The 72,089-nt window shown below is 32.2% G+C and overlaps 6 protein-coding genes across 6 annotated transcripts in view; 3 read left to right on the forward strand and 3 right to left on the reverse strand.

The window, feature by feature from the left end:
- The first annotated feature begins 4,533 nt into the window (after positions 1-4,533).
- On the forward strand, positions 4,534-12,713 carry LOC119832056 (cuticle protein 3-like). Its single transcript, XM_038355653.1, has 4 exons — positions 4,534-4,574; positions 6,924-7,107; positions 8,738-8,965; positions 12,544-12,713. Exons 1-4 carry the CDS (start codon positions 4,566-4,568, stop codon positions 12,642-12,644), a joined length of 522 nt encoding a protein of 173 aa, XP_038211581.1. The 5' UTR covers positions 4,534-4,565; the 3' UTR covers positions 12,645-12,713.
- Positions 12,714-20,073: 7,360 nt separating this feature from the next.
- On the forward strand, positions 20,074-22,082 carry LOC119832055 (cuticle protein 3-like). The gene is made up of 4 exons (XM_038355651.1): positions 20,074-20,192; positions 20,390-20,630; positions 21,062-21,289; positions 21,918-22,082. The coding sequence occupies exons 1-4, from the start codon at positions 20,184-20,186 to the stop codon at positions 22,007-22,009; spliced, it is 570 nt and encodes a 189-aa protein (XP_038211579.1). The 5' UTR covers positions 20,074-20,183; the 3' UTR covers positions 22,010-22,082.
- A 15,232-nt stretch (positions 22,083-37,314) lies between these two features.
- Positions 37,315-44,587, forward strand: LOC119831770 (cuticle protein 3-like). Its single transcript, XM_038355270.1, has 4 exons — positions 37,315-37,371; positions 38,935-39,123; positions 42,117-42,315; positions 44,045-44,587. The coding sequence occupies exons 1-4, from the start codon at positions 37,363-37,365 to the stop codon at positions 44,140-44,142; spliced, it is 495 nt and encodes a 164-aa protein (XP_038211198.1). The 5' UTR covers positions 37,315-37,362; the 3' UTR covers positions 44,143-44,587.
- Positions 44,588-46,796: 2,209 nt separating this feature from the next.
- On the reverse strand, positions 46,797-48,912 carry LOC119831947 (pupal cuticle protein 27-like). The gene is made up of 4 exons (XM_038355517.1): positions 48,901-48,912; positions 48,303-48,504; positions 47,223-47,471; positions 46,797-46,897 (listed from the first exon to the last, which is right to left on the reverse strand). Exons 1-4 carry the CDS (start codon positions 48,910-48,912, stop codon positions 46,797-46,799), a joined length of 564 nt encoding a protein of 187 aa, XP_038211445.1.
- Positions 48,913-53,891: 4,979 nt separating this feature from the next.
- On the reverse strand, positions 53,892-55,403 carry LOC119831842 (pupal cuticle protein 36-like). The gene is made up of 3 exons (XM_038355388.1): positions 55,346-55,403; positions 54,473-54,920; positions 53,892-54,173 (listed from the first exon to the last, which is right to left on the reverse strand). Exons 1-3 carry the CDS (start codon positions 55,352-55,354, stop codon positions 53,941-53,943), a joined length of 690 nt encoding a protein of 229 aa, XP_038211316.1. The 5' UTR covers positions 55,355-55,403; the 3' UTR covers positions 53,892-53,940.
- Positions 55,404-68,205: 12,802 nt separating this feature from the next.
- LOC119831642 (pupal cuticle protein 36-like) overlaps positions 68,206-72,089 on the reverse strand; it is an 11,053-nt gene continuing 7,169 nt past the window's right edge. The window contains exon 3 of the mRNA XM_038355077.1: positions 68,206-69,208. Coding sequence (XP_038211005.1) covers positions 68,901-69,208 — 308 coding nt within the window. The 3' untranslated portion in view covers positions 68,206-68,900. The remainder of the gene's footprint in view (positions 69,209-72,089) is intronic.

Consider the following 72,089-nt stretch of genomic DNA (forward strand, 5'->3'; position numbering starts at 1 on the left):
TTTAGAAAACAATCTACTTACAAGCCTATGTTATATTATTAAAAAAGTATCCAATCGATTCAATGCCGTACTCGCGAATTTATTTTTATGTCCCTCGGCTGTTACATAGCCCATCCTAATGTTTTTTATTCAAATTAAATGTAGCCTATAAGTTACACGTAATATTGATAATAATCCAACATACAAAATAGTAAAGTAAAATCCCCCGTGATCCCGTGATTGAATCACAAACATATACTGACATACAATCCATCAGAAACATAATTCTAACCATTGTCTTGGGTCTATAACATATACATAGTGTGAAGACATCGCACATCAAACAATATTATTGATAAATAAAAATTAAAAAATATATTTAATAAACACAATATGTCTGGTACTGTTTTATTATATGTTCAGATAATGTTATCTTCATATTCATCAAATGATGTATTATACTTTACGGTACTGAGTGATTGATAGTTCACATGAATAAATAGACAAATAGCATGAACACATAAAAAGAAGACAAATAAAATAACAAATATGGAGTTCGATAAATTTGGATTTATGTTATGAATTTTGACAGCAACTGCATTATGCCGAAATGTCGAAGTTTTTAAAATACCATCTATTGTTACAAAATGGAAAAGCATGAGTTGCACTGGAGGGTTCCGTAATCCTACTAACATTATAAATGCGAAAGTATGTATGGATGTGTGTGTGTGTGTGTATGTTTGTTGCTCTTTCACGCAAAAACTACTGAACCGATTGCAATGAAATTTGGTGCGTAGACAGCTGAACAACTGTAAATGGTTGATCATTACTTCATAGAGAGTATTTTCATTTAAAAAATAGATCTGCCCTGTGGCAAGTCTTATTCATTTTCGTATGTGCATTTCAATGTATGTGCATTGAGAATATAGTTCTATTTAATGTAAGGTATGTAAAGTTTTTCATATTGTACATACTTTAATATTATAAATGCAAAAGTAAATGTATCTGTCTCTTCGGTATGCCTAAAGCATATACATATACATATACATATAGACAGATACATTTACTATACAGATAATTTACACAAAGGATCGATTTCAGTGGAAGTTGTTACAGATATAGTGCGAGACACGGGAAGGGACTTAGGATAATATTTATTCCTGAAATATTTAAGTTTAATATACTACCTACTATATAAAGTAGCTTTATTCGAAGTCTTTGTAATGGACTTGGAACGTTCACCCCCGTACATAGATTTCTATATAAAGACTCAAAGTATGAGTTTAAATAGCACTATGATTCGTCTATCGCTAAGCTTGGATTTTGCATCTCCCCAGAGATTTGCAATACAACTTATTCAGCCTACGAATTTCTCCTGTCATCTGTACAAGGGACTTACTACTAAATACTAATTATTAACGGAAAGGAAGGAGGTTATCAATTCAATTGTTTTTTTTTTTTGTAATTGTCCTATCCTATTCGATCCTATCCCACTATAATATTATAAATGCGAAATTATGTATGTGTACGGGACTCATGATTTTTTAAAACTATTTCTATGATGTTTTTTATTTGAATATTGGTGCTTCACAGTCCTCTTTAAATTAATCTAGTTCTCATAATTTGAAGGTTGTGTAGTTTTTTTTAAATAATAATATACCATTACACATATAATTTATAAATCGCGTTTAAAACTCGTTAAAAAGTCTTTAATTTCTAAATAGAACCAGAACCCTAAAATCTTATACCATTTATGTTAGAAGCTGCTTTTATATCGCGAGATGAATAGATCTATATGCAAAAAATTGTCAAGGTGAAATGCATTTTTTACGTATGACTCGGATCGAAATATGCATACTTTGAGAGATCTGAATATCTGTTAATACTATACATCTTACTAGCATACTCGGCCACACTTGCTGTGGCTGAGCTATATTTAAAAATACTAAGATTATTAATAATTGGGATAATTAATCGAAATAAAAACTATTCTATATGTTAAGTTGGACCAAATTACACATAAAATGCCAAATTTCGTCAAAATCGGTTGAGTTGGTGAAGAGTTCAATGGGAACATACATCATGACACTGGATTTTTAAATATTAAGATTTATACTTATAAAAAATGTTATGATAAATAAATAGTGAAAAAATTCTAATTCTGATTATAAATTTATATTAGTTTAAATTTTTATATAGTAAATGAAACAGAAAAGTTTAAATTTTTATATGAAAAGTTTAAATTTTTATATAGTAAATGAAACTCCAAAACAATTAATGCATTATGAGTTGTGATTTTTAAATGAAGTTTTCGTACTTTCATTGATCAATAATTAATCTTTTTACAAATTTACATCGGTGTAACAATCTACGTAATATTAAAAAAGAAACGCATAGCTGAGATAAAATGTTCAAATAATATTTTTATGGCCATTTGTTTAAAGTATATTTCACTTTAGCATTTATTATATTACTAAGGATTTTTTCATTTCATATAGGACTAATTCGTTGAGGTTACATGTGAGTTCTCGATTATATAAATATGGGACAACAATCTTATATTATATGTACTTGATATCTTACTAAGATGAACAATAATCGTTATTTGTCTATACTAATATTATAAAGAGGAAGAATTTGTATGTTTGTTTGTAAGGGATAAACTCAAAAACCACTGGACCAATTTTGAAAATTCATCATTAGAAAGTTGCAACTTCACTCAGTGACATAAGCTATATATGTACCTCGAGTAAAGCCGGGGCGAACGTCTAATACAATATATAATATGATGTTAATAAGTAAACACTAGCTCGCTTAAATTTGATTTTTTTACCCTATTGTTCTTGCAGAAATATGAATGTAAAAAGAAACCCAAATCACTCCTTATTACAGTATCTACCAGTGAAAGTCCTTTCACAAACGATCCACCTGGCCACCGATTAGGCGGAACAAACAGGCAGACAGAAAAAAAAAATTAAAGAATTTGGTATATATAACGTGTATACTTTATATCCATATATATTTAGTAAAAAACGGTATTTCAATTTTATAAACAGACTCTTTATTTATTTGCATATTTTGTTTTATACGAACAAAAAAACATCATTACACAAATATTTTTAGTGTAGGAATCGCACCTTGACATAAAACACTACCCACTGTTTTATATATATAATTAACCTTGATATGTATAATTAAAAATATCCCTTAATTATATAAAATGAAATCCTTTGTTCGATGCCTGCTTGGAAGACAAATAAGTCCTTTTTTAGAGGGCTGTTGACCATAAAAAAACTACCATACATACCTATAACGTCGATATAGAGTAGATGAAGTTTGTAAAATTCAAAAAATAGGTCTTTAGGCATACGAAGCCATGACCTATTTCTTTCCCTAGCGGAAATTAAACAGACCCTCGGTTATGGTTACTCATTAATTAATTATTCCGTTACGACGGATTTCGGTTACAAAAATGCATAAAAATAATATTTTTTGTACATATATTTTACAATACAAATAACGTACTGACTCTGTCTAGGCAATAAATTCTACTCACAGTTTTCTTCCTTACAACTTTGGTAAGATATTTAAGCATATATGTAGCTTCATTAAGTACGCTTTCATATTTAATAGTCTTTCCATATTTACTTCGCTTCCTAGATAACTATACAAAATTTACTTTTACATTTTTGGCGAACTTACCTCGAATGGCTTACCATAGAAGCGGATTCTCTTTTAGGTAATGTATTAAAAAAAACTTTTATTACTTTTCGCATTTAAATTCACATATTTTTAAACTTATATAGAATTAATTACCGTATCACTATATTTCTGATATTAACATCTTCCATGTATTAAGTAACAAATAACCTCAAATTGAAAAGTATCTAATAAGTAGCTTAATCTACCACTAATATGTAGTACCAATACCTATACTTACAGATATTCTGTGTTCCGCAATTGAGGCTTCGAAAAATGCACCTCAAGTGTCATTTAATTCGTAGCTAATTAGAATCTAGAAAATTAATACAAAACATCTCATGCGACTGTTCTATAATCTATTCTGTGATTGTGAAAAATACGATAATTATAAACATTACCAAATGTTACATTAATTGTCAATAAAATTGCGCCAAAATTCACTCATTCCATCGAGGCGCACACAATATTCGTAAACATTGCTCTATCACATTAACCTGCCCGTTAAAAACTTAACTTATCACCTTTAATCACATTAATTACATACGCCAAAATTCACCTAGTGCTCTAGCTACAAAAGGCGAGAACTGGGTGAACGAATTAAGTCATTTTTAAACTGCTTGCGTATTCGACAATTGTTACATCCTACACCATCCATGCATTGGAACCTAAAGCGTAGCATGGGATTCGCTGCTTTAACGCGATTGTGTTTCGCACTACATTTGGGTGAATGGTTTCCGTGGGAGTGTTCCATCTGGGTGTTGGGTGGTAATAATCTGGAGATCCTACATTTCGACCTTGACACTGAAGCTATCAGAACAACCTACTATATAAACTAGACAAGATGCTGGCATCATCATTCGTGAACAGTTACCAGAACAGTCAACATGCAATTGGTACGTTTAATTATAAGCTTTCATCACGAATTAATTCGCCAAACCTTTTATTAAAGCGAATGGCTTTGTAAGCGCATTCGTAAAAATCGATTGTTATTTATTGTTAACTTAAGTTTTATAACTCTGAGATTTTTTTTCGTTGTAAACATTGCGATTTCTCAATTATCTTAAACCATTTTTGTTTTACTGCTTTTCATTATTTATTCTCTTTTCAATATTTGTTTGCGTAATATTTTTTATTATTTTACATTGCTTTACAAAATCATATAATTTCTCAAACGCTTTTGTATGCGCTTATTTAATTATTTAACGCTTAAAAACTACGCTTTTATGATAACAAATATAAATTATATAACAATGCAATTTTTATACAACAAAAATCTGTTTATATGATATTTCATTAACATAGATATTTTTCACACAAAATTTAAACAGCGTCGCATTGAGTGGATCTCTATGTAAAAGTGATAATAAATCATTATTATAAGTGCGTAACATACAACTCCAAAATTATTATATTCAAATGAATGTATTATACTGGTTTTGCTTGTTTTTAATTCGGTGCAGTAGCAATATAATGTTAAATGCACTCAAATAGGTTAACAATAATGTTAACGTGATTATTAGTCACTAGCGGTCCGCCCCGGATTCGCTCATGGTACATTTATAGCCTGTAGCCTTCCTCAATAAATGGGCTATCTAACACTGAAATAATTTTTCAAATCGGACCAGTAGTTCCTGAGATTAGTGCGTTCAAACAAACAAACAAATTCTTTAGCTTTATAATATTAGTATAGATTTAACGTTTATTTGTTATTAAAAGTTAATGAAAAAAAGCTACTAAATTATAATAAAAAGGGCGGAAAAGACATTGATTACAAATGATTACTATGATATTATTATTAAGATTATTAACAGTAAATATATTCTAATGGTTCTTTTATAAAAAATCAATTGTGTTAAAGATACGTAAGAGATTCCTGTAATAATTATTTAACTTGAAAAAAATTAGTAATTCATAAGTATATTTGTAGTATTTTACATAAATACTAGTTGTACGCGGCGTCACTCGCGTAGTTCCCAGATAAAAGGCTATGTGCTAATCCAGACTATAATATATCTCTGTACAAAATTTTTACGGATATTTATAATAAGCTGTTTTCACGGGAATGAGTTACAAATATCCATACGTTCCTAGGACTTTCGCTTTGATAATTTATAGGAGGAGTAGGATTACATTGGAATTTCTAAAGCATATTGAAGTCAATTCTTTCAGAATACCTCAACTTATTCATACGATCCAAAATTCCTACTTAAAATATATTAATAATATTGCAACACGTTGCTTGTATAACATATAATTGTTATAAATGTTTGTTTGTGTTTTTTTTTTAGTTGTTGATATTTAGTATATTATATATTATATTTAGAATATTAGTTTTTCTGTTTTCAATTATTTACGTTCAATTAATTTTAATCAAATATTTGCGAGGAAACGCTTATCATCTATAGAAATATGTTGTCTATTATAGTAATAACTAAAAACAAGCTTGGATGTTATATCAGACAGGATTTTAGAACGGAAGGTTATAATTCGTCCTTAATCTATTGTATAATATAGATTATGGATGAATTATAACCCTTCTTATCTGTTCAAACGTCTATTAATCTGCTGGTTGACGTCAAAATGTCGAAGAGTCAATAATTGCATGTTATTATTAATTGTTATATTTTGTTGTGTCATATTTTAGGTGAATACATGTAGACTATATTATTGCAGCAAACCTAATTTTATATTATTATAAATTGAATACATTATTGCAATTAAATTAAAGATCGTTTCCATCGACATAACAAATATTGAATTTAATTTGTTAAAACGCTAAGGAAGCTGGGTATCAATTGACAATGTTTCACGTCAAAGTTTTAAAACTTAAGAATGACCCGCTTCAAGATTTTTAATCAATTATTTCTCCATTTCAAATTCATCTATAATCCAGAATTAATTTTAGAGTCCTATTAATAATTTCAAGCTGTTAATCTCTTTTATTTATTCAATTGTTCATCTTCTAGAAGAATTTTTTAAACAAAAACAACTTTTGAATCGACATAATATTTAATTTTCTAACACATTTTGGAAGACCACGCGCTGCTTTGAATACAATCAATGATTATAATATTATGTATATCCTAATCTTAAAACCGTGTACACAAATCTAACAAATGTTCTTAATTGTAACTTACGTCTATGGTTAAGTATCTTATGAAAGTGACTTTATGATGTTATGTTAGGGAATATGGTCTAAAATCCAAACATATAATTAATCTACATATTACAACAAATTCCAGCTTATCATCGCTTCCATCATCAGCCTGTGCGCTGCTGGGGCAATCCCAAACTACAACCTGCCCCAATATCGTCAATACTACGCTGAGAGGCCCAGGGCTTCGTTGGAGCGCAATGCAGCCATTCTGAGATCAGTTTCTGACGCCAATGAGAACGGATACCACTTCGCTTATGATACTGAGAATGGTGAGATTTATTTTAATATGTCGTTTATGTAACAATTTCGACATTTTCGTCAAATTTCTCAGACAAACACACATACGAAATAACATTATGTGGTTAATAAAATCATATTCGAATTCGCATGTAAAAGGTGTCTGTCGTCAATATAATATAATCTACGTGGGTATTATTATTCCGACAACAATGAAACAAATAAACAAAACCTTTATTATTTGTTATTATATTATTATTATTCACATTGACGCCAGGAAAATAATAAATTCTTAATACATAGAAAATATTTTTAAATGATAACTTTTATAGTATAGAAAAAATTAATCACGAGGCGGGATTCCAACCCGTGTCATTTCTCCGAACTGTGGCAATAACAAATAACAAATAACATAGCATTTATCTATCTGGTAGCACGAAATAATGTTCATGATGGTTTAATCATGAAATTTGACGTCACATATCTACTATTAGCGTAATATGTCAATAGAATACAATGGAATACAAATACTGTTATATTTATAGGAAACTAGCTGCACCCGGCAAACGCTGCCTTACTCTTATCATTTAGGGGTATGAAAAATAGATGTTGGCCGATTCTCATAGATACCGGATAAGCACAAAAAATTTCATCAAAATCGGTCAAGCCGTTTCGGAGGAGTATGGCAACGAAAACTGTGACACGAGAATTTTATATATTAAAGATAATTGCAAAACTTTATCTTATCCAATATAGACGCAATGAATTTTAGTCTCATTTGCTCCTTCGTCTCACTGTATTACAAGAAACTACAGGAAAGAATTACAACACTCTAGCAAACCGTTTTCTTATTCGTTTGCCAGGTTTATGAAATCAATAAGCTAAAAGCTCCTTTATTTCATTTTTTCTTGAAAGTATTCAGAGAGCCCCAATACAGATTTATGTCACGTGTAAAGAATTATGCAACGAATTATATTAATAAACTTATTGATTGACTTTTGAATTTATAGCTTATCATCTAATTATTATTTTGTGGTTATTCTAATCTTTAAGTTCCGGTAATAAATATGATGTTATGACATCAATAAAATATTAAAATGTGATTCTATGCTTGTTCATTCGTTGACTCATTGCTGACATATAGTTATCGAAACAATTTACTCACTATAATTATTAAAATACATTCTTAGATTTTTTATGGTATTAGATACGAGTCTGATATCTATCATCTTTCTGAGGCACGACATATTTTAAACCAACGATTCCAAAAACGAGAAGATTCTGAGCGAATTCCGTGCGTATCATAAAACATTATATACATCATAAAACACAAAATAAAACATTTGTGAAATGAAACCAACAAATTGATCGAATAGTTAATAGAAATTTTTCCTATCTACACTGTCCCCTGTATTTACACTCCTAATACATCTGTATAATTTACATAAAATATGCATGATATAGTTTAAAAAATAGAAAAAATTGGATGACGAGGTGTGATTCGAACCCGCGACAATATTTAGCCTCTCGGCCATCCCGCATCAGTAATCGAATTCTCAAAAAACCTATTCTTTAAAAATGTCTCTCTTATAAACCATTTGAATGCAAAAACTAAAAATTTTAATAAACGTCTTCTCTATCTGTATACCCAACTTATTCCAGGCATCCAAGCTGAAGAAACCGGCGTAGAATCGAATGGCATCCAAGCGCAAGGCGGCTACTCATACACCGGTGATGATGGCCAGGTCTACAGCATCAGATACACCGCTGATGTGAACGGATTCCAGCCACAGGGCGCTCACATACCCACCCCCCCGCCGGTGCCAGAAGCCATCGCTAAGGCACTGCAAGAGAACGCCAGAGACGAGGCTAATGGCATCTTTGATGATGGTAAGAGAAATTAAACATTTAGAAATTGAAGACTTAAACGAATTTTAAACGCGATTTATTCATTATATTATTAACCCGACGTTTCGAACACTTTACAGCGAGCGTGGTCACGGGGAAACTCTTTATTTAATTTCTAAATGTATAATACTCGCGTAAAATCAAACAAGAAAATACTAGAAATGAAACGGTTAAAATTGGTAATTCATAATCATTTAATCGTATCTGCCTAGAGGTGATCGCATAAAAACACTAACCAAAATTTGAATTATAGAAAACTAGCTCTTCGCCCCGGCTTCGCATTAGGTACACAGGTATAAAGTTCATGTCATTCAGTGAAGTTGCAGCTTTCTATTAGTGAAAGAACTTTTGAAATCGATCTTGTAGTTTTTGTGCGAAAACATTACAAACATACAAAATTACAAATGTTTCCTGTATAGATATGATACAAAAACATTAATGTTTGCTTATAAATACGTACTGCGAATATTAATAAAATTATCTTTCACTTTGACCGCGCGTAATATCGAAGTAAATTCCCATGAGGATGCGATGTTTCCTCACGAAAAAAAGCAGTATATTCCCTCTTGAGCCATGTACCATCTCCAAACACGAAAATTATATCATAAAATTGCCTAATTGCGACGTGAACTATCGCATTTATGTTATAACTTTACTATTTAAACTATGTCTACATAAAAAAAACATTAAGTAAAATCTAAGATTCGATTTATATTCGAAACAATATAAACAAATGCAATCTGTCAAAAACAATGCTTTATTACTTTTATGCGCTATTGTCATTTGCCTCGAAAAAACTATTCTTAAAACTAAGCATTAAAAGATTAATAAAGAATTATTAATAACTAGCTGCGCCCCGCGGTTTCACCCCCGTAAGTCCGTATCCCGTAGGAATATCGGGATAAAAAGTTGCCTATATATTATTCTAGTTGTTCAGCTATCTACGTACCAAATTTCATTGCAATCGATTTAGTAGATTTTGCGTGAAAGAGTAACAAACACATACATTCTTACAAACTTTAGCATTTATAATATAAGTAGGAAGTAGGATAAATAGACCACGACTTTGCATGCGTAAACGTATACATAAATATTTTAATAACTGGCTTACAATGTCATTTGATAAGATTGTTAATTCGTATCCTATCTAACTATCTTGTATTTGTTTAGCCCATTTGAAAGTCTTGTTTGTTAATATTGTTTCTAGATAAGTTTGAGTGAAAATTAAAGTATTCGTCACGATTAATGTTTATATGGACTTACCAAAAGAAAATTCAATGTAACAAGGCTAAATTTATTAATCAGTACTTTCCATTTTCCTTTATTTGTAAGCTCTATTTCCTTTGAATGTGTTGTATCTATAAAACATATCGAATCCGCTTCACAGGCCTACTAAAAAAATAAAATAAATGATGCCACAATTCTGATACATTATTAAAATATTTCTATAAATAAATTCTATCCGTTAATGATCAAAATATATCACCTCGCCCATGGACAGTTAGGCAGTTTATAATGATGCATTTCAAATAATTTATGACAAAATGTTTAAAACAAGGAAATTTAAAACTTTGGCCGGTTGTCTGGTTATATGTCAAATAAATTATGTTTTGTATTTGTTATACGCTAGTAACTCAAGGATTTAACCGGATTTCGAGATAGCAATGATGAAATTCAGACTCTAATAGGCTTTTTATGGTTTTAATGTCAACAAGGTGTAATCGACTTGAGCCTTATGACTGTAAATGAAATTGCATTCTAGATACATTTGTTCAAGAAATACATAGCATTAAACAAAACATTTTAATAGTCAAAAGAAAATACGCTCTCGGAGTTTTTCCCTATAAGTTCACCGCGGGGTTTCTGGGACTTAAATCATCCTATGCCCTTTCTCGGATTAAACTATCTCCGAACATAATTTTATAAAAATCGGATCAGTAGTTTAGGCGTGTAGACAGACAGACAGTAAGCGAGAGTTTTAAGGTACAATATTAGTAGAGCCTCATTTGGCTAACATGTGATTTGCCTGCGACATGTAAACGTTAAAAATACTTATGAAATTTGCTAGGAAGACAAGTCTTTGTATGGCAATTCAAAATGGATTTAAACTAATTCATAACCCCAGTTTCGCTTGCACGTTATTCTGTAATGATCCCAAATACCCATCCCTCATTTTTCAAACTCATAATTAATATAACATAAATAATACAAATATCATGAAAAATAATAAAATAGCTCCCGCTTCAAGGTTTATTGAAAACATACCATTAATTTGTTATAAGAGTAATATGATTAATAAATAACTATACCTCAGAAGCATATGTAGTTAAAATAAATTGATAATTTGGTTTTTAGGCTACCATTTTCTTGAAGATTCGTTTACACAATATTTAAAGTTACCTACCCGATAATATCACCAGCGTTACTAATATGGTTATAGATTTTTAGGGTTGCCATCGAAAAGTTTTTCATAATTTGTTTATATTAAATTTCTGGTTTGAACAAGAGTTAATTTTATGTATATTCATCAATCCTACTAATATTATAAATGCGAAAGGTTGTAAGGATGTGTGTGTGTTTGTTGCTCTTTCACGCAAACACTACTGAACCGATTGCAATGAAATTCGGTACGTAGATAACTGGATAACTGGAATAACATACAGGCAACTTTTTTACCAATATTCCTAAGTCTGTATGACTTACTCGACTGAAACCGTGGGCCGCAGCTAGTTGATATATAAAGAAAGATTTATGGTAATTTAACTATACTTATTATTTCATTGTAATGAAACAATATTAAGATACTGAAATGTGATATTTTTTGTTCTTCATCAAATATTATAATAAATTTGACACATTATTAGATTCATGTCGTAAATAACAATAATTAAAAACTACAGTATAAATGAAAAACAATATAAAGGCGACCATAGAATTTGTATATTTTGACAGCCCTATACACGCCTGAGGCACTGAATTAGTGAAGGTTGTAAAATTGATAGATGCTCATAATTAATGGCCTACACCTGATATTTAAATCTCATTAAAGTAGTTTGAACTATGTCGTAATTATATGTAACTTCGTTTGAACCCGACCGCCTTGGCTCTTGGCTAGCTTTTTTGTTATCGTTCGAACCTATCTGTGTCTAATACAAGCCTCTCGCCCCGGCTCCGCCCGGATTGACCCGGAATAAACAATATTAATAGCCCATTTAACGTGGATTTTTATTTGTAAAACATTTTTATTTCATTGTTCCAGTGCATTCAAAGATTTAACACGATACAAACATTTATATTCACAAACTTTACCTATTAGTATACTCGTGGGCTAGTTCTAAACAATTTAAAGTTAATATTTAATAAGATAAATTAACGATAGCAAAAATTTACAAGATACCATTTTAAACGACTTCAAAAAAGGAGGTTACCAATTCGATATACATTTAGATTCCGATTTACATTTAGATTTTGTCTAGATCTGATAGTTTGAGCTTAGATTTATGTTAGTACTAATGTTATACTTAAATTTAACTCATTTAATGTATTTCTCTTGATTACAGGCAGCTACCACGAAGGCAAATATGACTCTGGAGTGTTCGCGGCCCGAACCTACACCCCCCAGAGATACGTGACTCCAGTCTACCGACCATACAGATTCTAAACACCGTGCCATAGCAATAGTCATGTATTAATAAATGTATGTTATCAATAAAGTCATATTTTTCCAGTATTTAGTTATTTTGTTTATGTCTTATAAACTTTACTTCCTTTCTTAGCTTTAATAAAAACATCTACAAATTTAATTGTTCATTGATATAGGTGCCTGAGGAATATATCCATAATATAACCATTGTTATATAATATTCCCGTGGCCCCTCGACTAAAGCGGCTCGATGGAACACAGTGGGGTTGAAATGAAAATGAAATGAAATGAAATGAAATTCTTTATTGCTTATAAAAAACAAAAGAAAGAAAAGCTGAACAACATTATATATATATATAATAAGCAAAAGGCGGCCTTATCGCTAGGTAGCGATCTCTACCAGGCAAGTGGGGTTTTAGTTGGTAGGAATCCAAAATAACCCAGCCGCCTTCTCCGGGGGCCTTGGGTATCTGTGCAAGATTCCCCATATAAAATTCCATTGAAATGTTATATTGGGGTAATGTTTGTCAGATACAATTAAATTTGCTAGATAGCTAGGGAAGGGTAATCATCAGCCCGTATGTGTTCCCGCTGATGGGACACAGGCCTCCTATGAGGGTTCAGGCCATAATCCACCACGCTGGCCAAGTGCGGGTTGGCAGATGTCACATGTCGTCGAACTTTTGATTCTTGAACATGCCGGTTTCCTCACGATATTATCCTTCACCATTTCGAGCAGTGGTGATGTTATCCACATGCGCAGATAAATTGAAAAATTAGTTTATTTCCTGCACGCTCGCCTGGTCTCGAACCCCGACTTATCAATTTTGAAGGCGATATAAACATAGAATTCAATAAAATCAAATAAGAAATACGTACGTCATTTTGTTATTTGTATTTTTTTTTGTAACCAGCGTCTGTAAAACAAAAAGTACCAATGAGTATAACCATAGTACCACCAGAGGGAGACCGTGTATATTTTATGAAATGATTTGCTTTGAAAACATCATTGTACAGGCACCGTAAACTGTAAAGAATTTAAGAAGCTATGTGGTAATGTCCACAGGCAATAAACTAGAGTGAAGGACCATAATTAAGTTTGTACTAACGTACTGTTATCTATATTGCTATGCAAATATCTATAAGCTTATCTTTATCAGGTGAATCGTATACATAGAAGGATTAAACAAATATGGAATAAGGGAAGTATTTTGATATATCATAAATAGTTAAAAAATACAAGTATGGCGGTTATTTAAATGTCAAAACTGGATTTTATAAACAGCCATGCTATATTAACGTTTATGGATGAATATTATGCTAATACTCGGATCTTTGAACCGGGGAGAAAAGATTTGATGTTTAATGTAGGTAAACAACTATAGAAAGGAAAATATATCATTGTTTAATTATAAGATGGAGAATAGAAAAGCTTAATTGAAGAGGAAAATTGAACTAAATATATATTAGTTACAAGCAATATAAAATTTCGAACCAAGGCTTCTTTTTTGAAAGTTTATGACACTATCATACTAATGACATTAATATTATAAATGTGAAAGTTTGTTTGTTTGGATGTTTGACCGTCAATCACACTGAATCTACTGAACGGATTTTGATGAAATTTGGTATACAGACAGGGTACTTGGGATATACCAGGAATCTTGACACCCAGGCAGAGTCGGGATGAGCGTCTAGTTTTAAAATATAAACAACAAACTATAATGAAAAAACACAATTATTGGCTTTCACAATCATCTAACGTAAAAAATAACTATTTCCAGGTATTATTTGGTTAACGGACACTTAATTATTTTATAGGTACCGGTCCGCCCCGGCTTCGCCCGTGGTACATATATAGCCTATAGCCTTCCTCAATAAATGGGCTATCTAACACTGAAGGAATTTTTCAAATCGGACCATTAGAAAGAATTTTTCATGTCGCACCATTTGCTGAGATTAGTGCGTTCAAACAAACAAACTCTTCAGCTTTATAATATTAATATCCAAGATTTAATATTGTATTTCATTTAAACTATAATTAACATATTCCTTGGCTGATTAACAGTAGTTCTGTGAAGATTAATTTCCCTAACAATAACAATAAACCACAGATTAGTAAGATATTTTTCATCTCTAATTATTGTAAAGATTTAATCTCACATCCGCCTGAATTCGTGATTTCATTACCAGATAGAAGACATCTTTGACAAACCACCACGTTTCGTTTTTCTAATAAACAATGGCATAAGTAATGACATAATGGCTACATAGTTATTACATAAATCACATTAAATGATTATATCATATTTTAATGTGGTAAAATATAGTTGCATTATAAATATAGTTTACTGTGGGAGTCGAGCATACTTCGGCGCGCATTGGGCCAGAAGTAGCACACCCCCAGAAAACCGGCGCGAAATAATAGCTTGCTATTGTGTTTCGTATGGTGAGTGGGGGAGCCGGAGGCCTATTTCCTTCTCCTAGCCCTTCCCAGTCCATCTTTCTTGCCAGTCATCAATCCTTTCCTTATCCCTTAAAAGCGGGCAGCGCATTCTCTTTGAGCCACTACGAATGTTCATGGGCGGTGGTGATCGTTTACCATCAGGCGAACCACCAGCTCAGTTACCCGCTATAACATAAAAAAAAACATGAAATAGAAATACTTTCATTTGCCACCACTTAAAATATAATATACTTACATCTAAAACAAAATTTGAATTATATATGTTTCTAAGCTCCTATAATATAATATATAAGAATACGACTTTAATAATATAGATATAATAAGGCAAATACTGACTGAGATAACATACTGAGAAAATTTCGAATTCATCACAAATTACATAAACTCACATTGTCATAGAGGGCAACTAAGCTGTTAGGCGATGGTGATGATAAGTGATCACCATCAATTGCAGAGGGCTAACCTCTCAACATTTAGCCTTTGAAAGGTTAATGATAAGAAAATTATTATCAATGGGAAAAAGGAATGTACTGGGAAGGATGAGAAAGATACGACCGCCTATCCTACTAATATGATAAAAGCGAAAGTTTGTGTTGATAGATGTTTATGTATGTATGTTTGTTTCTCTTTCATGCAAAAACTACACAACCGAAATTTGGTACGTAGATAGCTGGACAACTGGAATAACACATAGGCAATTTGTTATCCCAATATTCCTACGGAATACAGACTTACGCGGGTGAAACCGCGGGGCGCAGCTAGTCACCTATAAAAATCTTCATTCCTTTCCCTAGTTTTATAAAAACTTCATGTAAACAAAAGCTCCAAATCTCATTAAATTTAATTTGTATGTACCATCGTGTTATTCTGTGCAATTAACGAAGCAAATTGTTGCATCTTGTTCGACTGTTCATTGTTTGGGTGTACAATGTGCACAGTGTAATGAGTGTGTAGAGACTTGCATTATTTATATATAAAAACCCTTTTTCTTTCGGGGTTACATTTTACACTATATGAATTCATTTTAATCAGTTTGGCGCAGTTGTGTCGTGTGTCTCGTATTTATAAATTTTATATATTATAATTAGTATAATTTAACTTTTGACTAATTTATACAATTGTGTTCAGACATTTTTGTATGATTAAATATAATAAGAAAATTGACTTTAATTTTTATTACTTAAACGTACTATATAATATTGTCTATCGAAATTAATTAAGACCTCAATATCATAATTAACCTTATGAAGGTACAGACCACAATTCATCACGCTGGCCAAGCGTGGGTTAGTAGATGTCATATTTCGACTAATTATTGATTCCTGGACATGTTTCCTGTCTATATTTTCCCGTTTCAAGCAGTTTTGATGTGGACAACGCTGAGATAAGTTGAAAAATCAACTTATTTTCTTGTTCTTGATTTAGGTGCAAAACTACTGCACCACAGCTGCTTATTCATCAAAATCCATTCACCATAATATTTGCATTGTTTAAATTGTAAAAAGTAATAGGTTTTGAGTTGAATTTTCATTAGAATTTACCATGTTCCCCATTTTGACAAAAATGGGGAACATGGTAAATTCAAGGGCAATGATTTTTTTGTTAATTTTATAAAGTCGCTTGCCTGGAAGAAATGGCTTAACAAGGCCGCCATTGATGACAAAATCCATTGTTACTTTATTATCATTTTCGTATTGTTTATGTATACAATAAAGAATAAATAAATTATAGTAAATAAAGATACGTCTCTAATTATTGCTAATCTATAATCCATTGTATCATAAATTATACGATCGAGGCATTGCGCTAACATTTGTAAGACAATAAAATTTCAAAATATCAATAACAGGTTGAAATCTTCGCAAATGAAATGTTTCCATAATATGTTACGGAATGTATGGCGGGAGATTAACTATATCCCGCGGTTTCACCCGTGATTATATTAATGATGATTAAGATATTCGCTTGAAAGACGGAGATAAGAAAGTTTTCATTAAAAAATTTTAAGTTTTGACCCATGCAATAATGACTTTCTCAAAAACATTTATCTCAATTTAGGTCAAAAGACGTAAGAATATTTTTTTAATTAAGAGCTCAAACCTCAAAGCTATTGTTATGTAAATAAAATGTAATAAAAATCTTGTCATAATCACAGCATCTTTGAAATTATCTAAGACAATTATAAGATTATTATCCACCGCAATTAAAGGAATTTTAATTTCTTGTGTTTTATTTTACGCGAGTAATATACCTAATACCTTTAAAGACTTTTTAACGGATTTTAAACGCGATCGATTCATCTTATTTAGCACGACGTTAATATAATGAATAAATCGCGTTTAAAATCCGTTAAAATGTCTTTAATTTTTGAATTTTATTTTGTTTACAAAGCTGCTATGAAAAGCTGTGTTGTACTAAATATTGCAAAAATTGCAATTAGGTTTAGCCATTCTCCATTTATAATGTGTGCTATCCTACTTCCTACTATCCTACTAATATTATAAATGCGAAAGTTTGTAAGGATGTGTGTATGTTTGTTGCTCTTTCACGCAAATACTACTGAACCGATTGCAATGAAATTTGGTACGTAGACAGCTGGACAACTGGAATAACATATAGGCAACTTTTTATCCCGATATTCTTACGGGATACGGACTTACACGGGTGAAACCGCGGGGCGCAGCTAGTATCTATATATTCCTGAGTTAAATTTTATTGTATAATGATGCTTTACATAAATTCTTTTACAATGTAGATATTTGTACAGCACACAGCATCCGCGTGACCCCAGCATCACGTGACTATTGGCGGATATGAAATTGCAGTTTTTTAATTATTACAATGTTAAAGAGCTTTCACACAAGCTTTTAATATTTGTCCATTTTAGTTGTAATCTTTGATTAAATCTCATCTTGTTCCAATGATAATTGTCAACAGTTATAGCAGTAAGTACTTAGTTTGATAGATAGATAGATGTTTTTAATTGCGTACTGATTCATACTATGTATGGTTTTCTATTTGATTGTTTGTCACCACGATTTGTGATTTCGTATTATGATATTTTTTCCTATACTTTCATTTTATTCATATATTTATGAGTATTTTAAAAACTGATTATCATTTCATCTTTAGTACTACTATTAAGTTTTTCTCTCTCTCATTCTCTCTTTATGAGGAAGAAAGAAATAATGTGATACTTTAAAGCTATAAGCTCTTGGTATCCATATAAAAATACTACATTGAATAACTTAAGTTAACTTAACAGAACGAAAAATGCAATCAAATTTAATACACTTAAAAAAGTAATTAAGTTACATATAACATAGAAGAAATATCAAACTGACCCAATACACTGTGACGAAACTCGGCGCTAACCACTGAGTCACTGTGTTAATTATTTCAAGTGTATGTACACTTTTACAAATTATACAAGCTCCGAACATTTGATCTCATTATGAAGTACGAATTTTGGCGTCTTTGAAAGTGTGAGTGAGATTTAAGAAGAGTTCATAAGATATAGAGAGGACGGATTAAAATATATATCTATAAGCATATTATTAAACTGAAGAGTTTGTTTGTTTGTTTGAACGCGCTAATCTCAGAAAGTACAGGACCGTTTTGAAAAATTTCTTTCAGATTTCGGACACAGATTTACGCGGATGAAACCGCGGGGCGCTGCCAGTCTATTATTTTATTACTACGGTTCAGTTGTTTTTGCGTGAAAGAGTAACAAACAGACGTACACATACACATACATCCATCCTTACAAACTTTCGCATGTATAATATGATATTTATATTAGAAGGATATTGACAAGACTTAATTAAGGGGATTATAAATACTCAGATCAAATCATTAAAGAAACCGAGAGAAAATTGTCGTGAAAGTGGGCATTAAAAAATAGACGTACAATATATCATTTAACTAACCCACAACCCACTTTTAGTTACAGTGGGAGGTCTATAATTCGTAAGTCTACAAGGCCGCTCCACTTGCTCAGTGGTCGGGCGCATCTCGTTATCTCATATTACCTAACCGATCTCGTGTCGGACTGTGTAAGATTTGAACTTCAGCTAATTTATGTATAATATTTAAAATGTCTAAAATATTTATACAGTGTATGCAATATACATGTATTGTTTATGTTTTTAATAGATTCAAGAGGAACAGAAACAACACACTTAAGCGTAATAGTTAATTTGTTATTACTAGCTGCGCCCCGCGGTTTCACTCGCGTAAGTCCGTATCCCGTAGGAATATCCGGATAAAAATTGCCTATATGTTATTCCAGTTGTCCAACTATCTACGTACCAAATTACATTGCAATGGATACAGTAGTTTTTGCGTGAAAGAGCGACAAACACACACACATCTTACAAACTTTCGCATTTATAATATTAGTAGGATTATTATTCTATTCTTCTCCTTCTTCTTCTCAGCCTTTGTCTGTCCATTGCTGGACGTAGGCCTCATTATATTCTATTATATCTATACTAGCTGTGACCCGCGGTTGAAACCGCGTAAGCGTGCTGCGTCACCGTATCCCGTAGGAATATCGGTATAAAAAGGTGCCTATGTGTTATTTCAGTTGTCCAGCTATCTACGAAGCAAAATAGTATTATTATTCACCAATAGATGTCAGGAAAAAAAACACGAATAAAACACGAATGATGACATTTTCTAAAAAAAATTCCTAGCTAGATCGATTTATCGCCCCCGAAACCGATTCCGAGATTCCAATTATATATATATACATACAAGAATTGCTCGTTTAAAGGTATAAGATAATAAGGAAACCAAAATAAATGGAATAAATGGCCTGTTATACCATAACACCTAAGCCATAGCACCAAGAAGGCGTTCCACCAGCAGGCTGCCATTTTAAGATACTACATGTTTCCTAAGTAAATTATTAAATCAAATTGAAAAATAAAATAAAAATTCGAAATGACACAAGTTCGCACTGACAGTGGTGTAACCAGTAGCAAAGCATTTGCGACTTCATCGCAGTGGTATATAAAAACACTTCAGTACAAAGACGGATAAGAAATTTTTTTCTCTTCAACTAATCAAGTACACCCGGACTTATCATGAAATTGGTTAGTTTTAAAATCATTTTAAATTCATTTTAATAACAGTTTGTATTCCATGACGAATATTAAGAATTTTAAATGTAGAACATTAATTAATAAAAAAATTAATACATACATACATAATATAATTTTAACTAAACATCTGTTATACTTGTAATTTTATTTTTCTCTTATTATTACCAAAATCTCGAAACATTTTTCAGTTTACATCAATAACCGCCATCATTGCGGCATCCGCTGCTGCAACAGCAACCCAAGTCTACCAACCAGAGCACTACAACACGGAAATCTACCAATCACAGGGCGTGGAACAGCACGCGGTTTATCCCGACCAATCACAGCACGGCTACCAGCGGCCATTGGCCGAAAAGACAGCCAAGATACTGAGCTACCACTCGGAGAATAATGGCCACAATTACCATTATGCGTACGAAACAGAAAATGGTGAGTATCATATTATCACATATTAATTTCGTTGTATGTATAAATTTTGATTGAGTTTAATTAATGTTTCCGTTAAATTTGAACGAAGTTATTTTTTTTTTGGTATCTAAAAGTGTCTGTAAAATAAATGTTGTTTTCTTTGCTTTTTATTAAAAGAATTATTGAGCACATTACTTAAATCTAAAATGTGTAAGTTAAATTCTACATGATATTTTAGTAATTTTGAATCAGTGAATTTGCTAGAATTCTTGCGTTATGGCCCGTTATTTATTACATATAAATCTTGACGATCTTATAATCAGTAAAAGTCGTCATCTACCTAACTTCCCAGTTTTGTCTGGACATTTATTGTCCAAAAAACATAATACTTTATATAACCAACTGAACTCATAATTTCAAAATAAATACTATAATATCCCAAAAATTCTCAGGTATCAAAGCCCAAGAAGTAGGCCAAGTCACCAAAGGCACGCAAGCCGAAGGGGCCTTCTCTTACACCGGCGACGACGGCCACACTTACACCGTCACCTACACAGCTGACGAGCACGGCTTCAGACCGCAGGGAGCTCACCTCCCCACGCCACCCCCCATCCCCGAAGCCATCCTGAAGAGCCTGGAGCAAAACGCTAGGGATGAAGCCAGCGGGATTGCTGATGATGGTTTGTGGATCTTGTACTAATAGTTTTAATTAATAAATGAATGAGGTGACATTGCTGGGGAAATATTTTATAACGTAGAAGGATTCCTGTGATATTCCGACACATTTACTTCGGTTTCCAGTGCTCACACTGAGTATCAGAACTAAGATATATCAAAAACTATAACGTCCTCGGTGGGGTTACCTTTATGCAAATCTGGCTATTGGTATAGGTGTAAAGAAGAGACGGACAGACATATACTGTTGCATAAAGTGAATATTATTTTTCGAAGTGACATTGATGATCAAATTCATGGAACCGTTACGAATTATGATTTCGTTTACTAAAACCTTGTTACGTGTAGTTAAATTTAATAATTTAATCACTTGTTTCCTCAAAACCTCCAAGTTCAATTATTTAAATTATTGTTTAGATATCCGTGTTAAATAATTCATTGTTGCTATCAATTTAATCTATTCGCGTTATAGTATTAACTGTCTTTACAAATGTTGGTAAGGTGTTACCTTATATTCTGGCATGATTTTTTTGGATATTATGACGATAATGATTTTAATTGGTTTGGAGATTATGAGAGTCTTCAATTTCTTAATATTTCATTCAAATTAATTTTGTTTATGATTTGTTACAGGCCACTACCGCGATGAGCACCAAACGTATTATAACGAGGGCTATCAGCAAGAGGGGTATGCGCCTGCGCAGCTGAACGAGTACCATCACTAACTGTTTTAGGATTTGTTGTTATTTGTTGTTTATTTTGCTGATGATGTAGCAATAAATGTTCCTATAGTTGTTTTTCTGTTCTTTTATTTGACTTTTGATGATGAATTTATAAAAGTACGTTTGTTTTCCACTTGGGGTTTTGTCTCCCGTAGTCAAGGGCAAAATTTTTTTTTAAATTGTTCTCACGGGCTTTCTAGATGTCCTCTCCTGAGCTTCGAACAATTTCTGTGCTAATTTTATTCAAAATGCTTCAGTGATTTAGGCGTAAAGAACAGACCGATAGACATAGACATAAACATACATTTATTCACATATAAGAACACACATAACTAGCAAAACAGGCTAAACACTGAACGTTGTACAGAAGGAAGTAATAATCAATTAGCTTTCGTCTGCAAGATTTTTCGTGGGAAAATTGACGCTACCGATCTGAGTGATGAGGTGTGTAAATTTTTCGTCCCTAATAATTACTGCCGCGGGCGCAGGCACGAGCTCTTAGCAATACCGCCAGCTCACACGACAGCCCGAGCTTCATCACCAATTCCGCGCGCTCTTACTGCGCTCAATGCTCTCCTGAAGGATAACCCAGAATGTGATCTGTTTGCGGATAGATGGGGATCTTTGTTATCGGCATGTCTGAGCTTCTGCGAAAGCTACAACTAATCAAATTTCTTTATTTTATATTGTTACTTGTATCTGAATGTCATTAATTGTAATTATGTAATGTATTTAATAGTAATTGTGTCATATATATTATTTATAAATTTAAGTGAGATGTTATATAATGTAAAAATTGATAATTAATGTTATTGGTGTAAAACCGTTTTAATTATTATAAATAAATAAATAAATAAAAAAAAATAAACACAGACACAATTTAAAAAGTTAAATCTGAATTAGGTTACTGTTGTGTGTAATGGCTGTGAAAAGATTCAGGCTCAGCTTTAATGCCATGAGTTACAATACACAGTTATTTTCGAATTTATATATAAGGATTACGAACAATCTCGATTTCGAATTGGGCCAGCTCGCACCGGGGAAGTACCACACCCCTACAGAAGACCGGCGTGAAATAGCATGCTGCTGTGTTTCGTTCGGTGAGTGGGGGAGCCGGAGGCCCATATCCTTTCCTTACCCTTCCCAGTCCTTTCCTTTATTCCTATCGCCAAGCCTTTCTTAATCCCTTCCCAAAAAGTCGGCAATCCATTTGTAGAGGCGTAAGGTCGGCAATGGACCTTATGCCTCTCCAAATGTTCATGGGCGGTGGTAGCGCTTACCATCAGGCGTCCCACCAGCTCCATTGCCGACTGTAACATAAAAAAAAAGATCTCGAGTGCTATTCAGGAAGATTGTCCTTACAATTATGATCACCGAACTTAATTGATTAACTGATATTAATACTATCAAGCTTCAGGCGACTATTAAGCGAGAAATGTGTTGGATAGCGTTGAAGGAATTTGCTGTGATGAATTGATCTATTTTCTTGGACCGATTATATGCAATTTAAAGGCATATTGCCATATTAGTATTGTTCTATGATAAATAAATAAATTCTTTAAAGCACTCACACAAAAGCGGTCGTACAAAAAAGCAACAAAAGAAATAAAAATTTAATAGAGGAAGAATAAATATTTGATAATAACTGAATATTTTATTACAAGACTTAAATTCTGTGAGAAACAGGGGGAAACTAGTTTATATTAATAAGCGATAGACTGCAATTTAAAACCGTTTAAATTTCAATCTATCGATTATCTATAATACACATCTTTAAGGTAAACGCTAACAAAGGCCGTGATTACGAATCTATCAGCCCACTTGTTCCATTGTAATAGATATAAATCGACATTCCTCGTCGTCTTCACTCTCGATCTGGTTGCGTCCACTTGGTGCTTCAAATATGTTAAAATGATTTAATATTTAGTTTTATAGCATTGAAGTGCTATAAGTGCTTTTTCTCATGGTAAATAATTTTATTCAAGTTATATTTAACAATACTGACATTGAGTTATTTGTATTCAGCTCAGATAATTCTTAGAAAGTAAGGATAAATGTACGATTAATTTTATCCATATTTTGTATTTATTATTTGAAGTTTAGGTATGTTTGAGTACAATTTTAAAATAAAATAAAACAACTGTAGAAATTCTTCGATAAATGAAGTAAAACTCGTTCAAGGTCTTGTTTTAAATTGTAAAAATAGCGCCATTTTTTATTCTTTGATGATATTCAGTTCATATAGAACTTTTTAAATTTAATAATTGTTCTTTATATTGATTATTCATTATATCATTAAAAGATATTTTTGTGTGACCATCGAGACTTATATATCTTACTAGCATACCCGGCCACTTGCTGTGGCTGAGTAATAATTAAAAATATTAAGATCATAAATTATTGGGATTATTAATCGAAACAAAAATTATCCTATATCCTAAGTTGGACCAAATTTTATCAAAATCGGTTGAGTTGGTGAAGAGTTCATGGGGAATATACATCATGACACTGGATTTTTATATACATCTTATATACTCGATATCAGTTTTCCGTGACCTGACCACTGTCGCTTTAAAGTATTGGTAACGTCACAATGAAAAACATAATAAATAAAATAGCGCTTAAAACCCGTTAAAAAGTCTTTTCTAAATGTAACTCACGTAAAATCGAACGTAAGAACATACGAAATACCGTTAATAAATAAATAACTTGTACCAAGTGGAACGTAACAATATTTGCAGAGTCAAGGACACGAATCGAGAGGATATTATCCCACATCGCGAGAATCCGACACCCATTCAGAATTAGTCATGTATTGTACAACGGTATTTAGGGTTCCGTGTATCACGTTAGGTTCCGTATAGCACGTTTCGATAAAATATAAAAAATTAACGTTTTTTTTGTATGTATATGAAATTATGTTTCATCCTAACCGAGTATTTAATCGGGATGAAATTTAAAGACTTTATAAGAGATTTTAAACGCGATTTATTCTAAACATAAAATTCGATACAATGAATTGCCGACTTCAGCCTGGAAAAGAAAAAAAAATGGTTGCCTGTAAAGTCGGTTTTACGGGCGAAGATTTTACGTGACAACGTCTTTTTCTCGGTAGAATATTTATTGATATGAATATTATTAAATTGCACAATAGGAACAAGGAATTGAATGAAAATAAGTATTGCACAAATTTTAACTATAGAAAATATATTTTGTTTACTAAAAAGACAGAGACAGAGACACAAGCACGCGCCGATTCAATTCTCTAGTGCTGCGCGCGCGGCGGACCGATCATAGTTCTCTGACTTAAGAAAGGATTGACCAGATGAATAAAGGGAAGGATTGGGAAGGGTAGGGAAAAGGATATTGGCTTCCGGCTCCCCCACTCATCGAACGAAACACAGCAGACCTATTTCACGGCGGTCTTCTGTGGGAGTGTGACACTTCCCCGATGCGAACTGGCCCAATTCGAAGCGTGCTCGACTACCACATACAAAGTCTTCCAACGAATTATGTAGTGTTTACAATAACTTTAAAAAAAATAAACCTGTCTAAGGAAATATTAACTGTGACATTATAATTCAAGATGATTATTATGTTGTACATCAGTAATTTTTATTTGCCAACTCTTTTGATGGCCGCATAGATTTAAACATGTCTAAAACTTAGAAATAAAACCAGTACTTCTATCAGCCATCTACCCTCGGAATGTTAAAGAATTATTTTTGTTTTAACTCCAGTAGGTATGTGAGTAAGTAAATACCAATATGTATAAAATACATTTATTCTTTCTAAAATATATGAGAATGAAGTTCTGGAACAAAGTTCCTTATCGCATGTTGTGAAAGGGGGCTAGACGGAAGAATTCTCACGAAAAGTTTTAACGACATTGTTTGCTATAGTAAAACGTGCGCATGTTTCTCTGTCTGTCTGTCTCTCTCTCTTTGTTATAGAAATGAAAGGAACTTCGTTCCATCCGGGTGTCCATTGACACCTCTCAACTTTTTTTATTTCATATTATAGTATCGATTTTGGCAATCTTGCTGTAAATATTTTAATGAGAAAAAAAAATTTTTGTAAGTTCGTTTGCTTGGGTCACATTTACTCCTGAACGGGTATACGGTTTCATCCGCGTAAGTCTGTCTCCCATAGGAATATTGGGATAGAAAGTTGCCTATGTGTTATTCCAGTTGACCAGCTGTCTACCTACCAAATTTCATTGTAATCGGTTTAGTAGATTTTGCGTGAAAGAGTAACAAACATACACTCATCCTCACAAGCTTTCGCATTTATAATATTAGTAGGATTACAGATTTATTCTAATACACAAATATTCCCTCAATAATGAGTCAGAAGAGATTGTTTTATATAAAATATTGAATCATACGACTCACGTAGTGCAAAGGTTAGGTCATTTCTGAATTATACGCATTAAAATCAATTTATGACTACAGTAAACTTTAGTTTAGATGCGCGTCACACATAGAACTGCATACTACAACAATGTTACATATTATTATTTAGAAAATGCTATATAAAATATCATATTATATAATAATTTATTTAAAATCAATCATTTTATTAAAAAATTAATTGAAAGGTTTCATGTGATATTAATGCAAAAATATAAGCTATATAATCGCATTGGATTACTTTTATACCTTCGGTTTCGTTTTTGAGATTAATTATAATCTGCTAGCTCTATACCGCGGTGTTGCTCGCGTGGCACCCGATGCAAAAGTATCCAGACTATAATCTATTTCTGTACCAAATTTCCTCAAAATACGATAAGTTTACCCTTTATAGATTAACAAACATCCATACATACATCCATTTATAGTAATTAATTTTCGCGTTTAAAATATTACTAGGTAATATTACTATCTAAAAAATCGTAATATTTATATATTACGATTTTTTAGATTAAATAAAAACGTATACGTGTTTCGATACCGTGCGTTTCGCTTTAATCTATCATAGTAGATACTCTAGGCTTCACACGAATTTAATGGTTTTTAAATATATTATTATACCGAATAAATGCATTACTAAAGACAAACGGATGACGTCAACACACGGAGAGGAAAGGACAAAAATACCCGCAGTTATCAAATAAAAAAACCAAATAAAATCAATCGAATTAAGTACATCTTCCGTTTATAAGACGTTGGTAACAACTTACAGAGAGCACAGATAATATAATACAAAATAATACAGATAGTAATAAAACTCAAATATATGTACTTGATTTATCCTGCAGACCATTAGACATTCTTATAAAGCACATTATCGTATTAATAGCATCACACCCATTTGCTATTCATCATAATATAGGAGCTTTTTTCATACTCTCCTTGACATAAGGTTTGCCATTTATTATTGTAAATGCTTGTCTATGCATTTAGTTCGTAATTAAAGTGCTTAACTTGTCCTGATTGATACATTAGAATAGGATTTGAGTCCCGAATAAACATCATAATTCGAATTTTTCAACGTTTAGTGTATTTAAAAATTAATTTGAATTTATTTAAAAATAGATGACCTCCATCAAATTAGTCAAAAATTTCTGGTTTAAAAAACATTATTTTATGTGGCAGGTGGGTCGCCTGATGGTTAGCGATCGGCAACGCCCATAATCATATACATTTTACAGAGGCTATATGCCTGTGCTAATGAATTGACACTTGTTGGATACGGGATAACGCTGGAGGATTAATGGGGGGAATAAAGGAAATTACTGTGAAGGTTATAAGTATTTTATATAATAAAACAGCCTCAAACTCTAAAAAGTATTTATTGCATTCAATTTCTTTAAGATGTCTTTTGGCAATATTTTTATTCGGAAATCAGTTTATAAAATACTATAATAAATGTAAAATTGTGTTTGTTTATTTGTCTTTCTTTCACGTCACATTGGAGTGATTTTGTAATTAGATTTTTGTGCCTGGTGATGCTAGACAGTGACTTAAGCCATAGTCTACTATTTACCTCAATAAAGCATCACATTTCCATGGAAACTTCTACTGATTACGCAAGCAAAGCCACGTGCAGGAAGCTAATCATCAAATAATGTTATTCGAATAATGCTTTTAACAGAATTTGTGAGACAAGCAAACTTTAAATTACACAATGAACATTTATTAGAATGGATAAATTATCCAGCGTTAACACAATCATTGATAGAAATATAAATTTAATAAACAATTTAACCAAGCCTTAATAGTATAATTACGACTTATAAGAGACGCTCCTTTGAGACTATAGGTTGTTTGTATAGTTTTATAATTTGATATGATGATTTGCATTTTAATCCCATGATCTCATTATTATTTTATATGATAGTAATAACACTGTATGTATGCATTACTGTACATAGTAGTTAATACATACTTTAAAAATATTTGTCGTAAATGACATTCTCTGCCGTCTCATTTTGAGACTGTTGTTCATTAATATATACTGCGTTTTCTCTGTCCACCAGGTTGTCTGGAAGAGATGGCTGCTTAAGCGAGAAGACCACGTCTTATTTTTAAATCTTATCGTAAATCTTATTTTTACTTCCTGTCAAACCGAGCACATTCTTTGTGACTCCTGGGATCGAAGTCAGGTTCGATGTTAGGCTACCTATTGCACCAAGCTCACGGTCAAATTCCTCGGATGGCTTGTTGTACTAATACAGCTGATAAAGGAACACATCGTCTGCTCTCAAAAGACATTTTTCGTATTTAATTTTTCCATTTATGTTCCGTAATTGTTTGTAGCACGAAGTTATGTAACCTTTTAAATGTACTATCCACTATAAAAAGTAATTAATTGTGACCAAACAAACAAACTCTTCAGTTGTATTAGTATACACAAGCTGTGCCCCACGGTTTCACCCGCGTAAATCTATATGCCGTAGGAATATCGGGATAAAAGTTACCTATGTGTTATTCCAGTTTTCCAGCTATCTATGTACCAAATTTCATTGCAATCGGTTCTGTAGTCTTTGCGTGAAAGAGTAACAAACAAACACATACATCTTCACAAACTTTCGCATTTATAATATTAGTAGGCTAGGATTATTGTGGCTATAAAAGCGTAACTAGACTGTAAAGGGCTTCAGTCAAGGTCTGCGCTGCATCGTCCATCTTTATATATCCGGGAGCCATAAATTATAAGCAAGGGATAAATATCTTTGCTATTTACATCGGCATTTGTCCATCCTGACCTATACATGTAATTATTAGATCGCGTCAAGCGACCGATGGACGGACAGTTTCTTTCCAATAATATGAAACTGATGTGTGGTGATTGTGAATTAATTATATGATTATTCAGATCCGCACATTTAATGATTTTATATATTGTTAGACTATACTAAACACTAAAGACTAGATTAAAAAAAATAATGCTCTATATGTATATATATGATTATTTATAAATTATTTATGTAAAAATTGACAAATGTAGGCCACTAGCAGATCACAGTAGAACTTTATATAATGTAATATCTTTATTATAACGTGTGAATCACAATAAAGCATTTTGAATTTGAATTAGATGCAACTGACTAAATCAAGACAATTGTCTAGAATCGAACCGAATTGAAACACTTATCTCTAGTAAAAGCTACACTATTCTATTTTAATTAATAAAATAAAATTAAATTTAATAAATGTTTGTTTCTTTCTTTCTTTTCTTTCTTTCTTTCTATTTGTATTATCATCATCATCATCATCATCAGCCCATATACGTTCCCACTGCTGGGACACAGGCCTCCTATGAGGGTTCAGGCCATAATCCACCACGCTGACCAAGTGTGGGTTGGCAGATGTCACATGTCGTCGAACGTTTGATTCTTGGACATGCCGGTTTCCTCACGATGTTTTCCTTTACCGTTTTAAGCTGTGGTGATGCTATCCACATGTGCAGATAAATTGAAAAATCAATTTATTTCCTGCACGCTCCGCTCGGTCTCGAACTCCGACTTATCGATTTTGAAGTCCGAGGTTCTCACCACTGAGCCACCACTGCTTTCATTTGTATTATATGTGAGAATTATTGATTAATCTTATTAAGCCTTTAAGACGAGAACATATATTAATAGTCACTCACATCGGCTGAATATATTTTAAAAGACAATAGAATTATTATTTTTTAACTGCATAAAATGAACCATTTTATATTTAATTACAAAAATGCTTCGCATGTGAGAACTCAAGGCAATGAGAAAATCGATAGATTGTTTAAATAAGTTCACTTATCAATGATCACAGACAGACGGAAAACGTGAGAATTTATTTTTATAATATTCCAACGCGACCTTAACATCTAAACAATGCATGAGGTTAACGCAGTGCTTCATTATTTTTAAAGGTTACTTGTAAACATCATTTCGGTTAAGTATTAGAAGATATTCAGTTTTTTGATGTAATTTTCCAATATGTAATCATAATATAATCATTTGTGTCTATTCTGTTTAGTTGTTTGTTATCTATATATAGAGTTGTAGAGTATTTTTGCTTGAACGCGCTAGTCTTAGGAACGTGTGGATGAAATTTTTGTACAGAGAAAGTATATAGGATAGTTTATATCCCGGACATTTCATGGGAACTAGAAAAAGTCCAAGACTGAGAAAGTTCGAAAAATAAATGTCAACTTGATTGTCAGACAGACAGGTGACAATAAATAAAAAATGTTAAGTGAAAATTAATAACAATACTGGTTATGTTATTTTTGAGTTCGTGTATGAGTTAGTTGAAATAATTGGGCATAGCATGTCGTATTTGTTGTAAGAAGATATGATATATGGCGTTTACAAACTTCTTGCAAACGCTTTCCTCACTTCCTTATTGTTACAATGTTCAATTGAGTAATTGTTTTAGGTTAAACGCTTACCTAATTAATGATAATAGGTGTACATGTCATAAATTATATTGCACTCGAAATAATAATGCACAAACATATTGAATTGCTATATGCAATTAACATATGCTTAGTGCCTATTGAAAAACGAAAGTACATAGTATTGAAGTTGTTGTGTCACGGTTAATTTATTATTAGCTCAATATCTTAGCCATTTCCATAATATTATCCTATTGATAGTACAATTTATCAAAATACTTTCTTAGCAGATATTTACATCATAGTGACTATCTGCATGCCAAATTTCAGCCAGTTCGTCCACCTTTCATCATCATCATCATCAGCCCATATATGATTTCACTGCTGGGACAGAGGCCTCCTATGAGGGTTTAGGCTATAATCCACCCCGCTGGCCACGTACCGGTTGGCTGATGTCACATGTCGTCGAACTTTTAATTTTCGGACATTTTCTTTTCTTTTTTCACCGGTTTCCTCCAATTTACCTGCAATTAAATTGTAAAAACAATTTATTTCCTGCATGCTCGCCCGGTCTCGATCCCCGGCTTATCAATTGTCATGTCCGAGGTTCTCACCACTGAACCACCACTGCTTTTATCATCTTTGCGTTCTATGTATTAAAATTTCACAGAATTCGATACAAATTGATTCTCCCAATAGATATAAAACATTAAAACATGTATATTTTCGAATAATAATTTGTCAATCAAGCCTTGATGATGGTATTGGAATAAATTTGATTACGATATAAAATATGACATAGGATATTTGTGTTTGATTTTATGGGAGTATTATACATTTCATAATTCATCACTTCACGATATATTTATAACATGAATTGATGTTGTGAATTAGTATATTAATTATGTAGTTATTTAACAAAATCTCGTACCTACCGAGACTCTTAGTACATATAACGTAAATATGATTCACTAGTCTATCAAAGCACATAAGCACTACTGGAACGTACGGGATGCATATTAGCATGTATCTAAATACTATGTCATAGTGCAAATGTAGTATATTTTTAATATTAATGAAAAGGAAGGAGGAATAGTTCATATTGAAGAATAAACATAGTCAAATATGTTATGTACTATTTGTATGTTTGTCACGTTCTCACACAAATACTGCTCTATCGATTCGAAAAATTCTTTCATCATTGTCAAGCTGCAACTTTACAGAGTGACAGCCTATGTCACTCTGTGAAGTTGAATACATGTACCACGGGCGAAGCCGGGGCGAACTTACTTTTTTTTTTAAATGATTTATTTTATTCCATATTTAAACAATACAATCAAATACAATCAAAAGAAATGGCATATAAATAGTTGGCACTTTATAAAGATACACTAGTTCCCACACTAGGATCCCCTGTGTTGTGGGCAACTAGTCTCTTCCGATGGTGCAGAAATTTTTAATTTCTAAAGATTATAAGCTATACATTGCAGTGTATGAAATATAAAAAAAACACTTGAATAAACATAATCAAATGTCACAGTATGTATCAGTAACCACGAAAACTAAACCGTTTCGTCTAACTGGTTAGAATAGTTTAAAATAAATCGCGGGTCACACGAAACCTGTCTTTCCCAACCATTTGACCCCCGAGGTTGTTTAACGTAACACAATAGAGATTTGCGTTCGTACATTGGTGTTTGGTTGCGGTAATATGATTATGATTTATTGAAATGTATATCAATCATAATGAAGTAATTAAATATTGAGGCTCAACAGGTTCAACTGTTAGTTTATTTTAACTGTTACTTACTAGCTTTTGCCCGCGGTCTCGCACGCGTTAATTTAGAGTAGTTGATGCTATTATGCATATAAACCTTTCTTTTGAATCACTCTATCTATTAAAAAACCCCCATTAAAATCTGTTACGTAGTTTTTAAGATTTAAGCATACAATGCGACATAGGGACAGAGAAAGCGACTTTTTTATATTATGTAGTGATACATGTAATATAAAATAGACCTGATTGGTGGTGGGATTATAAATAAATATAGGCTAGTCTAGGTATAGTGTACCTATAAAGTGGTGAATGAAGTTTTAAATCAGTTCAGTAATTTCACAGCTTACTTGTTTTTAAAATAAATAAAAGAAACATTTCCTCATTATTATACACATAGTATATTAAATCTTTTCATATTCTAATATGCCTGGTAGAAATCGCTTCAAAGCGATAAGGCCGCCAATACTCAGAGTGAAGATTTTTGTGTAATTGCTTTTTAATGTATATCTGTCCATTATACAATAAAGTGTTCATAAATAAATAGACTCATAAACCAACACTTACCTAATACCTCTTTACTTAGAATAATCGTAACTTATTTGTTTAAATGTAAGTTATATACAGGATTATATAACAGTGTTTTCCCAGTAAGTAGAATTGATTTACAATATTGGCCAATTTTTTCCTCTGGATTGTATGAAAGGTATAGAGATAAATTATTATATATATAATCTGGATTAGCACATTGGCACATGGGCTACTTTTATTTGGGGTACCCCGCGAGTTACGCAGTGGGTTAAAGCTTGTATAAAATAATCAAAATAGGATGACTTATTTCCTGATACGACAGAAAATTTTAATGTTTCAGCTGCACTATATTAATGACTAGCTGTTCGCCCCGGCTTCGCCCGTGGTACATATATAGTCTATGTTACTCGTGGATAACGTAGCTTTCGAATGGTGAAAGAATTTTTAAAATCGGTCCAGCAGTTTTTGAGCCTATTCATTACAACCAAACCAAACAAAGTTTTCCTCTTTATAATATTAGTGTAGATGCAGGATGAGTACGTACTATTATATATTTAGGTTTAAACTAAACAAATATATACAAGTAAAATGAATCGCCATATGCGAAACTGAGCGTGAAACTCGAGAACGGCTAGACCAATTATGTTGAGATTTTTTTAACGTTTTTGTTAAGTCACATATACCATATATATATAGTGGGATATACCACAGGCAGAGCCGGGGCAGACCGCTAGTGAATTATAAAATCACATCCAAATTAATTGTTTTCAAATTAGAACAATTTATCATATACTATTAATTGTCCTTAAAAAATCGACTAAATAATGAATATTCAGTACCTAATGCAATGGCTTAATGGAACTCTAGGGCGTGGACTCCGAAATATCACTGTTGAGCAAAATAATGACCTTTCTTCTATTTTTAGAATGTGAGAACTAAATATGATATAAGTTATTACGGTACAATAAGAATTATCATGCCTTCTCTTGTGATTTGTACAAATTTTTATATTGGTGATTAATTTGTAGTATCCTCCTACTAATATTATAAATGCGAAAGTTTGTAAGGATGTGTGTATGTTTGATACTCTTCCACGCAAAAACTACGGAACCGATTGCAATGAAATTTGGTACGTAGACAGCTGGACAACTGGAATAACACATAGGCAACATTTTATCCCGCTAATCCTACGGGATACAGAATTACGCGGGTGAAACCGCGGGGCGCAGCTAGTAATTTGTAATGTTGCATATGTTATTATTAATAGATTACTTTTGATTAATTTTTTATATTGTGTTTTTAATAGTGATCATAAATGTTACCCTTTATCTATTGTATTGAATATGTCTTTAGCATATAATTATTGTGGCAGTGTTTTTAGAAATAAATAACATTGAATATTAAGTTAGATTCAAGGAAATGAACTGAATTTATCACGTGTCTACACTCTTTTTTAATACATCTTATATATTAAATTTATTACTTACATACTTCATACTAAATTTTAGGGCACCATTATTGGTCAATTTAGGTTTAGATTGAATATATTTTAAACTGTACTTCTTAAAATTATGGAAAGTTCTCGTTTCAAAGAGGACTCTTTTAGGCCTATTCATTTGTTTCTATAGAGTTCGTTTATGTTAAACTATCATAGCAATGCGTAAGCTTATTTTCAATTGGAATTGAACTCGCTACCATTTAACCATTGTACTTAACCAACAGATATAGAAACGGGAAGTCTATAGCATGAAATAAACACAAACGGAGCTCAGTGAATGGAAAAAGTAGGCTCTTTAACATTGAACTTTGTTACGTTACGAAACGGATGATATGGCATGCGGGTCCTATCACCTGTCCTTTGACACTAGCGTTTAGCGTGGGTTTGCTTGCAATCTCTGTAAAATATTTGTAAGGTTGCGCTAGAGTTCGTTTTCTAAATTTCATTGTTAGGCCTGGGGGTGAGACAATATTGATATAATTAACAACTTTTTGGTCAAATTTAAATGCACGATTTTTGCAAATATCATGCTAGTGTTGTAAAATAATATAAAAGCTTTGGAGGGAAACACAATTTTGCTTTGGAAATAAGAAATTTAAAAACATAAAGTAGTGATAGCAAGTGGGAAATTTTCCTCACATCAATTCTTTATGAATGAAAATTTAAGTCGCACACATGTGGCAGTTTAAACTCAACGTATTATAGAATGTATACATAGTAAATACTTTAATTGCACATATCATTATAATTAAATTATATCTACCATCTAATAATAGTTTAAATTCTTATCAAAATGTGTAAAATATTATATAATTTTCTGCTGATATTAATGGAAGTTTATTTACAAGTGACGTTTTAATAAATGTTAATGCTTCTTTGATATTAAAATAATAAGTTATGAATCAATTAGTTATTACAGATTTATGATATATAAGATTAAAAGTTAAGTAAATATGAATTTATGCTCTGTGTCTCTCCTCTACTTATTTTTGGCTTCTCTCCGTTCATTTAGTTGTCTGGAAGAAATTGCTATGTAGTAAGACCACAATTTTTCTTAATATATATCTAGGTTCAGTCTCAAATTGTTAATGTTCCGATTAAGCATACATACATCACAAATCGCAAAGTAGACCCCTTTTTTCTTTTCATTTAATTAGTTTTCTTCCAGAAACAATTTTGACTCCTTATAACACGGGGACCATTTACCATCTTAATACAAGTGTTTCTTAAGACTGTTTAATATTACCCTACATAACGCACGTAAAACCTTTAATAATAAATTAAAAAATCTTTTATAATATGCCATGTTATTGGACTAACAACTATGGTTACATAATATAACATCTGCATTGTTCTTAATTTTATTTATTTATGTTTAATATTAAAACACGTAATTTACATTCCCTTTTGACATTTTTTGTAAATCTAAATGCCAGTATAATAAATTTAATACAATTTTTAATAAATCTTACTTTAGGTATGGCCAATAAATTTCATTATATTCATATTTAATTGTAATAAATCTTTAACAATATTTTAATTGGTTGATAATAATTTATTAATAATTAACTTTTGCCCGCGGCTTCGCACGCGTTAAATTCTGAGCAGTTGATGCACACGAATCACTCTATCTATTAAAAAAAACCTCACTAAAATCCGTTGCGTAGTTTTAATGATTTAAGCGTACATAGGGACATAGGGACAGAGAAAGCGACTTTGTTTTATACTGTGTAGTGATTATTCATAAATATGAAGATACATTAAAAGCAAGCAACCCCGACGCCTACCATGTGAACAGTTCTAATTTTTAACCCCAGAAAATAAACATTCAAATTTTCAACATCTGGTTAAATAGCAATTTCTTTAAAATACCTGTATATACCTTGATAACTTTATAAATTCATACTTTTTATTATATAATGGTAAGTAAGTAAGATGGCAACACCATTTTATTTGCAGCTAAAGAAAGAAAATTAAATCATCAAACGTAATAATGAAAAAAAGATCTCATTGTAAATACACATGACAGTTTGAAGCGATGCCTAAAATATAGGGCAAGAGTTATGATACGTTTCTGAAAAGCTCTGACCATTTAAAACGAAAATTAATCATTTATTTTGGACTCTGTCTCATAAACCATAATATATAAATAGTACGAATGTTCCAATTTCTATTGTCTAATAAGAATATAGTTAAGATACGTTTCTGAAACGACAATTATTATGGACTCTGTCTCATAAAACATAATATATAAATAGTTAGATGTTCTATTTTCCATAGTATAATAAAAATATAGTAGTATTTAAAAATAATTCACTAGGTCGTAAAAAAATTATAAAATTAGTTAAATATGTTTTTGTCGTCAATATTCGCACAATATTGGGAAGGCATTGATCTTTTTGTTCTAACATTTAACCAAAATAAACTCAGACAAATCCTCAAGTACTGTTAATATCATATCGATACTTATCTTAATCGACCATTTAACAGCCAATCTGAAACACCGTACAGCCAAGGCCCCCTAAAAATTTACGATACAATTACAGTCATATGCATAAGCCCACAGAAAAAAAAAACTTACGCAAAACTGTCTAAAGTTCAGATATTTATTGGGAAAAGCTATTTCATTATAATCTAGTATGAATTTTGTAACGCGTCGTATGTATATAAGAGCGACGACGCAAAGCGAATAACATCATTCGAGATTTAACTCCGACCTCTATCAACATGCAGGTGGTGAGTATAATATACAATAAAAAATCAGTAATATTTCATCATCACATTCATCATTATCATCGTATCAAAGCAATATTTCAATTGTGATTATAGGCTTTGTAAGAAATTCTGAAATGAAGCATCAAACATTATTTCAACTTGATAAAAATTCTGCTCCGATTAATGTTAATGATTGTAATTATATTTATTTAATAAAATAGTAATTTAAAAAGTATAGCAAAATCAAATACTTTTAAGTCTATACTGAATTAAAAAATCCTTATTTGTAAAGCAAAATATTTAAAAATGTTAGAAGCAAGATAATAATCTATTTTATAAACTAATATATGTATTTTGTATATACATAATATATTATCTCATAAAATTGATGAGGTAGCCAAAAATAATCTAAACGATATCATAAACAATATAATTCAATTATTTTAATACCTAAAATAATATTATCATAAAAATAGACCGTCCTTTTTAACAGTAAACTAATTAAATAAAAAATTCTCCATATCCCCTAATTATACTTTGAACTCCATGTCAGTCAAAATTTAGTATCCAAATTTACATATCTCTATAAATAAAACTAAATATACAATTCAGGTGACCTAACTTGTAACGTTTCTTAGTGATTCAATGTAGAACAATATATATTCGCGTAATTAAAGAAACAATAGAATAAGGTGGGCGCGACTGGAATCCCACACCAAAATTTCGAGAACTTAAATTTTAAAAGTCATTCCTAATGCTGTTCACGTGAAATGAAAAATCCACACAACTTTATAAAATACAGTAAAATATTCATACAAAAAAAATATCATAAATACATAATTGTTAAAAACTTAGATTGAACAAAAAGCTATCAATTACAAACTCAATCAATGATATATTTCGATTCAAATATGCGATTAACCTTACCGCGTATATATGTCGTAATAAGATATTACGAGAGGTCAAAGGCTCTATTACAGTGTGCGAATATCGTATGCAGTACTTTTAAATTATGACCTAAACATTTAACATGATGTTATATAATTGTAAAGGTCCACCCAAGTGTGTTTTCCTATTTGATTTCTATTAATATTTTGCAAGTTTGTTCAAATACAAGTCATAACATAGACTGCATACGTTTCGTTAATATAAAATACATGTTTTATATTACATTTTCACTTGTGATATTTATAAAAACTTAATGAGCCCATCATCAGCAAATCAATCTATTAATAATTTTTTTTTTACTACAGTAATGGTATAATAATAGTTTATACATAACAAACAAACAAATATAAAATCTGAACAGTTAACTCTGCAATTTGATAGTCGTCGTTCATTACGGCGGGTATGCACTAGTGACAAGATCATTCACTTGTAACAGAACGTCGAGAAATGCACGTAAATTAAAGCTATTTTTGATTTCAAAGTCAATTCAATTTAAATATAGGACATTGTCATAATTTACTTCATGTAAAACAAAAACAACGAATTCGATTATTGCATCTGTCAAAATCATTGAATCTACCACAGATATAAAATCGAAACACATAAAATTCTAAATTTAAATTTCTGTTCCCACAGCTCCTTATCGCCTCTTTCGTCGGCTTCGCCGCTGCCGCCTTCCTGCCCAACTACGAGGCGAACCGGCCGCAAGCTGGCTTCGAAAAGAACGCGCGTATCATCGCTTTGGACTCTGAGGTCAAAGAGGACTCCTACCGGTGGAACTACGAGACCGAAAACGGCATCAAGGCTGAGGAGCAGGGCCGTGAGGTGAGACTATTTGTTTAAATCATATACATTGTCGGTTTAGTAGGATAACTCTTTGAAACAAGTGATTAGCGTGGAGCAATGATCATGGATCATGGCAAAACGATGTTTAATCATTTCGATATAATCACGTTATTATATCAGAACAATTTAGTGTTTGATTGTCTTATTTACAAAGACTAATGATGGTAGTAAACAATAAATTACATTTAAATAATATAAACTACAATTAAAAAATAAACTTACTTCGCAAACATTTCATATCTGTGAATCACTTCACTATATTATCGATATACATATTGACGAATACATAATAAATATGATAAATTCAATCTCCATACATATCTTAAATGAAAGTATGTCTACACATCTATAAATTAATGCTAGTGCAATAGGAAAGCTTAATTCACGGTCGTAGCTTTTAGCAATGACAATCTCGGTTACATCTTGTTACATAATATGAATTCTAAATTTAATATTTAACAGCTATTCCTAAACACTTAATGGTTTACATCACTTATCTTATTGCTTATTAACTTAAGCTAATGCTCCATCACATGTTTAGTATTATTGTGAAATTTAGCATAATTTATTGATGATAGTAGGTTTAACATTTTACTCCGTTTAGTGTTGAATGACAAAATATGTATAAAAATATATTTTACAACCAATTTCCATATGAAAAAACCAATATAAAACTAGTGCTTGCTTGTGGTTTTGTCCCATTTCTTTTCTGATATATTTCTTCGAATATAACAGAGTTTGTTATATTCATTGCACTGTTTGTAAGATAGGCCTAAAACGCTTTTGTGCGAAATTATCTCTTTTCATACATATATAATTTCTTGGATAATAAATAAATCTATATTTATGTGTGAATCCTAAAGAGATTCTAATTCTAACACAGTTGTTACTGACCTGTTTGACTTAGTATACTAGGTGTGAGACCTAGTATCAGTCTATTACTCCAAGGCCAAACAAATTTCCTATAAAGAGGCAATCGCGAAAGGTCAGTGACCACCTCGTGGCGACCTATTCAAATGTCGGTTTACGCAACCTTAACATTTTGTGATGTATTGTAACGCAAGGGACGATGATTATGCGTAATTTATTTTAAATTATGCCGAGTTATATTTATAGTGTCATCATTAGACATTGGATATGTGTCAAATGGTGATAATTAATTATTCACGAAGGCCGCGTTTCGATTATATGTTTCTAATTTCGATATCTGTTGGGAAAGGTTAGTTTTGAATTCGATATATTTTACGATAAAATTGTCTTAATTTATATAATATTAATTATTGTTGTAACCATAACGGTCTAGTATTTAAATGATGTGGTGAATTAGTAAGAACTGATATTGATATTTGAATGTTTTTGAGTATGTTAGTTATCAGGTAGCTAATGATTTATATTGTTTTATTGTATATACAAAGATTCATTTAAATAGAGTTTTTGATTTTTCTTGGTATAAACGCTTGTAACGGTTTAGGGTGGAGAAGAAAAGTTTGAGTTTGAGTTTGAGTTCACTTTCTGCGAGGGAATACAAATATGTATTTAAATGTAACGTGTTCTCATAATATATTGTATTCGTCAAATGTATGAGATCTCAAATTTATTACGTATATTTTCTGACTTATTAAAATAATACATTAATTATTTTATTCATTACTATGGCAGAAATTAATTATATTTAAATTGAAATAACTTTAAGGTCAAATAATTTTATATCATTGTTTGCATAATATCATCGTTTAGTATGGAAATAAATCATAAGAGGTTTACATTTCAAGGATCAGAAGATATACTTAAAGTATACAACTTGTGCATACTTCATAGGCCAAGCTATGCTAAGCTACTATGTTCATATACATAACGATACTTCGTTTTCAAAAATAAGGCAACGAAACCGTGAAGGACGCGGGTTCAAATCCTACCTCATGTTCGAATTTTTTTTTTCGAAGCTAAAAAATAACATAAATAATCTTAATTACAAGTAAAATAAACTTAATCGTAGTGTAATCCATTAAATTCGCTTTAATATTAATTTAATACATAACAAAAAGGTTTCATGTATTTATTTTAATTACACCAGACAGACCCTTTGTCTGTTACTTATACATATAACTAGCTGTTAATATTAATTATTTTATTTGCTTTATATACAAGTAAGAATTCGATGCCATCATTTTTTTATAGATTCAGATAGTCATCACAATTCAACAGCTACTAAAAATAATTGAAGCTATAAATATGTCATCGTTATCCAATCACTGGATGTAGAACCTATAACTGTTTTAATGCGATTCAATCGTGAGAACAATAGGATCTTTACTTGTATGATAGAGCCTCAGAATGGAATTTCTATGGAGATAATGCATCTTCAATCTCCAGTGTAGTTAATATGCAACCTTTTGGCTCCGGTTTCGCTTGGGTTCAACAAAAAAGTCAATTTTCTTTTAAAATATGAAATTTCTGAAATAGTGTTTTTTACGTAAGGATGCCGCTATTAAGTAATTAAGTAGTTATTAAAATTTAAAACACATAGTTACAAACGAAATTCATCATCATCATTAGCCCATATATGTTCCCACTGCTGGGACACAGGGTATGAGGGTTCAGGCCATAATCCACCACGCTGGCCAAGTGCGGGTTGGCAGATGTCACATGCCGTCGAACTTTTAATTTTCGGACATGCCGGTGTTCTCACGATGTTTTCCTTCACCGTGTGAGCAGTGGTGGTGTTATCCACATTTGCAGATATATAGAAAAATCTATTTTTTTCTTGCACGCTCGCCCGGTCTCGAAACTCGACTTATCGATTTTGAAGTCCGAGGTCCTCACCACTGAGCCACCACTGCTTAACAAAGTTACTTACGTTCAAATTTTTTCTTCACATACAAGTGTATATCACTTATAAATGTATAATGCTATTAACTAGGTTTAAAATACAACCTAAATAACTCATTATTAAACCAAACGACATATTCCAGGCTGACGGTATCGAAGCGCAAGGTGGCTTCCAGTACACCGGTGATGATGGCCAGGTCTACTCTGTGAGCTACACCGCCAACCAGGGAGGCTTCCAACCCCAGGGCGCCCACTTCCCCACTCCACCACCCACCCCCGAGGCCATCCTGAAGGCTCTTGAGCAGAACGCCCGCGATGAAGCCGCTGGCATCATTGATGATGGTAAGATTTGTTTGACATAGTGACTAGACGAGCTAAAACCCGCGGCGTTTCTCGCGGGATACCTGGGTAATAATAGCCGATGTGTTAATCCAAACTATCTATATCTGTACCAAATTTCATACACATACAATGTATGTATGTACATCCATACATACTTGCAAACTTACATATTTATAATATTAGTAGAGTCGGATTATGTAGTGGTTTATTCGATCGTTACAATAGTTCTTTAAAGTTTATCGTTTATAAATCATCATTTGATGGTTTGGTTTGTGTTAAATGGATATGTTCCGAGTTGGGACCGGGTGTAAATACAAACATTTTGAGCTTTTATGACTTTCAAAAAAAAACTTGACTCTGCAGAAAAAATATTGAAGAAAAAATAAACATTTCAAAAGTCATATCGCCCTATAAACATGTCCAGAAGGAAAAGAGTTCAACGCGCTTAATGATATTTGTACTATGAAATAATATGGATTATTAAATTATTTAACTTTATTAGATATCATTTTAAGGTTCTTACTTATGTAATGTTCATAAATATGAAATGTCAGGAAGATAGCGTAGCTTAATGCGTGTGGCGAAATAGGCTTAGGTCATAGGTTCGGTTATCTCAATGCCTATAATTTATTGAATATAAAATTTGTATTTATATTGTACACACTAAATTGATTATTTTATTTCGATGCCGAGTATTGCGTTAGAGCTCTTGATGTTCAACATTATATTAGTTACATCATTTGTAGTATACATATTTACAACTAGCTGTAGCCCGCAGCTTCACCCGCGCGGTCAAAATACATTTTTCAGGGTCCAAACTTTATTTCTCTATTTTATGTCCATGGGGATAAAATTAATCGAAATTATATTTTCTTTGCATATTACTACATTATAGTGATATCATAGATCAGTATGTAAGCTTCTTTTACATTTTATATATTATCAAGCTATAATGTTTAATATATAAAGTTATTACTGCAATAGGTGTTACATCATCTTTCCTTCAAAAAAATAATTACAATCTCATTATTGAAAGAACTTTATATTAAATACATGAATAAAGTCAGGAGCTCAAACTAGTTTATGTAACTAGCAATTTATTTCGTCTGACACGCATCATTAAAGAATTTACACTCGGTAATAGACTTTAGATGTTCAGGGTCACTATACATCTTTGTTTCTGACCTTTCACTGTACTATAACATTATTGGTTATTTATAATTGTACCCTTATGTCAAGCGGGGTAAAGTCTAAATTTGCGTATCGCAACAATATAAGATTTGAAAAAGCTCTCGTTTCACTGTACGAGCCCAATGTAACTTTAACTAGTGTTATATAAGATTCATTTTTATCTGTACTGTAGATGTATGAATTTGAAATGCATGAATAATGAGTTACAAAGGCGATAAGGTGCATCTTGTGGTATTTCCTTGTATTTACAGTTGCCATTTTCTGTTGAGAAATCAACATAGAAGTTTATATGAAACTGAAATTGCAATACGTACAAGGTCTTACATTTAGGTGATTTTTGGAATATTTTCTATAGACATTTCTTTTATGCCAACAATACGAGTATATCTTCAAAATATACATATAATTACACTTCTGGTATATAAATAGATCTTCGGGAGGTTTGAGGAATGATTTAAAAACCGTTTTAAATGTCTATAAGACATACAATTGCTTTTGTAATATAAGCGTATATTGATGATGCATTTCCTTATTCCAGGTCAGTACAACCCAGCCAAATACGGAGGTTCATCCGGCGCCGCCGCCTTCACGCAAAACTACAACGCTCGCGCGCAAGCCGGTTTCAGACGATTCTAGATTTAAAAAGGCAACTCCCGCTATTTGATAGTACGTGGTAATGCGTTGAGTACAGTCCAGTATAATACGACTAAATTAAATAGGTCTTATAATTGTGATACTAAAAAACTTAGATCTTTTGAAAAAGATTAGCTTGTGCTGTCATGTGTCCCATAATGCTATTGAGTGTTATTGTTCCCATATCCCTGACCCATCCGAGCTTCCAATCCCACCATCCCACTATCCCACCTATATCCTAATCCCATTGAAGCTAGAAAAATATCCAAAATTATGGATATTTTCAAGCGTATATTGCTAACAAGGTGATATCATCTCCCCTCCCTTCCTACTGAAATACTCTATCAGTCCAAAGTTCATTTTAAAATAGTATTCGTTTATTTTCAAACGTCCATACTTTAAACAGAAGTTCAAATATTAATTTATTGTTAAATCTTTGAACTTGTTCTTTTTGAAACTTGAACTTGAACTTGAACTTGAATATTGAAATCGTTGATTATTCTTCTTCTTAGTTAAAACTCTTAATGTTGCTCTTATTTAGTCGTTATTTGTGAAATGTACTTACTTACCACTTACTACTTATAAGTGAACGAGGCTCGCGAAATAAGTGATATTATATCAATAATAATAACTGAAATGTGATAGAAAATACTCTAATATTGTAGTCATTGATCCAGTGATCCAAACGCGATTTATTTATTCTATGAATAAAATTAAATTCTTTTGTAAATATATTTTTTTAATTTATCCCTATGTGTACAAAACCTGTATTATTCATTATAGTATGCTTATAACCTACTTTCATCTTATATCATTACCATATACAATGCTTTAGTTGCGTGAAAAATAATAATCTTAAATGATAAGACCGCCGTCTATGGTAGTGTAGTATAATATTGTAAGGATTATAACATTATGCCAAAGGGTACCCTTTATCCGTTATATAAAAACTGAAAGTAACTCAATAAAAATAATATAGTATAAATGTAGATTCACCTAATTCTTACAATTTCACACAAACATACAAATCGATATTGAAGTAATAAGAAAAAATCATAAAAGTAAGGTCTTACAATGGACATTTACAGGATATGAACATTCAGTAATACCTCTGTGCGATACAACACAATAGAAAAAGTTATTAAAATTCTTGTTCTAATAGCATTTACATAATATTTGGTCATGAAAGATTATATTTTTACCAAACCTATAGAAACCATACATCAAGATTCAATAGAATACTTCTTAAACTTGTCATATTAAGTTCTAAATGAGGGTGTTTGTAATGATAATGTCATTCAAATTATTTTCGTAAAATACTTATGCCTCAATTAATTCAGATACTTATGTCCCAATTCATTAAGATCCCCTGTAATAAAAGTATATCCATCTATTCTATATTTGAGAATAAATGTGTCTCAATCAAAATATATATTTATAGTGCCTACAAAATTTAAATAGCAAATATTTTTGACTTAACATTTGCTCTTCATTGTTAAATGCCGATTTAAAAAGACACACTATTAAAATTAATTAAAAATTTACTATTGATTCTGGATAGATGGTTGGAGCTCAACTCACTAACTGCATTTAATTTTACCACATGTTTTAATATATATTTGAGAAAAATTCCACTCATATCCGAACAACCATTTTTATACGATTGATTTTTTTAGCAGAGATTCTATTATAATACGGGCCTTCTTCTCTACTACCGAAGGAATCACAGTAACATTCTCATGCTATATAGATATATCACGCCAATCCTCTGTGGGGGTGTGGTAGCTTTTCCGGTGCGAGACCAATTCGTGCCAATGCGTGCTCGGCCCTCAAAATTCACAGATAACTATACGAGTGTAACGCTATCTATAGTGAAACAAATCAAATAAAATAATAATTATAAATCATTTTATACCGTACAAATTCACACCCACTCACGTCCTTTTCCATTACAATAAAAATGATTTAGAAATATTCCAACCAAATGTTATATTTAGAGTAATGACCGTTAGTAAGTCAAGGCAACAATTTGATTGTTGTTATTATGATAACGTATGTGATTGCTAACTAATGAGCCTGTTACGTGCTCCTGAGGCTAATTCCCATTTGAACAACGTGAGAATTCGCTGCAATATTTCGAAATTGTGTGATAAATTGGTATAATTTTAGTCTGAGAACTATAGGATTAAAATGAGTTGCTTGGGGAACTAGGAAATCGTTTATAACTATGAAAATATGTATCATCACAACATCGTATAAAGCTAAGTCGCTTTCTCTGTCCCTATGTCGGTATGTTATATTATGTACGCTTAAATCTTTAAAACTAAACAATGGGCAAACTACAAATTTTGATGGGTTATTTTTAATAGATAGAGAGATTCAAAAGGAAAGTTTATATGTATAATAGAAGCCAGGGGCAATAGCTAGTGTATCATAAATAACAATAATACTTTGTCAAATAAAAAAGGGTTAACAAAATATGAAAAATAAAATTTTAAGGAGTTTAGATTTTATTGTCACTTTTCAATTCTCAATTACTCATTAATAATTCAAGTTGAAACAGCCTGAGCTCTTTCATAGAAAACATTCAAATAAGTAAATTATTAAAATATTGTGTGAACAATGTAACAGGTACATCACGAAAATATTTCTATGATTTAGTAAGAATAGCCAGACTTGGAGTCAAAGCTGCCTTGTCTATTGGCAGAGCCGAAATTTGAAGATCCTTCATTTTCAGATGCTTCTGGGTGGTATTGGCCTAGAACAATAAATATTTCTTTATAACACAAATTTATAAACATTTTTAGCTAATACATTTTTTCTATTACTGCAGCATCTTGAGATTCAAGCGTCCATGTTTAGATTTTTATGTTTATTCGTTGCTTTTTCAAATAACTAGCTTTTTGGCAGATATGTTACAACTACCATTTATTACAATAGATAGTATTGTTTATTGCCCAATATCAATAATATTTAAAGAGAATTATTGCTCCTACTATAAATAACATATTAATCTATGCGTTAAAGTTTAAAATAGAATGTAAAACGTGAACGCCTACTATAATCCATTAGCAATCACATACCATCATCGTATATGCCTGCAGCCTCATCGCGGGCGTTCTGTTCTAAAGCCAACAGGATTTCCTGAGGAGTAGGTGGCGGTACTGGCAGATGGTCACCTTGCGGCTGGTAACCTCCCTCTCCAGCTGTAAACGTGATGGAGTAGGTCTTGCCATCATCGCCTTTGTAGGAGAAACCTCCCTTCGTCTGAGTGCTATCACCTGCCTCTTCAGCTTGGATGTTGTTTGACGTTTCGTATACGTAGCGAAAACCTGTTCGCAGTTTTGTTAATAGATTATTAGTTAAAAGAATTTGTTAGAATTTTTTTGTTATATTTCGATAAATATAACAAAAAATTCTATTCATTCGTTGAGATTGATATTTACAAGTTATCATCTATGTAGGTAGGTTGAAGTGTGGTTCTACATTTAAGTGTGAACCGACTAACTAGTGGAAAACTAGCAAATTTATATACATATGAAATGAAAGCTAATTTTATTAAATACTATGGCTAGATAGCTATTGATAATATATCTACATGGCGATCCAAACTGTCTGCAAGTCTATAGCTTAGCCATACTAAACATTAATAAAGTTTTTATAAACTTTTTACTGATAATCTTTAAAATATTGTAGGTATTCTGGCGGTTATTTTTTAATGGAGCATATTTTTAATATGAATACATTAAATCTTCAATTAAACACTGTAACATCGTGTGTAATGCTTAATGTTTGATCTTCCGTAATCGTGAGTGTTTTATACCGAAGGCCTCTTAAATTATTTTTACCTGTTTCTTTTTAATCTTTGGATACTTAGAATTTCGGGGTAATTTTGTATTAAATATTCATGTGTTATTTACGTATATTTTAATCCAGGTAAATTTACATACTTTTCAACGATTTTCCCTTAAGTTTCATGCTTCTTTCTTCATATTAGTCTATAAATATTTCAAAATAGACTGTTAATTGAATGTTAAAATTAAATACCAAACTAAACAATACTGTCCCTATAATGTTATATCTTACATATGGACCTTAAGTATGCCAAAACATGCATTAATGAAAGCTAATCGCTAGCTAGCGATTTCATCCAGAGATATTACCTTCTTCACCAACTTCTTGATCCAATCTCAAGACAGCTGCATTTCTCTCCACGGCCTGCTGGGCCCGCGTGTTGCCTCCAGGTGGTAGGTAGGTGGCGCTTTGAGCTGCAGGCCCATTGGGCGGTAGGTATGTTCCACCTGGTGATGCAGGTGTCGGTAGAAGACCAGCTGCGCTGAATGCCAGGAGAGATGCGAAAGTGGCCTGGAATTTCAAGTAGAAATAGTCTAGAGTAATGATTGCATGGGAAATTATAAAATTTACGCTAATATGGTTATCGTATGTTTAGATTTTTCATAATATCCTCTTAAAGGCAGAAATACATTATCTTTGAACATTCCAAACTGTCACAACACACTGTGTGTGTATCACGGTTCTTGAGATACAGCCTAGTGACAGATGGACGGACACACTGACGAGTAGTAGAAGGCAGACAAGCGGGGTCTTAGCAATAGGGTCCTGTTGTTACCCTTTGGATACGGAACTCTTAAAGAGTCCCAAGAAATTAAAAGCCCTACTTGTAGTTTGGTTACATTTACGAATCAAATCGTGCTTTTTGACTTTTATTTTTATGCAATTGAAAATAAAATTCACACTCACCAAGTTCAACATTTTTTTTATTAATATAATCCTGTTAACTCCGAATACAATTGTGCTGTGACATTATTTGGTTAATCCTACTCTTATATATAAGACAAAGAAATAAAATAACACATTAAAATATCCGTACTCACCTGATGACCTCTGGTGAAGTCACTTTCTATAAAAGATGTTCTAAAATTACAATTTTTGACCTTACGGATTTTAATTCAAATATAATCGTTAAGGTATAAAATAAAGTTTTTTAATATAAGCTTTTTTTTGTAAACGTTTCGCCACTTCATACGAGGACCTTAGGTGGTAAGTTTAGAAATGACAGGCTATTACGTGAATTACAGAGTACTTTATACTTTGTTTCTGAACGAATATTGGCGATTTGAGAGAAAGACAATACTCTCATATAATTATGCAATAAAATAATCAATAAAACGTACAAATAAACTTTAAGCTTAACTAATGATCTTACTTACTTACTATCCTACTAATATTATAAATGCGAAAGTTTGTAAGGATGTGTGTGTGTTTGTTGCTCTTTCACGCAAAAACTACTGATCCGATTGCAATGAGATTTGATACGTAGACAACTGGACAACAGGATAACACATAGTCAACTTTTTATCCCGATATTTTTACGGGATACGGACTTATCACGGGACGCAGCTAGTATGATTTAAAACTGTCATAAAAATATTTATTTAATTTATCAATGCTTTCTTGCTCTGAAATATTTCAATAATTGGCAGATTTATCGCTAAAGTATGTTCATTTTATCGCTAATGTGTATTTCAAAATATGATCAAAGTACAAGTACTTAATATGCCTAATAATATTTAATAACATTCTGTAAGCTGCTTAAAATGTATACAAACTTATTATCATCAGCCCTCATATATTCCTACTGCTTGGACACTTTCTATGAGGATTCAGACCATAGACTCTTTCTCGTTCATTCCCGTCAAAGCGGTCCACGCATTTGCAGAGGCTCTCTGTAAATGTTCATGGGCGGTCACCACGCTTACCATCTGGAGAATTAGAAGCCCTGTTGCGCGTCCTAACATAAAAAGTTTCAGGTCTTTTCATATGTAACTAGCTGTTCACTCCGTCTTCGTTCTGGTAGCTTTTATTTGTTTTTCAATTGTTTATCAGTCTTAATCAAAGCGAAGACAAACCCAAGATGCCAAAAATCATTATAATCCAAGTATCCAGTATTTCTTCTATTTTACGTAGACCTCCCTTCATGACATCCTATCCTACTAACATTATAAATGCGAAAGTTTATAAGGATGTGTGAGTGTTTGTTGCTCTTTCACGTAAAAACTACTGAACCGGTTGCAATGAAATTTGGTACGTAGACAGCTGGACAACTGGAATAACATATGGGCAACTTTTTATCCCGATATTCCTACGGGATACGCACTTACGCAGGTGAAACCACGGGACTCAGCTAGTATTTTATATTAGCTTTCCACCCGTAGGTTCGCAGCGTAGGATAGACAGTCCGGGGGTATTAGCATAGAATCCGTTCCCATGCAACTTCTGAGATAATACCTTTATCAAACAATTCCTGTAACAAATTTCATGCAAATTGGTTCAGTGGTTTAGGCGTGAAGAAGTGACATATAGATAGATTTACTTACGCATTTACAATATTGATATCCCAAATAAACGTTTCATTCGAGAAGGCCTCACAATATTTTTAGAAGCAAATAAAAAGCATAAAATAGGTTCAAAAAATCACGACCCATCCTCATATGGAAGTCGATTAAAATTAATCATTTTTTGAAACGTTTATGTAACAATACGATTTTTTGCGCTTTAAATATAGAACAATAATTGTTAATTGTACCTTCCTTATTTAAATTTAACCGCTACACTATACGCATCGCCAATAATAATTTACGCAAAAAATGTGCTTTTAAAATTTGGTACATAGGCTGTGGTCACACTGACCGTTCGGTCGATCGAGAATTTTTTTTTTTTGAAAATTGATGTTTAAAATGTGTAAAACTTTCTAATAGTGAATATTTTATGTTATGCGTACTCAAATTATCTCATATTTACACAAGTCACGTATTTTGAAAGCATTTACATTTCCATTTGATACAATCGTTACTTATTATTTATAAATGCGTGATTTTTGTGTCTGTTTGTCTGTCTTTTGAGTCTCCAAAACATAAGGAATTTCTACTAACGAAAAAATCATGCGATTTTTTTTAATTCTCCATTATTCTAGAACAGCTCCTAGGGTGCAAATTCATGTAAGCCCTTAAAAAAGTTTGTGTGGGTGTGTGGGAATAATAATTCTATATAATAATCAAAATAAATTAAGTTCTCTCCTTTGTTGTAAATTAGAAAATGGAAAGTGTGCTCGCGTTATTCACATTTACACCAAAAATAAGTGTTCAATTTACGTATGTTCATTTGTATTTAAATAATATTCAAAAATATGACGTGTTACACTGCAAAATATTTCATTTCTTTTTAATCAGAAACTTTCTCACAATTCCATAAAGTATAATTATTAATTTTACAAATCAGATTCTACACAAATGTAGCTCCAAAAAAGTCAATATATATATATATATATATATATATATATATATATATATATATATATATATATATATATATATATATATATATATATATATATATATATATATATATATATATATATATATATATATATATATATATATATATATATATATATATATATATATATATATATATATATATATATATATCTAAATAAGTAGCTCAGTGTGGACAAAGCATAAGCGTTTTATCTGAAACCTGTTCGTATTGAATGATCTGTGTCGAAAACTAAATAGGCGCGTCCAATTGATGCGAGCTTGTGGCCGTCATTACGGAAGGTTGTAAAAATATTTATCGACCCAGGTGCTCCTTTGTTCTCCCTTTACAATAAAATAATAAAAAAAACGTAGTTATTGTAACAGCTTAAGAAATCCATTAAACCGATTAGCAAATGAGCTAATTTTTGCATATTTTTTAGGTTTTGTTAAATTGTAGGATTAATAAAAATGTATATGATAGAAATCAATAGTCTTACTCCATGGCGTGAATTGCATGGCGTTTCTTCATAAAACTATGTAACACTAGCTGCGCCCCGCGGTTTCACCCACGTAAGTCCCTATCCCATAGAAGTAACGGGATAAAAAGTTGCCTACATGTTATTCCAGTTGTCCAGCTGTCTACATACCAAATTTCATTGCAATCGGTTCAGTAGTTTTCGCGTGAAAGAGCAACAAACACACGCACGTCCTTACAAACTTTCGCATTTATAGTATTAGTAGGATACACTCATATTGATTTGCCGATTTTTATTGTGGTTTTATCTCGCACAATTTAGATTTAGATATATTGTATTATACTTGACCCTGTTTTATACTAAACTTTATTGTTGTACCACGTTATATTATCTTATACATACATGTGAAAACTTGTAATTGGCCTTATTCTCTTTTTTCACTTTACTACAATTGTACTTACAGCTGTAAGTTTTCTTTTAGTTAAATAAAGAAATAAATAAAAATACTAAACATCCTCTTCTCCTTCTCAGCCTTTGTCTATCCACTGCTGGACGTAGGCCTCTCCTATATACTAAACATTGAACTTGTTAAATGAGATTTTTTTTTATTTTTTTTTTTCAAAAAGCACCTCTTCTGACATAAGTCAATGACTGTCTCAATAATTATTTCATTATTGTTCTGTTATTATCAATCATTCGTTTGGTCACTACAAGTGGACTTAATTTAGTCTTTTGTTCTAAATGGATTTGGTTTATCATTATTTCGTTTGATCTCTAACTACGAATATCAGTTTGCAATATATTAAAGTGTCTACTTTTTTAAATGAAATTTAACACAACCCAAGCGCTTTTTCTTTATATTCTGCATTCTCTTTATAACTATTTTACCTCAATATTATTAAAAGTGGAAATTATTCATTAAGAATAAGACATAGCTACTAGATGACACTTTTATTAATTGTTATGGGTAGGTCTTTTTTTTTTCTTTTTAATGTCATAGCGGGCAACTGAGCTAGTGGTTCGCCTGATGGTAAACGATCACCACCACCCATGAACTTTCGTAGAGGCTCAGACCTCTGGGAATGCACTGCCCGCTTTTAAGGGATAAGGGAAAAGGAAAGGATTGATGACTGGAAAGCAGGAATGGACTGGGAAGGGCTAGAAGAAGGAGAAGAAATTATAAATATTCCTTCTAGAATTTACTTAGAAACTTTTAGTTATAGGTTTCGCGGCATATTACGCTAGCAAATATCAAATGTACACGTGATTTAGATATGATCATTTTCATTAAATTTAAAACAAGTAATAAGATAATTTTGAAAGAAATTAACACTTTAATTTCTTTCCAAATGAATATATCATCAATGATAATGATTTCATATCAACTAAAGTTTTTTGTTATATTTTTCTTATTTTAATAATTTGTTTCTAAATCATATAAAAGCTCTAACTGACTAGGTTTAAAAGTGAAAGAGAGCTGGTGCGTGAGCGACTCTAAAATCAGTGCTTAAAAATAATCAGCTAATAATAATGATAGTAACGATTCATTTTCGTGCTTTTTGGTTAAAAAAAAATGAGTTGTAAGCGAAAATTATAAGAAAAAGAATATTAAAGAAAGTCTTAAATGGAATTGCTGTTGCTAGAATGTACGAATATACATATTTTGCCCATACATGAAGATACAATTAATTTCAAGTTTTCAGCTAAGATTTATATGATATTATGATGTTTTTAAGTGTATTATGTGTGTATATAATAAACACATATTAACATCAGATTTCAAAATAACGAGATAGCCATAAAATATGAAATATCAGGTACTCATTAAAATTTATGAGTAATGTATAAATAGGTATATATTAATCATGATTATTCGTAAAACTATAGAAAATTCACATAAGTAATTTAAAAATAAGATTTCTCTAAATAAAAAGCAACATAAAATTCAATCATTTAATTGATAATGAACACAATTCTCCCGAAACACATTAGTAATGGTAGCCGGTCTGCTCGTCGAAGGGTTGCTGGGGAATGTCCTGGGCTTTGGGCGCCAAGTACTGACGGTTAGCTTCGAAGGAGCTGCGAGGTGCTGATCCAAAACCGTTGCCGCTCTGAGAGAGAGCTCCGAACTGTGGCTGACCGTATTGGGTGCTGGGGACTTGGGAGTTATACTGGTTCTGGGAGTACTGCTGGCGAGCGAAACCGCAGGTGGAGCAGGCAGCTGTGAGTAGATTGATTTAGTGATTAAGACATAGAAGGTTGTGGTAAGGCATAGTGAAAGAGAGTTATAGAAGTTTGTGTGTTACTCTACAGATTTGTTAATTTTGTTATTAGTAAGACGTGAAACATTTGCCCTAATAATTAGATTTAACTTAGTAATTCTTTGAATTATTTATTTAATTAGGAAATCTTTATCACAGCAATCAAATTTTGTATGTTTCGCAATTCTTCGTGAACTCAGTGTTTCTAAATAAGTTTTTGTACAAGTTAAAATAATCAATTAAATTCCAAAAAACTTACGTTTGATGGAAGATCCAGAGAATCCACGGATAGAACCAGATGAGGGCTGGTCAGGGGGCAGGTATTGCTTCAAGTCAGCGGCATTCAAAGCGCCATTAGAGCCGAAACCATTGGAGCCAAAACCTTGGTTGGAATTGAAACCGGTTCCATGCGTATGCGCGGCTAGTCCATTAGACCCCCCGTGTGACCCAAAGCCATTGGATCCCTGGCTATCGAAGCCATCGTTGAAAGAAGATCCACCGTGGCCAAAACCGTTCGAGTCCTGGTTGAAACCCTGGGATCCCCGAGTGCTGGATCCTAAATGTCCAGAACCAAATCCATTTTGGGAGCCGCTATTGGAGTTAAAACCTCCGGAAAGCGAGTTGGGGCTGTCTGGTGGAAGGTAGGAACGCTCGAGGTGTTCCAGACGGCCGGCTGAGGCGACTGCGATGCAAGCGGCGATGACAAACTGTAAAATCAAATTTATGACACAAGATCTTTTAAATAGAGCAGTGAGCTAACTATGAATAATGAAGGAGTGTAGGTAGCATGTCATATTTACTATTTATTTTATATGTGAGTTTTTCATCTATTGATACGACAATTGCCAAATTAGAAGTGGTTATTTTCACAACTTACACAATATTACTGTTCATTTTAGTTAAGTTTTAGTATAATTCAATAAAAATAATATTTGGAGTTGAAATTGAAGATATAAGCCAGATACAGCTTGGGAAAAGCCGTTTACATGGTTAATTAAAAGCTTAAGAAAATAGTTTACTGAATATTGGAATATTTAGTTAAACAAAAATTATATTTCGTAACACTTGAAGGAAACAAAGGCACTAAACACAAAATTGCGTTATGAATAATAGGAAACAAAATTCAAATTACCAGTTTCATTTTGATTTGTTGAATGTACTACCGAATGTGAAGCTCACTGGGAACTGTGCTTCTGCCAACAAATTGACCTATTATATACCAAATGACCTGCTCCTAATCCTGATCCATCTCACGCGTGTTCTGACGTAACTCTCATAGCGGAGCAATAAAGAGTCTTCAAGATATCACATACATGAGCGAGTAATTAGCGTAATGTTTTTTTTTTTCGGTTCCGACCTCGTCAGTCAAAGGTTTTCAAGGGTATTAATTAATTTCAGCAATTCAAACGGTTTCATAATGAAAGCTCAGCTATTGTCTGTTGCAGTTTTGATGAATCGTGATTTATAATTCGTGATTAGAAGACCATTAGCCGATTAAGAATCGGTTTGCGATTTTGCAATGTTGTTTTTTTTTCGTCTTTGTTGGCCTGACGGAACTGATGGTACGTGATGGTATGGTTAATTGTTTTTTTTTTGTAATAAACTATGAATAAGAAATCATATTTTGTTGTGTTACTCTGGTATCTCAACTTCATTTTATATTCAGTTACATTATATATATTTAGGATTTAAAATTAACTTAAATATCATAATTGCTGTTGAGTAGTATTTTTTTTTTTTTTATGTCATAGCGGGCAGCTGAGCTGGTGGTTCGCCTGATGGTAAGCGATCACCACCGCCCATAAACATTCACAAAGGTAGTACCTCTGTGTATGCGCTGCCCGCTTTTATGGGGTAAGGGAAAAGGAAAGGATTAACGACTGGAAAGAAGGAATGGACCAGGACGGGTGAGGAAAAGGAAACGGGCCTCCGGCTCCCCCACTCACCGTACGAAACACAGTGGCAAGCCACTATTTCACGCCGGTTTTCTGTGGGGGTGTGGTACTTCCCCGGTGCGAGCTGGCCCAATTCGTGCCGAAGCGTGCTCGACTCCCACAATAAAGTATCTTGCTTAACCTGGAAAAATGAATAATATATAAAGTACTTTAATGTAACAAAAATAAGCTGTTTAAGTTAATGAAGCGCGAGTCCTCCTTACAGAGATTTGTCTTAAACTAACTAACACTTTTCCAATATTCTTTAAAACTGAAAACAAAATAATTGTTTTTTTGTTAAGCCCATGGAATGTTCTCACTTAAGAACCACAGGACAGTTCTTAGGAACCATTCTTATTTTTCATTATTATGCATTTTGTCTATGTATTAAAATGTAAAATTCATATAATTGGAAAAGAGGAACTACAGAGTTTCTTGCCAGATCTTCTCTGTAGAAACTAGAAGCTTTACGAACCGGTGGTAAAAACGACGGTTCAAAAGGTCTTCTTTAAGAAGTCTAATTTAAGAAATAAACTTTTGAGTTTTATGTGCTTTTATTTTACTGTTAAGGTTTTTTTTTTCATTAAGGGTATATTTTAATTAAAAATTCAGACTGAGTTAAACAAACTTAAATAAGTAAAAGGAATATATTTTCAAAAGAGATTACAATTAAAATAGTCTATATAATATAATAAATATATAGTATATAGTGTTCAGTAAGAAACAATTAAGAAATAATCGTGTTAATAAAATGAAGATGGCTCAATTACATGTAAAAAACCTACACTGCGTAAAAGGTTAATTGCTAATCTTAAATATATGTGAAAAGTTAATGCAGCTGGTCACTGACAGCTTCTAAAATTTTATCGTAAATACATAAGCAACTTGTTGTTGTTTTATTATTTCATAACTAACAACTTTTTCCGCTTCATACTGGTAAAATGATTGAAAACGGGTCGTGAAATTTTCGAGATTATTCGATACAAACATTAAAATTTTGGAGACAAAATTTTCTCTTTGTAATATTAGCGGGAATCAGTCTTCTCTCCATATATTTGCTCGCGTCAACTACGCTTTCGTTTAAATTTGACGTAAAACCAAATATGACTGTTTAACGTTTGGTAAGAATCCCGTAAGAGTATCGGGATAAAAAGTTGCCTTTATGTTATTCCAGCTGTCTACGTACCAAATTTCATTGCAATCGGTTCAGTACTTCAGCAGTTTTTGCGTGAAAGAGCAACAAACACACACATCCTTACAAACTTTCGCATTTATAATATTAGTAGGAAGGATATTAAACACACAATATTTCTAGTTCAATGACAGAGTATTCAATTGCTTCGCTTACAAATAAGGCTATCTAGTCAAAAATACAACTAAGATTTATGTCGGCGATGCTCTTTGAATTTGTACATTTAAGCATTATCAATGTTAACTCTGCGCTCAAAGAGTTATGAGAACTAATTTTTTATTAGTGCTTTAAATATGTACTTGGAATAGCTTCCTTCTTTCATTTTAAACTAGTATTACTTTTAATGGCCACCTGATGTAAAGTTCTTACCACCGCCCATAAACACCTGTAATATTGGTTCTGTTACACTGTTTTTGCCTTTAACATACATTTACTCTGTCTTATACGCTTATTTCATGAAAACCACAATGTTTTAATTTTTAGAAACACTGTAAGTGGATGTCGTTCAAAGCTTAACCGTACGTGGAAGGAAGATTGGAAGTGTAAGGCGGAGTAAGGAGCTATCTAGATTGTTACCATGGCTACGGTCCCTAGTATAAGATATATTATACAGTCTCGAACCTACATCCCTACTAATATTATAAATGCGAAAGGAACTCTGTCTGTATGTCTGTCTGTTACGCTTTCACGCCTAAACCACTGAACCGATTTTGATAAAATTTGGTATGAAGATAGAACTGAACTTAGGAAAGGACATAGGATACGTTTTATCACGAAATAAGAGTAGAAATGGTTGAAAGAGGAGATGAAAGTTAGTATGAAAGTTCGTTATTGTCAAACCGATTTTAATGAAACTTGGTATAAAGATGGAGCTAAACGTGGGAAAGCACACACCATACTTTTTAATGCGAAGAAAATACTCCTTGCCGTGTCGCTCGATATAAGCGAATTCTACGCGGGCGAAGCCGCGGGCGAAAAGCTAGTCTTCAATAATAGCAAAATGTTATATTATGCGCTTATTTTTCTCTATCAAGTATGATATTACGGACATAATTGGGAAAGAAATAAAATTTAAGATATTCCCGTATTTTGTGTTATACGAACGGTGCAGCTTATTACATTTTCGATAAATACAATTTGACTTAAATAAAATTAAATAAGCTATAAGCTGTAAGCTTAAATTGTTTTCAGTGTCGATCACAAAATATTATGAACGTTGATTAAATCAATAGATGCCTACTTTATCATGTATATAATTTATTTTAAGTATCCACTGCAACCTTAACTAAAACTAGTTCTACATTTAGAACAGATTCGCATCAACATTTGTTGCACCATTGCCAAGGTTATAGCAAAACGGTAGGTAGGCACGCAATTACGCGCTGCGAGGGCACTTTCACTACAACATCCCATAGGCCTTCAATATTTGTAATACATACAGAGGATTAAGGGTTTCATCTTATCTTGTATAGTTCTTTTAAAGCTATATTAAATTTGTTAAAAAACAATTATGATAATTTCTTGTATTTTTTGTGCGTCTGGTATACTTACTGTTGTTTGTGATGTACTTTAATATTAAAATATGAAGAGACTGTTTGCTGAAAGCGCTAATCTCAGAAACAACTGGACCGGCTTAAAAAATTGCAAAATGCAAAAAATGCGATCTTATACATATTATATAGGTGTTTTATCCTTGAATGCTATAGGTATCATGAGTGAAGTTGGGGCGGATCGCTAAAAGTTTTGTTAAAAGTGAGATGATAAAGCAAAGTATTTCGATATTCGTTGGTTCCTTCTTTACTAACTGATATTAAAAGAAATCACGGAAGTTACTCCAGCTATTATTATTGAAAAATGTATTTTTCTTGTTCTTTTTAAGCTAAGTTAGTGACAGACTACAAATTCCATCGATTTATGGATACGTGAATGCTTTTTTTCTGAAATTTTTACGCCTACTTAAAAAATTACTGCAATCTTTATGATTCACTATTTTGCTATTTTATAAAAAATTATTTTATTTATTACATTCAAATGCTTGTTGAGGCGGAATCACAGGTGGCCGAGAGATGAGAGAATGAATAGATGTTGCCACGGTTTAACTAACGACGTGGGTTCAATTCTCGCTTTGTGATGTTTTCCATTTTTTTAATTTTTCAATAATCTTACTTGGCTAAGTGTTTGTATAATGTCTTATTACATACACTATGTAAAATATAAATTAAACTTCAGAACACCTAAAATTTATTTTATTCTTTTTGCCCATGTAGGAGATTTGACAATAAAATGCATTAGGTTATATTTATGAAGGAGTGTCTTATATGTGGTAGTCGAGCACGCCTCGACACGAATCGGGCCAGCTCGGCCGGGGAAGTAACACACCGCCACAGAAGACCTGCGTGAAATAATAGCATGCTATGGTGATTCGCACTGTGAGTGGGGGAGCCGGGGGGCCGTTTCCCCTCCCTCACCCTGCCAAGTCCATTATTTACCCCTTTCCCCTTAAAATCGAGCAGTGCATTGGGCGGTGGTGATTGCTTATCATCAGGAAAACCACCACCTGTTGCTCGCTTATGGCATAAAAAAAAACATAATTCGTTCTCAGTTAAATTGATGTATTTAAATTTCGATTAATATTAAAATTACAAACACATTACGAGGTCTTTGAGGATTACAAGTATTAAAACTGCAACCTCATTGGAGTCACGTTATTTTTATAACATTAACCTCTGTAATACTTACCTACTTGTAACTTCATTAAATCAATGGCCAATTCGTGATATAGATTATAAAACATCGTTTTATTAAATTAGCTTTGGAGGTCCGTTTTTATATTTAACCAACGTTACCAAAAACCAAGTAGGTTCTCTATTGAATTACATTTTGTTTTATGTATTTGTTATTCGTATGTTATAACTCAGTTTCAACAATTTGGCTTGATTATATTTTTGTTTGATATGAAATTGTGAGCATTTATTAATATTGATGATAGTTTATTGTAGTTATAATTGTTTAATTGTTGTTTATAGCTAATCACCACCCGGATTTTTCAGTAGGGTTCCAGTCATCGGAGTACACCAGGATTCGGAGTCACCATTCAACACCTCATCAACCTTTTTATATCATAGTTGAAATAGGAGGTCATGGTAAGCGGTACCCCCGCCCATCATAGTTTACATAGGCTTGCCTTTGCAAATAGATTGCCGACTTAAAAGATGAGGGATAAAGGAAAGGGCTGGGGAGGGTAATGAAAAGGATGCGGGTGTCTAGATCCCTCAATCATCAAACGAAACGCAGTAGCATTCGCATGCTACTATAACGAGGTAGTATCTGTGACTACTGTTTGACCTCGATCTTCTGCGGGGGTGATATACCTTTCCCAGTGAGAGCTGATCTAATTCGTGTCTCCCACTGCACTGTCACAAAAGCCTGCTGTCAATTTCTACTGTCACAAAAGCCCGTTGTCAATTTCTATTGTCACAAAAGCCTGCTGTCAATTTCTACTGTCACAAAAGCCCGTTGTCAGTTTCTACTGTCACAAAAGCCTGTTGTCAATTTCTTTGCAATTGTCTCGTATCGTATATATATTTCCCACTTCATGTAAGTGTATTATCCAACTATATATATAATATATTGGTCATCTAATGGTAGCAGCGAGCAATCTTTGTTTTATAGCGTCATTCATTTTCCTTTCAGTTTCATGTATGTAAGAGTTTTGGATTGTAATATGTTATATGCTATATGAACATGCTAGCCTAACTTGCATTTATTTTTCTATTTAATGTAATGTTTTATTATAAATGTAAATACCGTAATATAAAAAACTGATATGATAGTGCGATTATATGTGTTTTAAATAAATAAATAAATGTGTTCAGAGTATGTTGTTTTGTATCGCGTTTGAACATTGAAGCTTTTATGACGATTAAATTCCTTTCCAGTATTTATTCATAAATCGATACATGACATGAAGCACTTAGCACAAGATGAAAGAAACTGGGACAAGAAACTAGTTCCAATTTACCTTGTCCCTACAAATTATAAATGAATCGAAAACATTAGTAACATATCTATTAAAGCGCATGCTAACCTCACATTAAACCACAGAAAAAATTGTCTACATAGCCGACAACTTGTAAAATTCTAAGAAATCTGAAGCCCTCATTACCGCTTCGAAAAACATTAAATTAATTGATTGAAGCAAGATATTTCTCATCTTTGATTTACGGTCTTTGCGAAATAAACATGCCTTGGATAGCGATGCGTAATTCTTATTAGACCGATATGGTAATGATGACTTAGGTCGGGTCTAAAATGGCTATCAGAAAGCACCTGGTTGTGGAATCAGATAATATATAGACTGCAATACAAGTTGAAATAGTTCGAGTGAATTTATTTTTAAATGTGCTTATTTGGAAATAATTTTGGTTGACGCGGTGGTTAAAATTAAGGCATTAAATTTTTTTCGCATTGTATTCGATGATGTCATATTACTTCGGAGGGTGGAAACAAATCTTTAAAATATAATAGAGTAAAAAAATTGCCGGCTCCATTAATTTAATTTAAATTTACAACTTTTACTCAGCTCTCTATACTTACATTACTGCATTATGTCTGGTTGGACAGTTTGACAATAATTTATTTCTGAGTATGAAAATAATAAGAAAATATTTTGAGCACACATAAGTATAATAATTTTACTACCCATATTATTATTATAATAGTCCTCTATTGTACCCGAGGTTGTCTGGAAGGAATCGCTCTAAGCGATAAGACCGCCCATTGTACTTAGATGTAAGTTTTATTTGTCTCCTTTCTTTTTCTTTAATGTTAATTAAGTGCAATAAAGAATAAATAAAAAAAAGTCGTTCTATTTAAATTCTTAAATCGTAAGACGTAAAAATTATTGAAAAAAAATCTTCATCGCCTTCAAATTGTCTGAACTCGACCAAATAAGACCACGTGGGAAGCACCAGCTAACAATAAAAATGATCTTAAAATTCACCCAGTAAAAGTTATATAGTAAGAAAAACAAGATATATTCGAATTGATTAACTCATCCTTCTTTGAAGACACTTGTCAAATTCACACACATATTATACACTTATTACATATTTTTACCTCAGTTAAAATCAAAGCGAGATACAAATCTGGAAAACTTGTATAAATAATTTTTTATTCCCACTGCACAAGGAAAAATTATAAAAATAATACTTTCTACTAATATTATAAATAGGAAAGTTTGTAAGCACGTGTGTGTATTTGTTGCTCTTTCACGCAAAAGCTACTGAACCGGTTGCAATGAAATTTGGTACGTAGACAGCTGGACAACTGGAATAACATATAGGCAACTTTTTTCCCGATATTCCCACGGAATACGGTCTGACGCGGGTGAAACCGCGGGGCGCAGCTAATTTACTATAATTTGTCAATTACATTCTTAAACAGTATTAAATATTTATCATCTTTCAAATGAAACTAATGTTTCATTCATATGAGTTTTGCAATTAGATGGAACCGTCAATTGATTCTTACAATCTTAATATGGTTAAAAAACCAGTCTCATCATCTGTTAGAATGGGAAGGAATACATTTATTCGTACGTAACAAAAAATTCTTATTTCTAAAACATATTTCTTGTATGTTTGTTCTGTATTGTAAATAAACTGACGACCATACATTCGTGTATATTGTTTTATTAATGTTTCTTTAATTTAAATTTATTTTATGTCATGTTACGGTCAAAAGAAAAATCACAGATTCAAGAGTTACAGAAAAAACAGAATTACACTTCGTAATTCGTGTTGTGGCTTCAATAAAAGTCTCAGAATGACTGACAATCATAAAAAGACATCATAGCGACATTCCAATCTTAGCGCATATTATTTGATTTCGACGCATTGTGGCCATAGTGGGCCATGACGCGTTCTGAACATTTGGTTTACCAAAATACGTTAGACAGGCCTTTATTACTTGAAACAATTTTAAATTACCGTGCAATGAATTGGCATCCGCACTTGACCACGCTGGTGGTTTGTTACCTGGACCCTTATAGGAGGTCTGTGCAAATAAGAAACAAATATGGGGTTGATGATGGTGATGAGTAGTAACCATGAAGTTCTTTACTATATTAAATTGGATAGATTTTAGCGCGAAAATAGGTTTGCCAGGTGCGAAACAACGTATTTGGTTGACTCTGAATCACCGCACAAGCCGAGCGAGCAATACGACCGAGTATCAAAATCGAGTTTTGTATGAATTTAAATTCTCGTTCTATTATCATTTCTAATCCCTTCTCTATTGGTTTTTGTAATTTAATTCAAATTCCAGACCCTCTTTTACTTAATGTATAGATTAAATAAGATACTGACAATTTAACAATTCACTTATTTAAAAATTAAACTTTATGCAAATCACCGAAAATACATTTACTAACATTAATAATTAATAATAAGGCCACTTTTGTACGAAATATTGTAGAGAAATTACTTCGTATAACGTTTACTTTACATTTTTGTACAATAAAGCATTTTAAATAAAAAAAAATATAATGTCGCTATGAAATGTAGTTAGTCCCAAATGTGCCAACGATCTCATGGTATGTCAGACCTCACCAAACGTGGCTATCGCAAAAACCGACCAGCCCATTTACAGTGAGATGAGTTTTATAACTATTTATGAGACCTCAAAGGTCGAAAGATCTTCGTTTGAACTAAATAGATATTTTATGTGTGACCCTCTTTTGTCCATACAATATTACGAAAATCTAGACACGTTTATGGAACCTAATGAATATTTGGACTGATTTATAGTGTTTTGACCGCCTCCTTGGTACAATGGTTATCGCGTGAGCGTAGAACCGAGGGGTCCTGGGTTCGACTCCCGGTGGGGACGCACAAAAAAAAAGTCTCGGTCTGGCAGGACACAGCAGGCTGATCACCTACTCGTCTATAAAAAAAAATCGATCAGTGAAACAGATGTATATCATCTGCCCCATACCCCAATAGGGGACACGAGACTTCACTTACTTATAGTGTTTTAGATTATTTTTGGAGGGTTGGAGATATATCTAAGCTCTTAACTCTAATCTATAGATACTAATAGTATAAATATGTAAAATCTCTAATTTCGTATGTTTGTAGGAGGTATTTCCAAGTAGTGATCCGATCATGTAATGTTTAGCAATAACAGAAAGATACAGGATTCACGAGTGATATATGCTATTTTACTATCCCGGTTTTACTCGGGTAAAGCCAGAGCAAGTGACTAGTGTTATATAGGATTATTTACATGTTACACTGTTAAAAGATAAAATGCAATTTAATAAATACCCATCCTATATCTTCATATACATATTAGAGACACATAATGAATGGTTTTAAAATTTGTCTAATTTCAAGCCTCTATAATATTTATTAGCATTATAGTATTGCGTCATGTCACCATTGTCTTAATATGATATCCCTACTAATATTATAAATGCGAAAGTAACTCTGTCTGTCTGTCTGTCTGTCTGTTACCTACGCTTTCACGCCTAAACCACTGAACCGATTTTTATGAAGATAGAACTGAACTTGGGAAAGGACATAGGATACTTTTTATCGCGAAAAAGGGGTAGAAAGGGTTGAAAGAGGGGATGAAAGATTGTGAAACTGATTTTGATGAAACTTGGTATGAAGATGGAGCTAAACGTGGGAAAGAACAAACCATACGTTTTAATGCGGAGAAAATATTCCTTACCATGTCGCGCGATATAAGCGAATTCTACGCAGGTGAAGCCGCGGGCGAAAAGCTAGTAATTAATATAAAACGCAAAGGTGAACTGGCTGACTGATCCATCAACGCACTGCCCTCTCTCCTAGACGGATCGGGCAGAAATTGGTCTTGCCGAGAGCCACTATGATGTAGGCATCCAATAAATAGGAAATGAAAGAATCTTTTTATCAATTCCACTCCCAAGTATCTAAAATAGGGGATGGAAGTTTCTACCATGAAAATTTATTTTGACCAAGCGGGTAAAGCTGCGGATATCAGCCTAGTATTATATAAGTGGAATATTACATTGCAACGCGTTCGCATAAGTATGTGGTTTTATTTTCTTTCTTTGAACATACATTTCATCAAATATTGTAATTACTCTCAATAGGCAATCTTTGTTCATTCGATACTAGATGGCGCTGTCTACATTATATTGAAATCGAATATGAAGATCACTACATAGTATAAAACAAAGTCGCTTTCTCTGTCCCTATGTACCTATGTATGCTTAAATCTTTAAAACTATGCAATGGATTTTGATGGGGTTTTCTTTTAATAGATAGAGTGATTCAAGAGGAAGGACTACATGTATACCAACATCTATTAAACTAATCCGAATTAACGCGTGCGAAGCCGCGGGCAAAAGCTAGTTCTAAATAAAATGCTACCACAGATAGTTTCTTATATGATTATCAGGGATGTGCAAAATGCCATACAAATATGATTTAATTATCACCATCTATTATAATTGGTCTGCAATTTTATAATTAACGTCATTATGGAAGCATGGCGTTTGAAGCGCTTCCTCATTTCTATATATATGGTTTAAATATGTATATGTGATTTATTTAATAACCAAAATGAGATCTCAAAATATTTGCAAAAAGTTATTTGTCTGAAAATGGTGATTTCCATATCTATAAAACTAATGTTAAGCGTTAGGTTCTAATTAGGATATAGTAATAGAAATACGCGATTATGCGAGACTTAGGTTTTTCTTCATTGGAGTCTTAATTCAATATTTATATTATTGGTTAAAAATATTTTAAGAAATTAAAAACTTTTTAACGGATTTTAAATGCGATTTTTTCATTATATTATTAACCCGCCGTTTCGAACACTTTACAGCGAGCTTGGTTCAAAAATGACTAAATAACATTTTTAATTTCTAAATGAATAATACTCGCGTAAAATCAAACACAAGAAAATACTAAAAATATTTTATGAACCACGCAGTTTTATTTTATATCGGACATTCTTAATTCTATAACATACAGAATGTGTTGCAAGAAATGCATGTAAAAGACGGCGAAAAGTTACTTTTTAACCGATTTCAACCTTTTTTTTTACTTTTGGGATAACCAGATTTTGTTGATTCTTTTGTTTTTCAGCTAAAAGCTGTATCTTACGAACGGTCCAATTCAAATTTGGTCTAGATCTGACAATTTGAAGCAACCAAGGCAAGCATGATGACGGAAGTTTAGTGTTTTTTATTTTTTTTATTGTGGGAATTGAGCATACTTCGCCACGATTTGGGCCAACTCGCTCGGGGAATTACCACAGCACCACAGAAGACCGGTGTGAAATAGCATTCTGCTGTGTTTCGTTCGGTGAGTGGAGGAGCCGGAGGCACATATCCTTTTCCTCACCCTTCCTAGTCCCTTATTCCTCTCGCCAAGCCTTTCTTAATCCATTCTCAATTTAAAGTGGGCAATCCATTTGTACAGGCGTAAGGTCTTCAATGGACCTTATGCCTCTCCAAATGTTCATGGGCGGTGGTAGCGCTCACAATCAGGCGTCCCACCAGCTCCATTGTCAACTGTAACATAAAAAACATGAATTTAAAGGGAAGGCACTGTTTCCTGAGATACAGGTGATAACCTAGTTCAGAAGGCAGAGCATCGTTGTCCATTTATCATTTGTCCTTGCAAATAATATTGTCTTGTAAGTATTATTATAATACAGTTGTTATATAGCACGTTTCCAGTCACATAAACAATATAACGAATAATCGGTTTAGAATGTTATAAATTCTTTACAAATAATATCTCTTCTTACTAAGATGTCGATAAACAAACATATGTTTTTAGTTAGTCGTGTACAAATAGTACAAGTATGTACATGTAATATAATGTTTTTTTTTTATTGAGAAGATGATAAAATCGTAATCGTTAAATCGTTGACGGAATAAATATTCATACTATGTTATAAAAAATATTGCCTGATGGAATAAATAAGCAAAATTATATATTGACTAAATGGGTTTCCTGCACGTTCTGTTATCATTGAAATTAATATTTTCATAGAAGCAAGTACAGTAGAATTATCTATTACTATATGTTACTAGAATACTATAAGGATTTTTTATATTAGCTTAAATCCGCTTTGCATAAGCGGTACCCAAATAAAAATAGGATATTAAAACTGTGCCGTTTAGACGAATAAGCTATCTTCGTGGTTAAATTCGTCATTTATGCAGCTATCCAGTGTATGGGATTTTATAAAAGTTAATCGTAGTAAGCACCTAGTGTGGATGTATTTCTAAATAAGCTTAAGTAAGTTAATGCTATTTCGGTAAGTGAAGATTTTTTTTCTGAAATTCAACATTTTTTACGACATTTTATAAAAAAATAGTATATATAGACAATTATGGTCTATGTTTGTTGTGTGTTCTCTCTTTCTTTTCGTTTTTGGATGTCGGTTACTAAAAATTCTGCTGATATTTCGATCACTGTTTTAAATATATGGAAAATAATAATATATAACTTGAATCAAAATAAATATAAATCATCATTTCGCCATTAACTTATAAATATTCATAATAATTTGTCCTGTAAAATGTAGTATTGTTCTAATAATAATTTCAAGTCATACAAACATGACGTCTTGAAGCAGTATTAATTCCAGTGTGGAAAAGTGATAGAACTATACAGATAGTCTATCGCCATCACCATGTATTATCAGAATAATAATTATTATTCTTATAATAGATCTTATGATAAAAGACAAAAGTGTGTGTGTATTGTATAAAAATATAATTACCAATACATTTACGTGTGTAAGGAAGCAAGCATGGTAATGCAGTACATGGTTATAATATAAAAAACAAAATTTGCTATAAAACATTTATTTATTCATATTTACAATTAAAAGCTATTTTTATATTTTTAAATCCATCATCGTACTTAAATCTAGTACTGTCCATTTACATTGCCAAGTAACTATACTTATCTAAGCCTAGAAAAATTTACACAAGAGGAAATGAGAGGGAAGATGTTATGATTGAGATCATTAATGAAGAGTGAAAGAGATGGGATGTACAGAAGGGGCTTTTCAAATGATCCGGTTAACACGACCAGCATTAGGTTTACCGAGTCTAACATCACAAGAATTGTTCACAGCTTATACATTTCAAAATAGCGTAACCAAGTATATATATTCGTGGCACTTGTACGATTTTGTTATTAAAAATGAAATATATAAAAACATATTTATTTTGTATATGCCAATGTCATTTGAAGCGGCATTTAAAAACGTAATGAGTACAGAATAACCATCGAAATTACTTATAATAAGTAATGACTGCTATCTGTTGTAATAAAGATCCTAAACTTATAAATATTATAAGATCGAGACCCAGTTAAATACGTCATAAAAGGAAAAAAATTGGTACGTATAGAACAAAATCATATAGTGCCACAAGTCGTAACAAATATCGCGCAGTAGAAATACCATCCAAAAATCTATAGAGCTACAAAGCATCGGTGGTCGGCTCTATTCATTTATTTCAGTATTCTCATCGATTCTTAATAACGGTAACCAGTTTGTGCGTTGAAGTTGCCATTACCGGAGCCGCGACCAGCGTTAGGGGTCAGGTACTGGCGGGATGGAGCACCAAAACCGGAGGACTGGCCACCGAAAGCAGAACCCCGAGCGCCAAATCTTGAGCTTTGTCCTCCGAATGCAGACCCTTGTCCGCTGAAGCTAGACGACTGGCCGCCGAAGGAAGATCCTCTGCCGCCGAATCCCCTGGAAGGAGCACCGTATTGGCCAGAGGGAGCGGAGTATCCACCGTTTCCAGCACCAGCTTCAGCTCCCTCACCGTGGTATGAACCTGAAAGGAGGAACATTATAAAGCTGCGGGGATTGCTATAGAATAAAGAGAGTGTTATTAATTATCTTGGTCAATTCCAAGGTGGTGATTCGATGTAGACTGTGTAGTAATAAAATAAATGTTGTTTCTGCACTTGAAGTAATTGCACTTCAAAATTCATGAACTTTCAATGAAAGTTTAAAAAAGCTTAATTTTCCTTTCAAATAAAAGATAGTCGTAATAGAAAGTTAAATAAAACAGTAGCACAATCAAAACTGGCAACCACACTCATATACGCAATAGTTTTCATAAACATTATGCCCATTTGATGGCATTATAAAGTTTAGCAAATATTATTGTATCGCACCTACTAGTATGAACTGAAGAAACAAACTTATTATAAAGCAAATAATAAGCTACAAGTGTTCCAACGTTCGTGATCGGTTTTAAACAGCCCCGCAATTAGATTTTGCAACCAAATATGCGCACGCGTTTTGTGCGGTGAATTGCAGATGACTTTGACAAGAGCTAATGACCGAGCGGATTATTGTAAAAATGCATTATTTTAGGTATCATTATAAAAAAAGCAATAAATTAATGTGCTTGAAAATCTTAATTATATAAAAATCCAGTGTCACGATCTACGTTCCCAATGAACTCTTCAAAAACTCAACCGATTTTGATGAAATTTGGCATTTTATGTGTAATTTGGTTCAACTTAAGATATAGGATAGTTTTTATTTCGATTAATCCCAATAATCTATCTCAATATTTTTAATTATTACTCAGCTACAGCAACACATGACTGGGTATGCTAGTAATTTTATATAATATTAAGGACTGTTGTGAATGCCGTGTACACCTTTAATTGATAAGTATACATTTAAATTTATGCATTATGCTTATTGTATAAATATTAAATGTATTCTGGTTGCTGTGCCATCCTTATAATAAATAAATAAACAAAATATAAGTTGAAAACGTACATTTACTGGACACAATGAAACGGTAACATCCGAGAGCTTTTCAAGGCTGTATCTGATCGTTGCAAGGTTTTAAAAGCGATTTGATGATACAATTTAAGCTTATTGTCGATTTTTTTTTATAAAGAACTCGCTTTAATAGTCGATAATAAAGTTAAATGACGTTTTTTGTTTGTTTTAAAGAGAGAGATATTTCTGGTATATTTAGTAAATTCGATGAGGATAATTCTCAATTAAACTACAGTAATTTTAACGTTTAATTGCTCGTAACATGTATCAAAAAATGAATGGAAAGAATCGAACGGTAAAGTCAGAATATTAAACATTTTCTAGATTGTTCTATTTAAAATCTATGAATCTACAAAACCCAGTTTACGACAGACTAAATGTTAATGTTAACCTCTCCAACCTCTCTCAGCTAATGTGTGAGATTTAGCACACAGATCACAGGGGACTCATGTGAATCAGCTACAATAGTTGTCATTGTAGTTACAAATTGCCCATTTTGTCATAAATTAGTTGCTTAATCACACCACAGGTGGACGTTTGCGTTTGGATGTTCTTAGGAATTCCCGTATTGGAAACGTGTTGGAACGTATGGGCAGTCTTCATGGAAATTCCCTTTTGGTTATCAAGGTGATTTGATGTTAATTGAGATGCCTTTATATGTTTATGTAAATTTGTTTCGGATGAAAGCCTAAAAGTACGGGCTAGTTACGGAAGAAATAATTAATAAATTATGTTCATATTTAAACAATACTATTCGTCTCTAATATAAAGAATACATTGGTCCTATTTGTTTAATTTCTTTGAGTAAACTGTGTCTATATTTTCTTGTAATTTTGGTGAAGATGATCAAATTATCCATACATACAACCTTATTACATTCTAAACACAAATTCCTAGTGCATTGGGAAATGTTCCAACTCATGAGATGATGCAAACGGTCATTACTCTGTTATATTAATATTGAGATTACGTTTACAGTGAGTCGCGATTATTATTTCATATAATTTATTATCTTACTTTTCTTCTCACGGTGGCTATAATGGATTATATAAAATTATGATGTTTCATTCAATACCTTTGTTCGGGGATGTTATGTTTTGTCTTTATAAGAGTTCTGTTATCTATGACTTCTAGAACTTTCTTATCCATCATTGTTATTGTATTTATAGACATAATTTTACGCATCTTTTATAAAATTACAAATAGTTTTAAAAGCATCATTTGTAATTCAGGGCAATTGCGAAATATTTGCCAGTAATTACATCCCATTTATAATAGAAGCGAACACAGCTTTACGTGGATTGACCTTATATCTAAAGCCTTTGATCTAGATATTTGGATGTACCATTTCACGATTCAAGATATAAATGTATCCTGAAGTGGCATTCACTTTGGGATCGTCAAAGGACACAAATTTGCAACTAGAAATTATGCAGATACCTAATGTAGAACTGTATGTTTATATACAGTTTCAAATGATAAAAGACAAGATTATATAATGTATAAAATAACCTTTGTTAGAACAATGTGTTCGAGGAATATTATGATATTTCTTGTAGACAGTGAATGCTAATTTTTTTTAACTGTATGGAAGAATGACGATAAAATATATTGTTATTTAAATACTATGATATCTATTTTACATATTCATGTGCATGACAATATCTTTCTTAATAAGAGGATAGATACGTGGAATATGTAATTACTACCCGCAAATATAAATGGAATAATGCATTAATATTTCACGATGAATAAACAGGATTTTGGTAATGAAATAGATGACGCGATCTAACCTTTGGGGTTTAGAGGATCTGGAAAGTTGTCACGACTGCGCACTATACTTAGTCTGGCCATAAATACTGTTACACTTAATTATAAAAAAATATTACATTTGAATTTCGAATCTGTCA

This window comes from Zerene cesonia, chromosome 14 (genome assembly GCF_012273895.1).
Source record: "Zerene cesonia ecotype Mississippi chromosome 14, Zerene_cesonia_1.1, whole genome shotgun sequence".
Lineage (NCBI taxonomy): Eukaryota > Metazoa > Arthropoda > Insecta > Lepidoptera > Pieridae > Zerene > Zerene cesonia.

Coding starts and splice junctions, on each gene's coding strand:
- LOC119832056 (XM_038355653.1), top strand. Junction 7,108..8,737: donor CGCTTATGATACTGAGAATG/GTGAGATTTATT, acceptor AACTTATTCCAG/GCATCCAAGCTGAAGAAACC. Junction 8,966..12,543: donor TAATGGCATCTTTGATGATG/GTAAGAGAAATT, acceptor TCTTGATTACAG/GCAGCTACCACGAAGGCAAA.
- LOC119832055 (XM_038355651.1), top strand. Junction 20,631..21,061: donor TGCGTACGAAACAGAAAATG/GTGAGTATCATA, acceptor AAAAATTCTCAG/GTATCAAAGCCCAAGAAGTA. Junction 21,290..21,917: donor CAGCGGGATTGCTGATGATG/GTTTGTGGATCT, acceptor GATTTGTTACAG/GCCACTACCGCGATGAGCAC.
- LOC119831770 (XM_038355270.1), top strand. Junction 39,124..42,116: donor CTGAGGAGCAGGGCCGTGAG/GTGAGACTATTT, acceptor GACATATTCCAG/GCTGACGGTATCGAAGCGCA. Junction 42,316..44,044: donor CGCTGGCATCATTGATGATG/GTAAGATTTGTT, acceptor TCCTTATTCCAG/GTCAGTACAACCCAGCCAAA.
- LOC119831947 (XM_038355517.1), bottom strand. Junction 47,472..48,302: donor TCAAGAAGTTGGTGAAGAAG/GTAATATCTCTG, acceptor AACTGCGAACAG/GTTTTCGCTACGTATACGAA. Junction 46,898..47,222: donor TGCAGGCATATACGATGATG/GTATGTGATTGC, acceptor TTATTGTTCTAG/GCCAATACCACCCAGAAGCA.
- LOC119831842 (XM_038355388.1), bottom strand. Junction 54,174..54,472: donor CTCTGGATCTTCCATCAAAC/GTAAGTTTTTTG, acceptor ATCTACTCACAG/CTGCCTGCTCCACCTGCGGT.